We start from the raw sequence: 72089 nt of genomic DNA on the forward strand, positions 1-72089 counted from the left end.
CAGTTTACCTCTCTTGGCTGCACCATTTAATCGCATGCAAGGATCAACAACGAGATAGACAACAGGCTCACCAAGGCAAATAGCGCCTTTGGAAGACTACACAAAAGAGTCTGGAAAAACAACCAACTGAAAAACCTCACAAAGATTAGCATATACAGAGCCGTTGTCATACCCACACTCCTGTTCGGCTCCAAATCATGGGTCCTCTACCAGCTCCTAGAACGCTTCCACCAGCGTTGTCTCCGCTCCATCCTCAACATTCATTGGAGCGACTTCATCTCCAACATTGAAGTACTCAAGATGGCAAAGGCCGACAGCATCGAATCCACGCTGCTGAAGATCCAACTGCGCTGGGTAGGTCACGTCTCCAGAATGGAGGACCATCACCTTCCCAAGATCGTGTTATATGGCGAGCTCTCCACTGGCCACCGAGACAGAGGTGCACCAAAGAAGAGGTACAAGGACTGCCTAAAGAAATCTCTTGGTGCCTGCCCCATTGACCACTGCCAGTGGGCTGATATCGCCTCAAATCGTGCATCTTGGCGCCTCACAGTTCGGCGGGCAACAACCTCCTTTGAAGAAGACCGCAGACCCCACCTCACTGACAAAAGACAAAGGAGGAAAAACCCAACACCCAACCCCAACCAACCAATTTTCCCTTGCAACCGCTGCCACCGTGTCTGCCTGTCCCGCATCGGACTTGTCATCCACAAACGAGCCTGCAGCTGACATGGACATTACCCCTCCATAAATCTTCGTCCGCGAAGCCAAGCCAAAGAAGAAAGATCCACCTACCAATCTCAGAAATCTTCTCCAGCTCTGTACAAGTCAATTAAGCTCTACAAAACACGGCCTTGTGCAGGTTCTCATGCTCTCCCCAGGATTCGAATGCTTGACTTACCGACTCCCTGTGCGAGGGGAGACCGGGGACACGGATGGGATGGATTCGCCGCAGGGCTGGGTGGGAGCGGGGCTTTTGTCAGCTCTCCACCCCTGAGCCAGAACAATTGGATGGGGTGGTGAAGTGATTTTGTTTTTAAGTGGGGCTATGAATTCACAATAAGCAGCAGTTGTTGGGTTAAACAAGTATGTCTGCAGACATGGTGATTGTAGTTCAACGCACCAAAGTGCTGGATAAATGTGGTGGTTGTAGAGCTCGTCGAAAGAACCAAAGACTTGTTGATCCAAACCAAGGCTTTTATTAGCAAAAGACCGGAGCTCTTCACAGGTGGCCGACCAGTCCGGAATGATCCGACCTGGCTAGGGACACAGCCCTTTAAGGCCCAGGTAATGGGTGTGGCTTAGCTCTCAGCCAATCGCTATAAGCACAGTCTAGATACAGTAACTATATACACTACTATATACACTATGTACATTGGTGATAGATATGTACTATCACATTCACCCCTTCTTGGAGAACTGACCCTGGGAAAAACAAAACGAGGGAGAGAATGAAAGGAAGGGGTAGGTCAAGGACTGTAGCGGTCAGGGGGTCTGACCATCCGGTGTGACCGCCGTGGTGCCGGGATCGGGGTCGCTGGAGTGGTGTCGCCAGCGGGCTTGTCGGGTGCGACTGCTCCGTCGCTCAATTCCCCAGTCGTGTTGTCGGCAGGGTGGCCCGGGTGCGGTTGGTCCTTCTGCTGCAGCACGGGGCCTGGAGAATAAAGAGTTGGGGAAGGTTGGGTTGGGGGGTTTGCTGGTTCTCCCGCGTCCTGAGCTAGGTCCCGCACCGAAACAGTGTCCTCCCGCCCGTCTGGGAACCCAACGTAGGCGTAATGTGGGTTCGCGTGGAGTAGAGTCACCCGGTCGACCAAGGGGTCGTTCTTTGAGTGCCGGACGTGGCGTCGCAAAAGGACGGGGCCAGGGACGGTGAGCCATGCCGGTACAGTGGTTCCTGATTCGGATTTCCTCGGGAAAAGGAACATCCTTTCGTGGGGGGTGGCATTTGTTGCAGTACATAGGAGGGAGCGGATGGAGTGTAAGGCACTACTGAGAACCTCCTGCCAGTGAGAGGTGGGGAGACCTTTAGACCGGAGAGCCAGTGTAACCGCTCTCCATATAGTGGCATTCTCCCTCTCGATCTGGCCATTACCGCGTGGGTTATAGCTCGTGGTCCTGCTTGAAGCAATACCACACTCCAGAAGGTACTGTCGCAGCTCTGCACTCATGAATGAGGAACCCCTATCACTGTGGATGGAATTGGGGTACCCGAAGATGGTGAAAATAGTGTGAAGGGCCTGTATCACTGAGGTGGCAGTGGTGTCTGGGCAGGCCACAGCGAATGGGAAGCGGGAGTACTCGTCGATGGCTGTAAGGATGTAGGTATTACGGTTGGTCGACGGTAGGGGGCCCTTAAAGTCTACGCTAAGACGCTCGAAGGGGCGGGTGGCTTTGATAACGTGGGAGTTATCCGGACGGAAGAAGTGGGGCTTGCATTCAGCGCACACCGCACAGGCTCGGGTCATGGAGCGGATCTCCTCGACTGTGTAGGGTAAGTTGCGCGCCTTGACAAAGTGAGCAAACCTAGTGACCCCTGGATGACAGAGCGCCTCATGGAGTTTCCGTAGTCTGTCCATCTGTATGCTGGCGCACGTCCCCCTGGAGAGCGCGTCAGGCGGGTCGTTGAGCTTACCAGGCCGGTACAGGATGTCGTAGTTAAAGGTGGAGAGTTCGATTCTCCATCTGGCGATTTTGTCGTTTTTTATCTTACCACGCTGGGTGTTGCTGAACATGAAGGAGACTGCACGTTGATCAGTCAACAGTGTAAAGCGCCTCCCAGCGAGGTAATGTCTCCAACGACGCACTGCTTCAACTATGGCCTGCGCTTCCTTCTCGATCGAGGAGTGTCTACTCTCAGGACCCTGGAGGGTTCTGGAGAAGAAGGCTACAGGCCGACCGGCCTGGTTCAAGGTGGCTGCCAGGGCGAAGTCGGATGCATCGCTCTCGACTTGAAACGGGACAGACTCATCGATCGCGTGCAGCGTCGCAGCAGCAATGTCAGATTTGATTCGATCGAAAGCCGCTGTGGCTTCGGTCGAGAGGGGAAAGGAGGTGGTCTTGATAAGAGGACGCGCCTTGTCGGCATAGTGTGGAACCCATTGGGCGTAATACGAGAAAAGGCCCAGGCAACGTTTGAGAGCTTTCTGGGTATGTGGGGGGGGTAAGTCCATTAGGGGACGCATGCGGTCAGGATCTGGCATGACTATCCCGTTCTCCACCACACAACCTAGAATGGCGAGTCGAGTGGTCCGGAAGACACACTTGTCCAAATTGTAAGTCAGGTTCAGCCGACGGGCAGTTTGGAGAAATTTGTCTAGGTTAGCGTCGTGGTCCTGCATGTCGTGGCCGCAGATGGTGATATTGTCCAGATACGGGAAGGTAGCGGTTAGCCCGTTCTGGTCCACCATCCTGTCCATTTCCCGCTGGAAGACCGCGACACCATTAGTGACCCCGAATGGTACCCTGAGAAATTGATATAGCCGCCCATTCGCCTCAAATGCCGTGAATGGTCGGTCCTCACAGCGGATCGGGAGCTGGTGGTAGGCCGAACGTAGGTCAATAGTGGAGAAAATGCGGTATTGGGCGATCTGGTTCACCACATCCGTGATGCGTGGCAGGGGGTACGCATCCAGGAGTGTGAAGCGGTTAATGGTCTGGCTATAGTCGACCACCATCCGTAGTTTTTTTTCATTCTTGACAACCACCACCTGGGCTCTCCAGGGGCTTGAACTGGGTTCAATGATGCCCTCATCCAGCAATCTACGCACCTCACTCCTGATGAATTTCCTGTTTTCGTAACTATATTGCCGACTTTTGGTGGCCACAGGCTTCCAGCCAGGGGTGAGGTTTGCGAAGAGTGCCGGCGGGGCAATCCGGAGTGTGGAAAGGCCGCAGGACTGGCCCCGGGGCACAGGGGCGGGTTGCTCGGGTGCTTCGGGGGTGGGGCGATGGCAGACCGAGAGGGGGGCATGGGGTCCCCCAAAGTGTAGGGACACCGTTCGGAACTGACACTGAAAGTCTAATCCTAGCAACACTGGGGCGCACAATTGGGGAAGGACGAATAATTTGAAGTGGGTGACCGTTACGCCCTGTACTTCCAGCGTGGCAATGCAATACCCCTTTATCCCAGTCGAGTGCGACCTCGTCGCTAATGAGATCCTCTGGGTAGTGGGAATAATGTCAAGTCCCCAACGGAGGGCCAGATCTGGCTGAATAAAGCTGTCAGTTGACCCAGAGTCAAATAAGCAATTGGTGTAGTGTCCATGCACTTTAATCAGTTCCATTGCTCTGGTGAGGGGATGAGAGCATTGCTGGTTTAATGTTATTGAAGCAGTTGACCGGGGAGTTTTGCGCGATGACGTCACGCAACGGGATGACGTAGTCATTGAAGCAGTTGACCGGGGAGTTTTGCGCGATGACGTCACGCAACGGGATGACGTAGTCAACGCTCGAGGAGCAGATTGGAGGACTTCCCGGAAGTGCTGTTGTGGCGGCGTTGGCGGGTGAATAGTAAGTAGTGGGGTTTGTAGTTGTTCGGTCGCGGCGGTCGGGCCCTGGCGGTCGTCGGTGATGGACGCTGGGGTGAGTACCTGGTTGGCCACGGGGGTGGCTGCGGCGGCGGTAGCGTCGGCCCCGGGGGTGTCTGTGGCGGCTGCAGCAGCGGCGGTAGCGTCGGCCCCGGGGGTGGCTGTGGCGGCGGCAGCAGCGGCGGTAGCGTCGGCCCCGCGGGTGGCGGTGGCGGCGGCAGCAGCGGCGGTAGCGTCGGCCCCGGGGTTGGCTGTGGCGGCGGCAGCAGCGGCGGTAGCGTCGGCCCGGGGGGTGGCTGTGGCGGCGGCAGTGTCGAGTGTCCCGCACGGGGGCGAGAGGCGGGCCATCACCATGGTTGCGAGGGTGGGCTGCCCCTTCCGGGTTCGGCGTCTCCGTGACGTCAGGCGTTGCCGTGCAGGGGAGCCCTCGCTCTCATTGGACGAGAGCTCTGTGGAAGAAGTGTTTGAATGGGATAGTGGCGGTTGAGCTTCACACGAGGCACTGTGTTTGCCGGCGGCCATTTTAGACCTACAGACTGCAGCAAAGTGGCCGTTTTTAAGGCACTTCTGGCACTTGGCTTTTCTTGCTGGGCACTGGGACCTGCTGTGCTTGTCCCTCCCGCAGAAATAACATTTCGGGTTCTCACGGGGCAGGGTAGCAGCAGCCGACAGGCCGTCAGGGGTAGGATAGAAGGGCACTCTACTCACATCAGAGCGAGGGGTCCAGTCCCTAGAGAGCTCGGTGGACTTTAAGGCTGCATCCTCCATTGTGATTGCAATCCGGGCCACGACCTCTAGTTTTTCTACCCCTTGTTCGAGCAAGCGCAGCCTCACTTCATTTGATCTGAGCCCAGCCACATAGGCATCCCGGACGAGATCATTTGTGATCTCGGCAGCAGTTTTGTCCACACAGTTACAGTCCTTGCCCAATGCCTTCAATACTTGTAAATATGCTCTACTGGACTCACCGGGCTGTTGCTTCCTCGACGCAAGCACGAGCCGGGCATGAACTCTGTTCACCGGTTGGTTATACATTTCTTTCAGTACCTTTATGGCTGCGGTGTAAGTGGTCGCATCCTGGATGTTCTCGTAGACTCTCAAGGACACCATAGACAGCAATGCTGTTAGACGCAGGTTATCCTCCTCCACCTCAATGAGCCTTAGGAAGTTTTCAAAGTTCAGCAGCCAGAAGTTAAAGGCTTTGAAGGCTGTAGCTGACCGTGGGTCGATATCAAGTTTTTCTGGCCTAATTAGACGCTCCATCCCTTTCAAAAAAATTTTTCTTTTGCTAATAAAATTGTAGAGCTCGTCGAAAGAACCAAAGACTTGTTGATCCAAACCAAGGCTTTTATTAGCAAAAGACCGGAGCTCTTCACAGGTGGCCGACCAGTCCGGAATGATCCGACCTGGCTAGGGACACAGCCCTTTAAGGCCCAGGTAATGGGTGTGGCTTAGCTCTCAGCCAATCGCTATAAGCACAGTCTAGATACAGTAACTATATACACTACTATATACACTATGTACATTGGTGATAGATATGTACTATCACAGTGGTATACCACCGGCCTACTGCAGGGGGCAACCTCTGTACCTGCAGGAGTGTAAGGGGTCAGGAGAACACCTGGCCGGCTGCCAATCAGTCGGCCTGAATGGATCTAGCCCCACCCGGTCGGGTGTTAATCATCCTCCAGGATATAAGCCTGCGCCGGCCTCCCGAGGCCTCACTCAGAGTTGCTGCAGCCACAGCCAGCCTGTATCTCTAGAGGTTTTTGTGGATTAAAGCCTATTGTATAGTCTTTACCTTGTGTGTGTCTGATTCTGGCTAACAGCACACCACAATTTAATCCACAAAATTTTCCCACAGCTGCCATGGATAAACTCCTGTGCACAGGGAGCCTTGAGGTCGAACAGCGCCACCCGGAAGCCCAGACACGCTTCGAGATCTGGCAGCACGCGGTCGAGGCAATTATTGAGGCACACGAGGGCGACATCCTGGACTCTGATTTGAAGAGGTTGGTCCTACTCCGGTCAAAGCTGGGTCCCCGAGTTTTCCAGGTAACCAAAGGCTGCACCACATATAAGAGTGCAATGGAAACTCTTGAGAACTTGTACAAGCCCCCCATGAATGTGGTCGGTGCAAGGTACCTCCTCAACACCCGAGCCCAGCAACCCGGGGAGACAGCTGAGTCTTACCTGGGACACTTGCGAGAGTTGGCCCGACTGTGTCTGGCTGAACCCGGGGGAGGTCAAGAGGCTAATCTGGGACGCCTTCGTCTGAGGGTTACACTTGAGGCCATCCGGCAGAAGCTGCTGGAGGACAAAATCTATGCCCTAACCAGGACTGTGGAAATGATCTAAACCCTGGAAGCAGCAGCCCTGCACGTCGAAGCCTTCAATTCCAGGTGTCCCCCAGGCTCTCTCATGGCCCTCTCACACTGCAGCTGCAGCCCCAGGCCGAGCTGGGGAGGAGAGATTCACTGCGGCAGGCGCCCCTGTAAGTACTGTGGGTCCTGGTGCGAGTCAGATCGACGATCATGCCAAAACTGCCAGCTAGGAACCTGTATTGTTCCCAATGCGGCAAAAAAGGCCACTTTGCAATGTGCCTCTCTCAACCTGCCGGCAGCTCAGCGGCCCTCTATGAACTCCCTATGACTTCCGTCTTCCCTGACTTCAACCACGCAACATCCAGCCCCGCCAGCAACTGTCGCAGCGTGTGCCCCAAGAATCTAAACCAGCCCTCACCCTCACCGCTCGCTGAGAACTACAGCAACATCACTTATGGTTCATGACATGATGTCACTTCCAGCTGATGTAATTACGTCACTGCCGCCGGCTGTGATGACATCACTTCCCCCGGCGCAGTGGACCTAGCTGGGGAAGGAAGCCAGCCACACAGCAGCTCCCCACGTGCTGCCGCTATCTTGGGCCAGGCTGCGCTCGACACGGAGGGCCCCCGACGAAGTTGAGAATGACGTGGTCAACACGGGCGATGACCAGGCCGCCCTACTGACGCTCCCCACGCCTCCGAGTACCATCAGCTGCCACACGCCACACCCAGCGATCGATGGCAACGTGGTCAACACGGGCGATGACCAGGCTCCCCTACTGACACTCCCCACACCTCCGGAGGCCATCGGCTACCGCATGCTGCACCTCATGACCGATGTCAACATGGTCAACTTGGGCGATGATCAGACTGCCCTATCGACTCTCCCCATCCCTCCAGATAGCGATTACTCCGACTCCGAGATGGTCCTGGCTGCCACCACGCTGACCAGGGACATTCCCCATGATCTCGGGCGCTCGATGATGGACATGAGAGTCAACGGGCAGGTAACAAAGTGCCTGTTGGACAGTAGCAGCACGGAGAGGGTCGTTCACCCAAGAATGGCCCATTCCCTAAGGTTAAAGGTCCACCTCACCACCTGCCCGATCGCCCTCGCCACCAAGGATAAGAATGTTGGTACCTTCAGGCACTGATCGGTTGATATAACGGTGGGAGGGGAGACTTACACAGGATTCATGCTCCTGGTCATGCCCAAACTCTGCGCACCACTCCTGGGCCTGGATTTCCAGTGCCACCTGCAGAGTGTCACCCTTGCGTTTGGGGGGCCCCAACCTCCATTCACATTGCACAGCATGCCAACCTACCAGCCCTGGCCAACCTGTGGCCTCTCCACACTGTGCATCAGCCCACCGGCACTCTTCCCACATCTTGCGCTAGGCTGCAAGCCGATCGCCACAGAAGTAGGCGCTATTGCACTGCAGACGGACTTCATCAAGGCGGAGGTGCGGCGACTCCTGGCGGAAGGCATTATATAGCCCAGTAACAGCACTTGGAGAACCCAAGTCCTAGAGGCAAAGGGGGAAGTAAGCCAAGGATGGTTGTGGATTACAGCCAGACCATTAATCGGTACACCCAGCTGGATGCCTACCCCCTGCCGAGGATCACCGACATGGTCAATGAGATTGTCTGCTACTGGGTTTTCTCCACGATTGACCTGAAGTCGACATATCACCAAATCCCTATCCACCCGAAGGACAAGCCCTACACCACCTTTGAGGCGGACGGGCGCCTGTACCAGTTCCGCCGGGTTCCTTTTTGGGGTCACGAGCAGGGTCTCTGTCTTCCAGCGGGAGATGGACCGCATGGTAGACCGGCATAAGCTAAAGGCGACGTTCCCATATCTGGATAACGTCACTATCTGCGGCCATGACTAGCAGGACCACGATGCTAACCTGGAAAAATTCCTCCAGACGGCCGAGGAACTGAACCTCACTTACAACAAGGAGAAGTTTATGTTCAACACCACCCGCCTTGCCATCCTGGGGTACATCGTGGCCCATGGAGTCGTCAGCCCAAATCCGGAAAGGATGTGCCCATTAATGGAGTTACCTCTTCCCCCCCACGCTAAAGGCCCTCCTGGGCCTGTTCTCTTATTACTCGCAGTGGGTCCCTCACTTCTCGGACAAGGTCCGCCCACTGGCCCAAGCCACAACTTTTCCCCTCCCACCTGAGGTGCAGGCAGCCTTCACCTGCATCAAGCAAGACATCGCGGATGCCATGATGCAGTTGGTGGTTGAGGACTTTCCCTTCCAGGTGGAGAGCGAAGCCTCCGAGGTGGCCCTCACTGCTACCCTCAATCAAGGGGGTTGCCTTCTTTTCCAGGACCCTCCACGGCTCCGAGCTAGGGCACTCCGTCACTGGCACCACTATCTGGCCAGCAGGAGATTCACGTTCCTTACGGACCAGCAGGCTATGGCGTTCATGTTTAATACTTCCCACAAGAGCAAGATAAAGAATGACAAAATCCTGCGCTGGAGAGACGAGCTGGCAACCTACAACTACGACATCCAGTATCGCCCCTGATGCCCTCTCTTGCACCTGCGCATCTATGCATGACGGTCAGGTTGCAGGCATTGCATGAGTTCCTCTGCCATCTGGGCAGAATGATTGTACCATTTCTTTAAGTCCCAAAATCTGCCGTACACCATCAGGGACGTCAGGGACATGACCGAGACCTGTCGGGTCTCTGCAGAGTGTAAACCCCGCTTCTTCCGCACCCCCCCCCACCCAGGCCCACGTTGTAAAGGCCTTTCGAGCATCTCAGCATGGACTTCAAAGGGCCCCTGCCTTCCACGAACCAAAATGTCTACTTCCTCACGGTAATGGACAAGTACTCACGCTTCCCTTTCGCCATCTCTTGTCCAGACACCTCCACGGCCACTGTCATCAGGGCCCTGGGGAAGATCTTCACCATGTTTGGCTACCCCGTCTTCATCCAGAGCAACCGGGAGTCTAGTTTCATGAGCCACGAGCTGCGCCAGTACCTGATGGTGAGGGGTATTGCGACCAGTTGCACGACAACTATAACCCAAGAGGCAATGGGCAAGTGGAATGCAAGAATGGGGTGGTCTGGAAGTCAGTCCTCCTGGCTCTCAGGTCAAAATGGTGCGCCGTTGAATTCTGGCAGGACATCCTGCCCGAGGCACTCCATGCCATTCAGTCACTGCAGTGCACGGCTACCAACGAGACCCCTCACGAATGTCTGTTCTCATTCCCCAGGAAGTTGGCAACTGGAATGTCTCTCCCAGCATGGCTCACATCCCTGGGACCAATGCTTCTGCATAAGCATGTACGGGCACACAAGGCCGAAGCCCTGGTGGAGCAGGTCTTCCTCCTACATGCAAACCATAACTATGCCTACGTTAGGTCGGCAGTGGCAAGGAGGACACCGTCTCAACCAAGGACCTGGCACCACACCACCCTCCAAACCAGGACGACGCTGACCGGGCATACATCCCCGTCCCCAGGCAGCTATAGGGCACGCAGGGCCCTCCTTGACCACCAGGGGCCCACTTCAGCCTTAGGAGATGAACCTGAACCCCCATCATCTAATACGAACGGCATACGTCGACCCCGGCCCCCCTGGCCACCCCTCCGCATGACACCACACCAGCCACACACACCCCTACCGCCAGCCCCTTCACTTCCACTCTGACCAGTGACCAGGAGCCAATCCTACGACGGTCACAGAGATCCCGGTGGGTGCCGAATCTTCTCAACCTGTAAATATTGTGTGGACATATTTGGTGTGATTCCCCCCCACCCCGGGAAAATTTTAAAAAAGTGGGCGAATGTGGTGGTATACCACCGGCCTACTGCAGGGGGCAACCTCTGTACCTGCAGGAGTGTAAGGGGACAGGACAACACCTGGCTGGCTGCCAATCAGTCGGCCTGAAGGGATCAAGCCCCACCCAGTCAGGTGTCAATCACCCTCTGGGATATAAGCCTGAGTTGCTGCAGCCACAGCCAGCCTGGCTCTGTGGAAGTCTTTGTGGATTAAAGCCTGTTGTTCAGTCTTTACCTTGTATGTGTCTGATTCTGTCTAACAGCATGCCACACAGTTACAGAAGAAATGACCTTATAAAAGTATTGAAGAACTGAGGCCTACTTACCAAGCTGAAGCCACAGAGTAGTCTGTAGGAGCCTCCAAGCCTCAACGTATCCCATGCTGGCTGATGGCGCCGGCATTGTTTTGGGTTTGGCTGACTCTGACTCGCGCGCCCGTGAAGCCGTGCGCGTGGGCAGGCCGGCATAGCGAGGGCAGTTGCGTGAGCCCACTGTATTGACTGATGGTCTAGGGGCGCGCAGTGCTGTGTCGGAGGTCACGCCTGCGCGGCTGGCGACGCTCCCAGGTGTGCGCGGTGCGTCGCGTGTCCAGGAGCTTTCGAATGAAGTGTGGGCTGTGGGGGACGAAGTCAGCCCGCTATTGACAGGGATGCAGACCTCCAGCCGCACTGCATGAGTGGCAAGTGCAGCTGAAGAAGAGGGAAGTCCTGCTTTGCTGGAATCAAGGCAGGAGGAATTTACTTTGGTGGGGTCAAGGAATGTATGCCTCAAGAGGGAGTAATGGAATCTGGACTGCATTCTGTATTTACAATTCTGGAAGGGATTGCTCATCAGATGGAAAATATGTCAGTATAGATGTTTACACAGTTAAAGCAAGGAATTATGAAAATAAAAATTAAAATGAGTAATATTTGTGAAGAAATGTCTTCTGTCAAGAATGATATGAATGTGGTTAAAAGTGATGCTAATAGATGTTTAAAGGTGGTGGATACGGTACAGGATAAGTTCAAAAAAATTGAAGAAGCTTTTTATGAATATAAAATCAAGTGGAACGAAATAGAGAAAAAAATGGAAAAAGTGGAGGATTCTTTCGTGGATTGGGGGATTCAGAAGAAGGAATTGTTGAAGAAGATTGATTCTTTAGAAAATCAAGGTCGGAGGAATAATGTAAAAATAGTAGGTCTTCCAGAAGATATTGAAGTCTCAGATCTGGTGAAATTTGTCAAGAAGTGGATTCCTGATGTATTGGGTAGTGAATATTTTCCGGATGGTCTGGAATTGGACTGGGTACATAGGGCAATGAGGAAGAAGCCTTTTCCGGGTCAACCACCATGTGCAGTTTTGATTCGTTGCTTGAGATACCAGGATAGAGAAATAATACTATGAATTGCAGTTCAAAAGGCTTGACAAAATCAGACTCCAACAATAGTTCAGGGCAACAGAGTGTTTTTTTATGCTGATTTGAGTCAATAAATTATTAAGAGGCGTAGAGAATTTAATTCACCTAAAGAAGTACTGTGGATAAAGGGTTATAAATTTGCTTTTCATTATCCTGCTGTATTGAAAGTCTTTTATGGAAATTTTCAGTCTCAATTTTTTGAGAATGATCATTTGCTAATTCGTTGCCAGATTTAAGAGGAAGTGGACGGTCACCATTATTGTCACCTAAAAGGAGGGTAAATGGGAATGGGAAGAAGGTTGAATTGACATTGACATTGAAGATTCAGAACAGTCATTGGGTTGAATGGTGGGGGGGGGGGGGGGGAGGGTGGATGACACTGAAGCTTTTGATAGTCATCTGCCACTAGTGGGTTTTACCACACCCAGACTTTTGGGGAGTTACTACATTATTGAGTTTGTGATTGAGATTTTTTTTAGTTGGGTTTTTTTTAATATATAAGGAGGGAAGGGTTATTTTATTTACAAGGGATTTTTTTTAGCAAGGGGAGCAATATTCTGTAATATTCTGTGTGAAGATTGGGGTAAAGAAATGTCTAATTTGAATTTTGCAACTTTTAATGAACTGGTCTTGAATAATCCAATTAAGCGTAATCATGTACTGGCTTATATAACAAAAATGAAAGTTGATATTGCCTTTTTACAAGAAACTCATTTGACTGAAAAAGAACATTTAAAATTGAAGAGAGATTGGGTTGGATATGTGGTTGCTTCTTTTAATTCTAAGGCAAGGGATGCAGTGATTCTGATTCATAAGAAATTATCGTTTGAGTTGGAATCATTTTTGGAGATTGCTGGTAAGGTTTTGACGGTGAATTGTAAATTTTTTGCAGAACCATGGACATTGTTGAATATTTATGCACCTGATGTGGATGATGATCGATTTATATCGGAGGCTTTCTTAACATTAAATCAGGCCAATGAAAATATTTTGATTGGAGATTTTAACTGTGTTTTGGATCATTACTGGATAGATCTCCGAAAAGTATAAGGAAATCAAAGATGGCGACACAAATGGGATCTTTGATGAAAGATTTTAATTTAGTTGAAATTTGGAGGAGAATAAATCTGACAGAAAAGGACTTTTCCTTTTATTCATCTAGGCATGATTCATTCTCTAGAATAGATTTGTTTTTGATTTCGGTTCATTTGCAGGCTAGAGTAGTGCAGGCTGAATATAAGAGTAGGGTCGTATCCTATCATTCGATGTTGTTTATCTCTTGTGTAAGTTCTGAAGTGTTGCAATCAACTTACCGGTGGAGGTTTAATGTAATGTTATTGAAGAAACCAGAGTTTATTACTTTTGTTAAGGAACAGATTGTTTTATTTCTAGCTGAAAACGCTAATTCAGTAAGTAGTAATTTTGTAATGTGGGATGTTTTAAAAATATATTTGCATGGTCAAATTATTAGTTATTCCACGAAAGTAAAAAAACAGTATCTGGCGGAAAGTTTGACGTTGGAGAAACAAATTACTGAGTTGGAAAATGAATTTCTGAAGAATGTTACAGAAAATAAGAAAGCAGAATTAACTAAGTTGAAATTACATTATAATACTTTTTTAAATTTTTTTTATTTTTCACTCTATAAACCACATTGATCAAGATACGTACATTTTCCTTTTCAAATATATACAGTGTCGTTTTCTCCCCCCCTCCCTCTTCCCATCCCACCCTCCCTACCTCCCCTCCCATTCATTTAAAGTACAGAATCTAAGATACATTAAACCAGTCAAACAATGTTGTCACTCAATAAAAATAAACAAGAAATTCCACTGAGTCAATTCTTTTCATTTCCTTCTCCTTCTGTCATTTTGGGTGGTAGATGTCCCCGGTAGGTTTTCTCTATTGTGTTTCATGTAAGGCTCCCATATTTGTTCAAATATTGTAATATTATTTCTTAAATTAGATGTTATTTTTTCTAATGGAATACATTTATTCATTTCTATATACCATTGTTGTATTCTCAATTTACCTTCTAATTTCCAGGCTGACATAATACATTTTTTTACTACAGCTAGGGCTATTCTAACAAATCTTTTTTGTGCACCATCCAAATCAAGTCCAAATTCTTTGTTTTTTTATGTTACTTAGGAGGAAGATCTCTGGGGTTTTTGGTATATTGCTTTCTGTAATTTTATTTAATATCTGGTTTAGATCTTCCCAAAATTTTTTCACTTTCTCACACGTCCAGATTGCATGAATTGTTGTTCCCATTTCTTTTTTACAACGAAAACATCTGTCAGATACTGTTGGGTCCCATTTATTTAACTTTTAAATATTGAGCAGATGATGTAATACTGGAGAATTCCTATGTTGTACCAATTTTTCATCCCATTTATATATGTTCAGGTATCTTCTTCCCTATTTTATCTAGTTCTAATCTAGTCCAATCTGGCTTTTCCCTTGTTTGATAAAAATCTGATAGGTATCTTAATTGTGCAGCTCTATAATAATTTTTAAAGTTTGGCAGTTGTAAGCCTCCTTGTTTATACCATTCTGTTAATTTATCTAGTGCTATCCTCGGTTTCCCCCCTTTCCATAAAAATTTCCTTACTATTTTCTTTAACTCCTTGAAGAATTTCTCCGTCAAGTGTATTGGCAATGCCTGAAATAGGTATTGTATCCTTGGGAAAATTTCATTTTAATACAGTTTATCCTTCCTATTAGTGTTAGTGGTAAGTCTTTCCAATGCTCTAAGTCGTCCTGTAATTTTTTCATTAGTGGATAATAATTGAGTTTATATGGATGGCCGAGGTTTTTATTTATTTGTATACCTAGGTATCGTATTGCTTGCATTTGCCATCTGAATGGTGATTCTTAAATTTTGAGAAAATCCGCATTATTCATTGGCATTGCTTCACTTTTATTTGCGTTAATCTTGTATCCTGACACTTCTCCATACTCCTTCAATTTCTTAATTACATTATAATACTTTACAAACATATCGGTATGAGCGATTAATTCAAAGATCTAAGCAACGCTATTATGAGTTGGGTGAGAGGGCTCATAAGGTATTAGCTTGGCAATTAAAAAAGGAACAGATGTCAAGAACTATTAATGCTGTTAAAAAGAATTCAATAGTTTCCTATAAACCTCAGGAAATCAATGACCAATTTTATTCATTTTATCAGAAATTGTATACTTCTGAGGGAAAGCAGGATGATGGTTCTATTGAATCCTTCTTATCTAAGTTAAATTTACCGGTTTTAGGGGAGGAAGAGGTAAAGGAATTGGAAGTTCCGTTTACAGATTTTGAGATCAAAGAAGCTATACAAGAGATGCCAAATGAAAAGTCGCCCAGGTGATGATGGATTTTCAGTGGAATTTTATAAAGTGTTTTATGAAGATTTATCTTCTATATTTAGGGATGTGTTGCAACAAATAACTGAAGATCAGTCACTACCGAAATCTTGTTCAAGTGCGATAAAAGCTTAGGGTTAGGGTTAGGGTTAGAGTTAGGGTTAGGGTTAGGGTCAGTGATTCCAAAGAAAGATAGAGATCCATTGAATGTAGGTTCGTATCGACCAATTTCTTTATTAAATGTGGATTATAAAATAGTGGCTAAAGTATTGGCAAATAGACTCTAAATATTTACCTCAGTTTGTACATACAGATCAAGCAGGTTTTATTAAGAATAGATGTGTGTCTGATAACGTTGATCAGTGCATTGAGACAGCATCCCAACCAACCAATGGTGGTTGCGCTTGATGTGGAAAAAGCTTTTGATATGGTTGAATGGAATTTTTTATTTAAGGTGTTGGAGAAGTTTAATTTTGGCCCTTTTTTTACTGATTGGGTTGTTACCACCCTTGTTTGCATTGGTAATTGAACCATTAGCTCAGGCAATTCGACAGAATGACAAGGTAAAGGGATAAGAATTGCAGATGATGAATATAAGATTAATTTATTCGCTGATGATATATTGATTTATTTGACACATCCAGAACAGTCTTTGAAATATTTGCAAGAATGTTTAGTTCAATTTGGGGAGCTATTTGGGTATAAAGTGAATTTGGATTAGAGTGAAATATTGCCAATTTTGGAAGGGGATTATAAAGAGTGTAAAAATATTATAAAATTAAGATGGTCTGATAAAATTAAATATTTAGGGGTAACTGTGAATGCAAATTATCAATCTTTATATAAGTTAAATTATGTACCTTTATTGAAAAAGATTAAAATAGATTTGATTAAATAGAAGGATCTTCCACTAACATTAATAGGTTGAGTAAAATGTATTAAAATGATAGTTTTTCCTTTTATTCAATACTTATTTCAGTCAAATCCGTATTACTTTCAAAGGGTTTTTTTTCAGGATTTGAATAAGGTGGTGAGGAAATTTTTATGTAAGGGAAAATTAGCTCAAGTGGCTTTACAGAATTTGACATGGAAATATGCACTAGGTGGACTCTAGTTCCCTCACTTTCAAAATTATTACGAAGCTGCACAGTTGAAGTTTGTTAGTAGAATGATGGACATTAATCAGCCTCCTAGTTGGCCCAAAGTGGAGTTAGCCTGTATTTCTGAATTTGATGTTCACCAGTTTATATATAAGTGGAATTTGAATTTATTGCAGGATATGATCTGCCAGTATTAAAACATTTGTATGGGTTAAAAGAAATTATGTTATAGGAACAAAGGGTAAATTATCAATCCAAAATCAGCTTATTCCTTTTTCAATGTTTAATAGGTATTTAAAGATATGGTATTTTCAGGGTATAAAAGTGATTCAGGACTGTTTTGAAGAGGGACAGTTTCTTTCTTTTAATCAATTGAGGGAGAAATTTTGTATACCCGTAAATTCTTTATTTATGTATTACCAACTTAGAGCTTTGATAAGGGTTAATTATGGTAAAGAGATGAGTTTACCTCAGTTAACGAAATTTGAATCTTTGATTTCCTTTATACCAAAGAGAGGTTTTATTTCAGATACGTATCAATTGTTACAGGAAACTATGGAAAAACCGAATTTGGAGAAATCTAGAAATAAATGGGAAAGCAATTCAACTTATGTTATACCTCAAGAGGATTGAGAGGTTATGTGTCATGAAGAGGTAACTAAATTGACTAATGTAAGATATGGTTTGGTTAATTATAATTTTTTGCATCAATTATACTCGACTCCTGAGAAATTGAAAAAATGCAGATTTAGTAATTCGGATTTTTGATTTAGATGTGGGTTAAGTACTGAACTTTTTTTTTGTATGCAGTTTGGTCTTGTGATAGGGGATAACCATTTTGGGAAAAAGTTAGGTTGATTTTGGAGAAATTATTTAAAATTAAATTACCATTAGATCCAGAGATTTTTTTGTTGGGTTATATAGTTTCTTTGACTGGCTTGGGGTTGGATAAGTTTCAAATTGCATTTGTTTGGCATGAAAATGTGTAGCAATTACTTGGAAAGACAATGTAGAGATTAATATAGTATGTTGGCATAATGAATTGAGATCTTGTATTTATATGGAGAAAATAACATAATTTACAAGATAATCACTTTTTTGTTAAAATGTGGTCATCTTATTTAGAATATATGGGTTTGGAAATATCTTAAAATATTGTATATGTTTTAGGTTTTTTTGTCCCCTTGAAGGGACTGGCTGGGGGGTTTATTATATTGTACAAAAACCTTTTTTTCTGTTGTTGCTATTGATTTTATGTTGTTTTTAAAAGTTTTAAATAAAATGTAAAAAAAAATATTGGATGAGGACATGTTGACATAATCCAGAAGATGATGCACCCCCTTCATTTCCAGGGGATTGAACAGCAATTAGCAAGCGGGTGACGTTCTCCCCGTGTCTGCGCAGGATTCCTCCGGGGGCTCCAGTTTTCTCCCACCGTTTGAAAAGTGGGGGGTGGTTGTAGGTCAATTGGGTATGGGCTTGTGGGTCAAAATGGCCTGTTACCATGCTGGAGGTCTAAATTTTTAAAAAACAGTTAAAGCTTTAGCTCACTCCTGAGAGAATGAACCACTGCTGGATGGGATTCATTGTGATTCTTAGACTGATGGAGTTACAGTCTTTAGACAGGAAGTTATTGGAACCACATGGTAGGTACTGTGATTGTTTTAAAATACACATCCTTTCTGGCCCCTATTCCAAACTCCAGATAATCATCGCAGAGAGATACAGCATAGATACAGGCCCCCTTGGCTCTAGGTCCCTTATTTTGGGATTCGTTTGGATCGAGGAGCCTCAAGCAGGGGAAATATCAATTTACAGCAACCCTGGAGAGGATTTTGCCACATTTTGCCTCGTTCTAAGACCACAGCTTTAATTCTAATCTATTTACTTAATCTTTAATCTTCAACTATATTTCTCATTGATAAAAATGTTTTTAGTAGAGTTAAAATATTGTATCTGTATTCTTAGTAAGTTAACTGTGGGTTGGTACAGGTTAACACACAGGTCACAGTACATTTATAGAGAACCATGGTTTTCATAGAAGAGTTCATTCTCGCAGTCGACGTGTCTAGGATGCACAGAGCTAATGGATTTTAAGTGGGTCTTAATTATTCAAGAACTACTGAAGGAAGCCATCTATATTTTAATCAAAGCCACTTAAGCCTCTGGAACAGAGGTTGTTATGGATATGGAGTGGTTTTGAAAAAGGAATAGAATTTTGGTAGAAATAAAAATTGGGACTCACCTCAGTGATTATGTAACAGTCACATAATTTGGAGAAATATATTACTGAATTTGGACATGTTGAGTTCAGTTTTGGAAGAGTTCAATTTGGAGAGTACTGATGTCAAACCCTGTGACACAGCGGTTGAAACCTTGTGGAAGATGGGGTTGAGTTACAGTTACCAGAATTGGTGCTGCTGTTGTGTGTAACTCCTGGGAAAGGGGGAACACAGGATCAGAGACCTTTAAGGAATTAAGGAAATCGATTTCGCTGACTCTTTGAAAAAAAAGACAGATTTCTACTGAGTCCATTTGTGTTTGGCCACTTCATTTAACTCTTGTCTGGATTTGTGAATTCATCGTGGAAGAAAATAGCCACTTTGTGAGTTAAAAAAAAAGCCTGAAGATATAATGTTTAAAAGTGTTTTATAATTATTTCTGAATTGAGAATTTAAGACCTTCAAGCAAGACTAAAAGATTGAATCTTCAGAGGACTTTAATCTCACACACACACACACACACACACACACACACACACACACACACACACACACACACACACACACACAATGTGGAAATGTAAGTTTAGAGTTAAGTACGTTTAGAGATAAGCAAGAAATGTTATGTTGTTAATAGTTTAATTAAAAAAACTTATTTTGAATTTTCCATTGTCTGGTGAATGTTCCAGTGCTGTTCCAACATTTTTGCTAACAAAGTCCCTAATTAAAAGTTCGTAACACAATCCAGCCAAAGGTACATCTCTCTTGCAAAGCCCTCTTAGAAACTTGCAATTTGAATGACATCACCACTTCTTAGCTCCAAAGAACATTGGTAATCATGTTCTATATGTTTGAAACATTAGTTGGATCGCAGCTTACACCTGAGGGAAGATTTTTTTTTTAATTTAGACAAGCAGCACAGTAACAAGCCTTTTCAGCCCATGAGCTCATGCTACAGTCATGGGGAGAACATACAAACATCTTCAAACCCTGGTTGGTGGTGCTGTATCAGCATTGCACTAACCGCTCCATAACCTTACCACCCATTTATGAAGATGTTGCCAATTGGGAACACAGCGGAGGTGCAACTGAAACAAGCTTGGGTTGCATTCTTTGGAGTAGAGGAGGCGTTAATTGGGGTGTATAAAAGCTGATGTGCTGAGAGGGAAGGGCCTATTTTCCTTGTTTAGGGGATCAGAAGCCAAGGGGCATTTGAAGAAATTGACAGAAGGGATGAAAGAGGAGATAAAATGGGGCAGGACAGGGTCATAACTTGAAGAGTGGCTGCCTCTGCTTTGGAGAAGTCGGTTCAATCCTGCCCTCGGGTGCCGGCCCAATATCTTGAACTAAACCAGTCTCAGAGATCAGCGCAGCCGAAGGATGAAAGGAGGAAGAACTTCCCAACTCTGGGTTGCAATCTTCGGAATTCTCAGGCTGAGGGACGGAGTCTTGGTTGTTGAAAGCAGATAGGAGGTTAGGACAGGAAAGTGGCGCTGAGATGAACTCATGCACGAAACTAGCGTGGGGAAAGCTTTGGCTAATCAGCAGGAAATAAGAATCAGAATACAGAGATGTCAATGTGGTTGGCTACCGGATACCAGTGGCATTCCGCAGAGGTCGGTGCTGGGGTCACTTTTTACTTATATAAATTATTTGGATTATTTGGATTACACATTGCTTTCAACCCAATGTTACAAATTTGTGGCTAAATTTGTCGTGATACTAAAATAGCTGGTAGGGTACGGCACAGGGAAGAAAAATGGTTGAGAACCACTGCCCTAGGCTATAGGTGCTCTATGATTAGGTGGGGTGTGGGTGGAAAGAAAAAGTTTGAAAACTACAGTTTTAATCATTCCTCATTGACTCGTTATGTACATGGGTTTCAGAACTCCAAAAGGAAATGGGCCAATGACAATTTTTCCTCAAGCAATTGGGTCTAAAGCAGTGATTCTCAACCTTCCCTTCCCACCTTACTAATCACAAAACATTGATGGCACAGGGATGACTTAAAGTGGGGTGTTGAGTGGAAAGAAAAAGGTTGAGAACCATTGAATTGTAACTCTATCGGTTTCTATCCAGGATTATTTTTAAGAAATAAATGTTAAATCAACAATTATGGATGGATTTTAAAAAAAACATTTATATTAATTTGTGATCTTAGTAGACGTTGTATGCAGGATTATTATGATAAACAGTACAAAATCTTTTAAAGGGAAATAGGTATTTATCCTTATACAAAAAGTTCACCATTATTAAAAGTTTGCTTTGATTTTAAAAGAATAATAAATATGTTTTCCAAGCACACATTAACTGGACATGAATGTAGGCAGCCATAACATGTGAAGTATGGCCTCAGCAAGGAGATGCTACTGAAACTATGACATAATCAGGATGTTGCTTTCAGCCCAATGTGTTACTGATACATCCAGAACGCCATTCTCATTCACCACGGTGCAAGCTCCTTGGTAACCCCATAAACGAGCGAGCTCCTTGGCTGCACGTGGGAGAAACGGGACTGAGGTCGGACTTTTGAGAGACGATGGAGGGGACGGTGGGTACCAGAGCTACGCTTCACTTCCCACCCACCCTGGCTTCCAAGTTAGACCATCCACCAAGAGAGAGATGGTAGAGTGCCTCCCTCCCCGGACTCTCCCTCGCCCCCTTCCCCCCCCCCCCCGCTGAAGCTATCCCGCATCCGACTCGGGATGTCCCCACCTGCTGCATCCCGAGGGCCACCAACCCCCTCTCAGTCTCAGCTTTTCCCGGATCGAGCTCTTCCTTCTGTCATCCAGCAACCTCATACCAGAACGGAATGCATTGGAACATGGGCCTCGCTCAGTCCCCGCTCAGCAGGGAAAGCCAGGCAAGATAACACAACATCAGAACAGTTTAGCCAAACACAAGTCATTCCAATGGGTAAAATACAGTCAGTGCAATTCTTGAGATCGAATCAATCCATTATCAGCAAGATAATATGTGCAAAAAGGCCCACAAGCAATAGGTCACTTCATTCAAAGCTGCTCCCAACCTCTCTAGATGGGCCAAGCGGTCTGCTTCTGCAATTGTATTATTCTGACAAAGCATTGATCACTTCCATGGACCTCCCGATACAGGTATTGGAATTTCCTCTTGTAATTATACTTTACATTTATTTTTGTAACAAGACAGGAGATCATTCGGTCCATCACGTCTATGCAGAGCAATCCCAACCTTCCCCCACACCCCCCGCCCCAGACCCTTCCCCAGTCACTGGTGGGTACAGGTACGTGTTCGTGCACACTTGGCTTCCAGTTGACTGTCGCGGATGCTCTCCCTGGTGGGGCGGGGTCAGTTCCCTCAGGCGACCTTCAGTTAAAAGAGTGCTTCGATTCGATTCGCATGGCAAAAGGTTGACCAGTGAGGGAAGGTTCCTCGCCTGCCGGCCACAGTCGCAGCGAGACGTCCACCTGCCCACAGAGAGCAGTTCAGTTTTGTGTGGTGGGGAGGCAGTCTTCTCAGCTCCGGGGTAGGGCGGAGGGGGTCAGTAAAGGACTAAGGAGAACCGGCAGCTGCTCGTGAAGCTGGAGTGATGCATGGCTGGCGACTTTATGATGCAGCGTGAAGCACGCGGGCTCGTTCGGAGAGAGCCCGTGGTACAACATTTACCCTGCAACGCAAAGAGATGTGCTGGTCAGTGACAGTGAAGGCGGCCTTTCAACTCCCACCATCCAAAACGTAACGGGGGAGGGTTGCATGGGCGACACAGGCATGTGGACTGAAATGGCCTGTTACCGTGCTGCACGTCTAAATTTTAAAAAAATTTAAAATCAGAGAAACGCTACAATCTCAGCACTTTCACCATTTCTCCACAAGCTTTGCGCCTTTAAGTGCATCTTCACCTTTTTTTAAATTTGGGGGAAAAAAATGACCAGTCCCATTTTCTCCCTCCTTCAAATAATTTCCCAGGTGTTTCTGGCAAATCCCGGAGCTGCCAGGACTCTGGTTTGACCCTGACCCTCAGGGTCTGGGTGGAGTTTGCACCATCCTTGTGTAACACCCCGAGTGCTCCAGTTCTCCCCCCCTCCCCACCTCCCCTGCCCACAGATCTGGATTAATTTGTCCACTCGAGCACGGGATCAGGGATTGAAAGGCAGGTTGATGTGCATGGGAGGGAGAATAAATCATAGTGTGAGGGAAATAAGAGGATTGCCCTCCTGGGGGCCAGTATGGACCTGACCAGCCACATGGCCTCCTATGTGGTCAATGAGAGCAGGGCAGTCAGCAACCACGGAGAGAGAGATGGACAGTAAAGTATGGATAGTAAACGTTGCAAAATTTGTTGTTTTGAGGCAGCGCCACAGTTCAAACATTTCAAAAGACCACATTTCAAAAAATAAATAATAACAGGGCAAGAGAAAGACAAAGCGAGGCAGTAATTGTGCATCGTTGTTCATTCAGAAGTCTGATGGCAGAGGGGAAGAAGCTGCCCTTGTGCCGCTGAGCGCTCGTCTTTGGGTTCCTGATGGTAGCAGAGTGAAGTGGGCCTGGCCTGAGTGGTGGGGTTCCTTGAGGATAGAGGCTGTTTCCTTAAGTCACACCTGGTGGATGAAGACGGTGTTGCAGGCCGAGTTAACAAGCCTCTGCAGTTCCACCCCCACCTCCCATCCTGAACTTTGACAATTCCATACCAGACAGAATGGTCTCCACAGTACACCTGCATAAGTTTGAATCTCTTTTTTTTGGAAGGAATATATGGGTTGGCACAACATCGAGGGTTGAAGGGCCTGTACCATGTTCCATGCCGAATCTCCTCAAACTTCTCACAAAATATAGCCGCTGGCAAGCCTTCCTCGTGATTGCATCGACACGACTCTTTGCATCAAAGCACCGGACTGGAGCAAGCTCAGTGAATGCGTCTTCTCTGTTTGGCACAACAACTGTTCTCTACAGTTCCAAGATGAGAAATTCCAAAAGAGATTGGAGCCCAACAAGGCCGTTTGGCTGGCCTACGAGCGAGGCCTCAAATCCAGTGCCAGCCAGAAATCCAGCCCAATCGTGGCTCAAATGGGCAGGCGCTGGAGGAGAGTATGGGTGTCATGTGCCTTAAACCTACTCCTGGCCCTGCTTCTATGGACATTTTTAAAAAAAATACCATGAACTGTACACTGTCCGATGTCGTATGTTTCTATTAGAACAGTAATGCTCACACCATGTTCTAGTTTCTTAATTATTTTGCTTGTTACTCAATTTCATCTTCTTTCCCTTCACACCGAGAGGTTTATGTACTTAATGATCGATTAATATGGGTTTGTAAATACGTGTGCCCAGTATGATCGCCACTGAGTATCTGTGATGCTTATGCACACGAAGTCAAATTTTTAAAAATTTTAGAGTTTTTGAAAAGTCCGGATTCTCGGCTCGTCCAGATTTCAGGCATCTGGATTTTTGGACATCCACCGTACTGGCTTTAGAGAAGGTTCACCGGGCCAATTCCATCGATGAGGGGGTTGGTCTGTGAGCGGAGTCTGGGACTCTACTCACTGGCATTTAGAAGAATGAGTGGGGTTCATATAGAAACCCATTGGTGGGTGAGACCAGAACTAAGGGACATGGCCTCAAGACCCAGGGGAGTATATTTAGGATGGAGATAAGGAGGAACTGCTTCTGTCACTCCACCCCACCCCCCAGAGGGAGGTGAATCCTCCACCATTGAAGCAATGGGGGCGACCTCAGTAAATGTACTTGTTGGATAGATTTTTTTTACATAGAAGGGTAATTAAGGGATATGATGGAAAAGGCAGGTTGGTGGAGATCAACTATGATCTCATTGAATGGCGGACCAGGCTTGATGGCCCATTCCTGCTCCTGTTTCTTCTATTCACCACTTTCTACCTAACCTTCACTTGTCTACCAAGGTTAACAGAAGATGCACTGTCCTGCAGCGAAGTGGATCCCGTGTCTTTAACTTGGGTTTCAGACACTCCCCCCAGAACCACCTTTCCTTGTTTCCTCTACATCCACATCCCATTTTCCCTTAGACCACCACCAGTTGGTGCCCTTGACCTTGAACCGGACACAAGCTCTCCCTCCCCCTTCATCCTAAAACCCTTTCTCTTCAGTTCTGAAGTGTTAACTCGGGTTCCTCCCGCCATGGATGCTGTCCGACCTCCGAGTGCTCAGGTGGGCAACAAATCCAACTCACCCTTGGTTTCACATCACCGGCTCCACCTCTCTCTCCATAAACACAGCTGATGATGATCCACACTGACTGACGACAAGGGCTCCATCTCAGTCACTTGTGCCACAATCTAGGGGACCCACAGAGAAAGGACTATTTTAAAATAAAATGACAAGCAAGAGAAGCTCCGGATCTGCGTAGGCAAATGAATTATTCAGCTTCATTGCCCACTGCAGTTCAACAGGTTAAACCACATTATTCATCTGCTTCCATCCTTGTTTCCTTCTTGCTTTCTTTCTCCTCATTTGCTCAAGATTCTTATTCTGCATTTTTTTTTGGTGTTAAAAAATGCAAATACATTCATAGACATGGCACAAGCAATTTACTGTATACACAGTACATATACAAAATTAAATATTGTTAAATAATAGTCTTGGAGGAAATTGTATGTGCAGTTCCTTTGGTCGCTCCGCATTCCCACTGCCCGTGGGAAGAAGCTGTTACCCACCCCCTCATGATTTTGGCTCTGATACTTCTCGATGGGAGTAGCTGGTAGATGCTGTGTGCGGGGTGGTGGGAGGGGTCCTTTACGATTTTGCGAGCCCTCTTCAGACAGCGATCTTGGTAGATCACACAGATGGAGGGAGTGGTCCTCTCTGCCACTCTTATGGATCGGGGCCTCTGATCCGACACTCTACAGCGGCCGCACCCACACGGAAATGCAGCCGGCCAGGACGCTCCTGGTTGTGGAGACTGGGGGGTGGGGGGGGGGGGGTCAATGCCAACACTTACTCCTCATCCCTGATGGCATCAGAGCTGTGGAGGCAGTTAAGAGTCAACCATAAGGGAATTGGAGACACACAAGCATTTCCTTTCATGTCTGAACTAGCGAGATCTTGACAATAATCCATCGGCTTCATGTCACTGCCACTGAGACCAATTTAACTAATTCCAGTTCTATTTAATTACATGACTGTAACTTGAATCCAAAATCAAGCTCAGTTTCAGAACTTTTTCTGATTAATGTGAGAGCTACTGATCGTGGGCTGAAATGAAGAAAGGTTGGATAGACTAGGCTTGTATTCTCTGGAATTTAGAAGATTGAGAGATCTTATAGAAACGTATAAAATTCTTAAGCAGACTAGATGCAGGAAGGTTGTTTCCAATGCTGGGAAAAACCAGAACCAGGGGTCACAGTTTAAGGACAAGGGGAAAGTTTTTTAGGACTGAAATAAGGAAAACTTTCTTCTCTCAGAGGTTGGTGGATCTGTGGAATTCTTTGCCACGGGAAGTAGTTGAGGCCGGTTCCTTGTCAATATTTAAAAGTAGGTTAGATTTGGCCCTTGTGGCTAAGGGGATCAGGGGTTATGGGGAGAAGGCAGGAACCAGGTACTGATCAGCCATGATTATATCGAATGGCAGTGTTGGCTTGAAGGGCCAAATGGCTGACACCTGCACCTATTTTTTATGTTTCTAAAGCGGGTTCCAGATGCTGGGGACAAGGTCCAGAGAAGATGTGGTGGCGGGGGGTGGGGGGGTGGTTAAGAGTGGAGATGGATTTGATAGGGTCTTTTTAAAGAGATTTTTGGATAAGTACATGGATCTTGGATCATATTTATAATGAACAGAATCGATTCCCAGGAGGAACAGCCTCTCTCTAACTTCAAGTCAGAACTGGTCAGTCAAGGGAAGAAAATCTGTAACACTGAGACTGGGGTCAAAGAAAACATCCTACCCAGTACAGGCCCTTCGGCCCACAAAGTTGTGCTGAACATGTCCCCACTTTAATGGGGACATTTGTTAAGAAATAAATATTGGCCAGAAATCTGCTGTCCCTCCAACTGAGCCAAGGGAGAGGGAGTCTTGCTTTTAGCCCGCAGCTGAGACATAGCTTTCCCCTCAAATATCTGCTTGGACAGAGTCCTCAGGTATCTGGAGGCTCACATGGATATGATCAGGGACTTACAGCCCCTTACACCACCCCTCCCCTCCCCCCTCCCCTCCCCCCTCCCCTCCCCCCCTCCCCTCCCCCCTCTGAGGCGATCTATGAGACAGAAGACGCTTTCAGGTGCCTTCCCTGACGAGAATCCCCATGCAGAAGCGAATACAGCCCTGTGGAATGGTCTACCAGGTGGCAGCCCTGAAATCACTGTGCTGTCCACCTGAAAGGGACAAGCTGCAGGAGAGGCGCCTTGGAGTGCACTCTGGCTCCTATCAGCACGGGACATTGGGGCAGGGGCGGCGGGGAGGGGGAGCTGTCAATCAGTGGGAATTTGAGTCGCTGGATGATTGTCATCAGCCCGCCTGCCCCCTAGGCAGTTGCATTCAGGTGCCTCGGGGGAACTGCTCAGATGCGGAAATTATACCTCCTGGAGGAGGGTTGGTGAGTACTCCTCCGAGCCACGTTAGGCTCTTTCAGGTGGCCTCCTGAAAGCCGCATTCAGGTAGAATATGCGGGTTTACAATGGGGTATTCTGGCCACCTGAAAGAGGCTACAGGGATGTTGATGCAAGGGTGGCAAAAAGAAAGGCTTGGTGAATTGCTTCTCCTCCCGCTCCTTTTGGTTTCCGAGCTCATAGGAACATAGGAAGTAGGAACAGGAGTAGGCCAAAAATGGCCCATCGAGCCTGCTCCGCCATTCAATACGATCATGGCTGATCTAATTTATGACCTAACTCCACCTACCTGCCTTCTCCCCATATCCCCTAATTCCTCTCATGTAAAAATTCATCTAACCGAATTTTAAATAAGTTTAATGAGGCAGCCTCAACCACTTCCCTGGTTAGAGAATACCAAACATCCACTACTCTCTGGGAAAAACTATTTTTCCTCCTCTCTGTCCTAAATCTACTCCCCCGAATCTTGAGACTGTGTCCTCTCATTTTAGTTTCCCCGGCCAGCTCAAAAAACCTTCCTACATCTATCCTATCCATACCCTTCATAATCCTATATGTTTCTATAAGATCTCCTCTCATTCTTCTGAAGTCGAGCGAATACAATCCTAGACGATTTAATCTTTCATCATAAGTCAACCCCTTCATCCCAGGGATCAACCTAGTAAACCTCCTCTGGACCGTCTCCAAAGCCAGTATATCTTTCCTCAAATATGGAGACCAGAACTGGACACAGTACTCCAGGTGCAGTCTCACCAGTACCTTATACAGTTGCAACATTACCTCCCTACTCCTGAATTCAATTCCTCTCGCGATGAAGGCCAACATTCCATTTGCCTTCTTAATAACCTGCTGCACCTGCAACCTAACTTTTTGCAATTCATGCACAAGCACTCCCAAGTCCCTCTACACAACAGCATGCTGTAGATTTTCACCCTTTAAATAATATTCAGCTCTTTTATTTTTCTTGCCAAAGTGGATAACCTCACACTTACTAACATTGTACTCCATCTGCCAGACCTTTTCCCATTCATCCAGCTTAACTCTATCCCTCTGCAGACTCTCGAGTTTTAGCCTCATAGGTGTATTGAGATACACAGAAGCTGGGCTTACGGAAAATGTTTTTGCTGTTATAACTGTCGACTTCCACTTCCACTCAATTTGGTGTCATCCGCAAACTTGGCTACACCACATTTTGTCCCTTCCTCCAAGTCATCAATGTAAATGATGAACAGTTGTGGGCCTAACACCGACCCCTGTGGCACCCCACTTACCACTCTCTGCCCACCTGAAGAACTCCCATTTATCCCGACTCTCTGCCTCCTGTCAGACAACCAATTTTCAATCCAGGCCAATATACTTCCCCGGACTCCACTTTCCTGTAACTTACTGATAAGTCTCTTGTGCCTGTTTATCTGAAAGGATTCAAGTGGCAAAGCTTCAGGAGATGGTGGAGAAGTGACTGGCAGAGAAAACCAGAGGTCAATCCACAGGACCATAAAAGCAGCAACGTGGACTCCCAGGATCGTTGTTTAAAAGAGGGCCCGCAAAAAAAAAATCAGGGAGGACCCTTAACCCCACTCCCGCTCGCGGCATCTTGTAGCCTCAAGATACAGGAGTATCAGAACCAGGATGAAACACGAAAGTCCGCAGATGCTGTGATTGTATCAAAAATGCACAGAAATGCTGGAGGAACTCAACCGCATCCACTGGCGGTAAAGATAACCAGCAGTTAAATACCTTTACCGCCTGTGGATGCGGTGAGACTGGCAGAGTTCCTCCTGGATTTCTGTGTGTAAGAGCTAGGACCATCGGGCTGAGGCGCAGCTTCTTCCCACGGGCAGTGAGAATGCTGAACAGCTGCTAAAACAATTCTCCATGACTGGACTATTTATTAATAATATTAATTTTAATACACAGTATGTGTATTTGCAGTATGTACCTGTTTTATATCGGTATGTGTGTTTTGCAATGTTTTGCACCGTGTACCGGAGAGCGCTGTTTCATCCGGTTTTACAAATGACAAACTTCAACAGAGCCACTGGTGTCACTAGGGGGGGACGCGGACCGCACTGGGTGACACCATCAGAACGGATGATGCCAAAATGACTGCCTATAACATTTTTGTGCCATGTTTCAGCAGAAATTTATTAATTTTTTTTTGTAAATATATCCCTGTCGTCAGTTATAACAGCAAAAACATTTTAGTAAGCCCAGCTTCCGTATATCTCAATACACATACGAGGCTAAAACTCGATGCTCATTTACTTTTTTGAACCTTCGAACGGGCTCCGGTCAGAGCCGTCGTTATTCCCCAATGACAACGACGCTTCGAATTGCATGGTTTCGTCCGCACGCGCTACCAGCATATCGCGGTCATTTGTGATCCGATATCAATAACTTTTTAAGAGAATGAAGTAGTAATTAAAGGAAAAGAAGGATCTCATGTAACAATAAAGTTTAACATTAATTTTGATGTAGTTCTTAAATGTTTTTATTTCAAATTCTATTGTTTTCTTACCGAATTTTCACTTGAACCCCATTAAACGATGTAAATGTAAATACATCGAGGCTGTGTGTATGATATTGTAGTTTAAAGGTGTAATTTTAATTTTGGGGAATTACAATCTATGAGTAATGTTTTTTTGTACTAATGTTACTAAGGATTCTGTATGATCTGGTACGGGAGGAGGGTCACGCAAGGGGAGATGGGGGTGACACCATGAGTTACCGCACTGGGAGACACCAACCCTAGTGGGACCACTGAAGAGAACTAAACCAGCCATCATTTCCCTCCCTCAGAGAGGTCCACTCACCTGCTGCCGTCTCTGTCTCACCAAGCAGTGGATGAGAAACACATTGGCAAACAAGCTGACTATCAGGATGATCAAAGCTGCCCGCCACAACACTGGAGAGGGCACCTGGCCGCTGTGGGCATGAATGGGCAATGTTTGGCCTTCGCAAGCAATAGTCTGAGAGGTTGGGTCGCTATTGCTTTGGCTGACGTCGACTGAACTGGCATTGGTTCGGTTGCTGTGGCTTGTGTTGGTTATTGACAAGTGCAAACTCATTCCAATGGGCAAGGTCGCTGGTGGAAGTGGATAACTTTCATTGCTTAAGGCAGCATTGGTCAAGGATGGAGATGCACTGGTTAAGGCAGTTACGTTGCCATTGACTGCTGATGGATGTAGGTTACTTCCATTGGTTGAGTTAGTGCCCATGGAGGTCAGAGCTAGATTGGCTCTAACAGCCATGGTGGTCGGGGGCACATTGGTTGGAGACTGCGGATTTGTAATGTCGCTCGTGGATACTAGCTCATCAGTGGTGCTTGGGTCAGAGTGGGCTTCAGGGATGGAAATTCCCAACTTGTCCTCTGAAGCCTGCGTGAAATAGGTTGTTCTCGACGATGTGGTCTCAGTGTACCCTAAAAGGGGGATGCAAAAAGAAGCCAGTTTTCAGAGGGTGATGCTGGTGGTTTAATTGTATTTAGTACAAGAAGCCTCATGCCAAGGCTGTCCCCACTACCCTCCACCTTCCAGAGGCAGTAAAACACTGTGAACCTGGAGTCAAGTTGAGGCCAGATTTTTCCCCCCCAAAAATAGACTTTATTTGCATTATCCTATCCACAAAAGAAAAACTGTACAGTCAGTTCCCAGCCTTACATTCATGGTTACGGTAACCAAATGATAAATGTTCTGGTTGGCACGATGGAATTCAAGTAAAACAAAAACCACACAGTGAACTCAGCCAGTCTCACAGCATCCAGATGAGGTATAAAGATATATCACCGATGACTCAGAACTGAGTCCTTCTTCAACATACAAGCAAAAAGCAAGCGGGCATCTGAGTAAAGAGTGGGAGAGAAAGGGTGGGGGAGAAGTCCAGGCCAACAGCTGTTTATTGGAGTATGATAAGAGGAAAGGTGAGAATTGATGTTGGCTCTGTGAAAGGAGAGAGAGAGAGCTGAAGGAGACAGGGGGACGAAGAAGTGAGGGGGGGGAGCTGGAGGTGGGGGGGGGGTGTTTAACAGAAAATTGGAGGTTGATGTTAATACCATCTGTTTGGAGGGAGCCCAGATGGAAGATGAGGTGTTGTTCCTCCAATTTGCTGGTGGTCTCAGTCTGACAGTGCATGAGACCATGGACAGACATGTCAGCAAGGGAATGGGACAGGGAATTGAAGTGGATAGCCACAACGCTGTTGTGGTGGATGGAGCCGAGATGCTCAACGAAGCGAACTACCAGTCTGCGCCCAGTGTCTCCTCTACGTACCTCCTGATCAATAGTTCACCATCTGCAATTAATCCCAGCTTTCCCCCTGAACATAGTAGGCACGACACGTAATAAAAAAAATTTCCCGTGTTTCCTGTTCAAGGCAAACACAATGTTGGACGATTGGGTCATAAATGCCGGCCCCTCCAACTGCCAAAATCCAGAGGAAAAAAAATACTAGTGGAGCAGGGCCTCTGTAAAAATAGAAACTACTCGCTGGCAATGCACTGGTTTCTAAATGTTCCTGTTACAACATGAGCGGGGAAGAAAGGCTTTCATCCTATCAGACCCCTGCTGGTTCACAAAGCAATCTCATCACCCCATTCATTTTCCTGGCAGCCCATTCTCACGATATTCTAATTCATTGTCAGAGTACATACATGACATCACATACAACCCTGAGATTCTTTTTCCTGCGGGCCAGGCAGAATTACCACTGATTGGTAGTGCAAAAAGTAAACTGCACTACGTACACGTGTAAACAAATTAAAAAGTAAACAGACTGTGCAATACAGAGAGAGAGAGGAAACAAAAAATCAATAAAGTGCAAATGGGTCGTTAAATAAGTCCCTGATTGGGCTTATTGTAGAGAACATCTACGGGGAACGCTGCTGTCAGAGAGCAACAGCAATCATCAAGAATCCACCCCACCCGGCACACGCTGCTACCATCAGGAAAGAGGTGTCGGTGGCACAAGTCTTGCACCCACCAGGTTCAGGAACAGCTGCTACCCCTCCACCATAAAACTCCTCAACGACAAACTCAATCAGGGACTCGTTTCAGGACACTTACATGTGCACTTTGTTGTTTTCCCCCCCCCCCAACCCACCCTTTCTGCATCGTACAGTTTACTTACATTTCTTTATTTGTTTGCATGTGTATGTTGAGTAGAGTTATTTTTTTTGTACAGGAGAAAGAATCTCAGGGATGTATGAAACGTAATGTCTGTCACCATTCAAGTGCCTTGCTGTTGGACTCCCCCCAATCTTTTTTTTAATTAGAATATGTCTCTCCATCCGTTGCAATCTCTGACCCTCCGAATTGTAGTTGTTGCCTCCCCTGTTCTCCTTCGGTGAAGGCTCCGTCTTTGAGTTGAGACTGAGTCGATGTTGAGTTCATGATTATACAAGGGGAAAATACTGAGGTGGTTTCCCGCTGCCTACTTCAGTTGCAGGGTCCGTACTGGACGGGTCACCCTGGCCCTTGATCAGCAGATTCATCTGCCCAGGGTTTTTAGTTTTACAACCGTAATTTCCAATCTGTAGAATTGTAGAAGCCATCCACCATCTGCAATCCATGGCTTCACGTGACCTTGATTGGGAGGCTAAACAGGTACTGCACCTTGCCCAAGGGTGATTGGGGCGGAAGGAGCGCCTTACACCTCCTTTGGGTGAGCAATTGTGCATCACCGACACTGAATAACAATAAATCTGAAATCAGGCATGCTGCCATCACAGCAGTCACACGTCCTCCGTTCCCAGACTGGATTAATCCTCAAAATCCCTGCAGCTGAAACACAACACGTGCAACCTCCACACACACAGCAGCAGCAGATGCAGGCCCACTGTGCCTTTACCATCTCACGTGGAAGCAGGCTCAAAAAGGAATTTTCAAATGAGAAAAAAAAATTGGAAACTCGGGAAAGAAAAGCTGGCGGGAGCTGGAGGAAAATGGGCACTTGATTCGATGTGCCGGGACAGGAAATAAAAAGGGGCCAAATGGCCACCTTCGTGCGCATCATAAAAGCTGCAAACAGCCAACTTCCTCAAATGGTGGAAGACAATATCGAGATCTATTTGTCACTGACAGGATGATGTGCAGAGAGGACCCCCCCGCCCCCACCAAACGTATCAAGCACGGCTGAACTTACCTGTCGCACAGGTATACAGGACGCAATTGCTATAACAGGGTTTCTGAGCCTTAACTTCAAAAGACTTAATGTGCTCAGACAAGTTTGAAAGAAGACGAATAGAATTCCATCGTCTAACCTCACAGTTGATCGTCTCCTAATGGGGCAACAGAAAAGAAAAAGAAACACAGATCAACAAGGCTCCAGAACTCACATCTGCTCCATTGTACCGAACACAACATTTGACCTGGGGTACCGAGTGTAGCTCAGTGATCCTATTGAGAAGTGGAGCAGGCTCGATGGACTGAATGGCCAACCACTGTACCTCTTTTTGTGTTCCAATAACTTTAATTCTTCCCCTGCCATCCCCCAACGATGCTTCCCTAATCAGGCAACACTAAGGGAATAGCTTCATCAAGAACTCATTTCCCATGAGATATGCCTGGCCACAGATGAAAGGAAGCCTCAATCCACCAGAAGACCTGATTAGTACCACACCTTTACAGCGCCAGCGATCGGGACCGGATCAGGGTTCCAATCCCACAATGTTTGTAAGGAGTTTGTACGCTCTCCCAGTGTTTGCGTGGGTTTCCCCCCCGGTGGGGTCTCCGGTTTCCTTCCCCCTTTCAAAACGTACCGGGGGTGTGGGTTAATGGGGTGGAAATTGGGCGGCGCGGACTGTTAGCGTGCTGCAAGTCTAAAAGATAGACCCCAAGTCGCTCCGAGGTCAAGCAACTGATCCACGCTCTTGGAGCGCATCACCCCCCAATTCGGCATCAACCCAATTCAGGAAGGGAGGTGGCCGCCACGTTGGGGCAAGGGGACAAGGCCAAGGAGACCGATGCATGAAAAGAAGGTGAATGACCTCCTTTTGGAAAACTCACCCTAATGGAGCAATCATTGATAAACTGCAGCTCCTGGCTGACAGTGGAAGCAAGTTCTTGGAGCGGATTCACCGAGTTGTGGTAGATGTGCTCAACTGATCGATTCAGTAATAACATGATTTGCAGATCCAAACAACAGCCTTCCTGTAGAAATAGGTCAGGAGGATAACTAGGAGACTCTAAACTAATGATTAGTTACCACTCCACCACCAACAGACTCGTAAATAACAAACTCAAAGACTCATTCAAGAATTATTTGTAGATTATTAGTTAATATTTATTTTCTGCATCGCACCGTTTATTTGCCCGTGGTTTTGTTTACACTCGCCTACAGGTGCTCGCCCACTTACAACAGTCCAACTTCAGATTTTTCAAAATTATGAAGGTTCGAATCCGTACTTTCAATTCTGATCTGTTCCCATGCTTGCGATATGCGGTACGCTACTCTACTGCAATGCTGGACGATGGCAGCATCACGTGCGAGAATACCTCTTATGGGGAAAAGGCAGGTAGGTGGAGTTAGGTCATAAATTAGATCAGCTATGATCTTATTGAATGGCGGAGCAGGCTCGATGGGCCATTTTTGGCCTACTCCTGTTCCTACTTCCTATGTTCCTATGTTCACCAGTGCTGACTCAACCACGCCCACAGTCTCTGTAGTGATCACGTAAACGAGCGCACTGCAAACAACCCATCACATCTACTAAGTGACAACGTGGGCCTTCTCAATGCTTCTAACATTCTTCATGCCCCCATGTGCTCTCAGCTGGGTACGTGGATGTTTCCCCCCCCACCCCCAGGTATTCAAAATTTAATTAGGTGAAGTGGTAGCGCGGTATTCTTTCTGATGTATTTCCTCATCATAAGTTGAGGAGCACCTGTATACAGATCTTTTCTTGAATAAGGTTTTTTTTTGCACTGATAACACTGGGCAATGAGGAATTTGCCTCCTCAACACTTTTGGGTGCATTTTATGAATTTGGGGGTGCTGATCACTTAAAATTTTCCTATCACATCCCAATTTTTTAGCTATAACCTATTTTTGTGATTTCCTGTCATATTTTAAGTCTATTTCAAGCCTACAAAACCACATCACTGAAAATTCACCCACTCAATAAAACCCTTCCTTATCTCACACCCATAACTCTTATTTTTCGTGCATCCTGTCTAAGAATCTCGTAACTCTCATTGTTTCAGTGTCCATTACCCCCCTCCCCCCAAGCCTGGAACAAGAAGAGCCCATTCATGGGTGGAAAAAGACAGTAACTGGTGTTAAACAGGAAAGTCTGCAGATGTTGGGATTGTCATGCAATGTTCATTAGCTACTGCTGTACCAAGCAATGGTGTACATTCAAGTAATAGTCAATCCCATTTAATAGTTGACTCCCCAACTTTTTTGGAAATTTTATATATGACCCATATAAAAGAGGGACCCCCCCTCCCCATTTTTGGCCCCAACCCGCCTGCCCATCCTAGATCCTACCACCCCAATCTCCCGCCCACCAAAGCACCCGACACCGCAACTGCAGATCCTCACTCCGACTGCCCGTCTGCCTGTCCGACCACCGGAGCTCCCGGCTGCCCCGACCTTCTCCTCAGCCACCCACCCATCCAACACCCCAGCCACAGATTCTCGGCCACCCGCCCAAGCTCTCCACCCCCCCTCCCCCCACCACCCCCCGAGCGCAGATTTACCACCCGGCCCTCTGAACTCCTTGCAGGTACTTAGCGCAGTCAAAAGTATGATTTGATCCAAACAAAACTAGACCACTACATGTTACGCACAAGAGAAGAAATGGCATGAAGGAACAGTGTCCACTGCTTCCCTGGGACAGTGAGCACCACACATCTCTTGCCCAAACACCCTTGCGATGTAACCAAGTGAACAGACACTCACCATTCTAGTTTCGACTGGCAGGAATACTGTGAGATTATAGTCAGTGGGAAGGTTCTTTTTCTGCAAGTTAAAAAAAAAATAGATTTAAACTGAGTTCCATTGGTTTTTGAATATTAACGACTGATGTCTCAAGGTTACCGCGCAGGTTAATAGGATATTAAGGTTTCATTCATTGGGAGATTGAGTTCAGGAGTTGTGAGGTCATGCTGCAGCTCTACACATCTCTGGTGAGACCCCACTTAGATTATTGTGTTCAGCTCTGGTCACCTCATTACAGGAAGGAAGTGGAAGCTATGGAGAGGGGGCAGAAGAGATTCACCAGGATATTGAACAAGTCTTATAGGCAAGGTTAGCTGGGACCTTTCTCTTTGGAGCACAGAAGGATGAGAGGAGACTCTGAGAGGCATAGATAGGGTGGACGGCCAGCACCTTTTTCCCAGGGTGGGATCAGCAAATACCAGAGGTCGTCTCTACAAAGTGAAGGGAGGGAAGTTTAGGGGGAGACATCAGAGGCAAGCATTTTTCTTTTTAAAGATCTTACACAAAGGACTTGTCGCTGTCATCTCGAATGCCTTACTGGGGATGGTAATGGAGGGCTGGGCCATTAGGACACGGCACATGGATGAGAGCGAAAATAAAGTGTCAGGAGGTCAGAAGGGTTGAGTATTTTTTTTGGGAGGGATCTAAAGGTTGGCAGCACCCTATGTTTTATGAGGGACGACTCCTTCAGCGGACAACTCACTGGTCTAGATTGTGTGCTCCTCAGCTGGACAAAGCTCCAAGACAACTGGTTCACATTGACATGGGGGCTAGCGGCTCAGATAAAATGGTCATCAGCTCAGCTGCTTCGTTTTCTGAGTGATTCAGCCCAAACGTCCTTCCCAACCTTCCCCCACCCCCCCCACCCCACCACATCCCAACTCAAACTCACCAAATTCTCAATGTTTTCATAGTACCCTGACGTGATACAGTCAGATGGAAAATCGCAGATCGCGGAGGCACCCGTCAAAAGCAGAAACACGGAGAGGATTGCCTGGAAAGAGGAAATTAACTATAAAATGTGACGCTGCCTGGGACTGGATGAACGACGTCAGAATGCCCCCTCCCTGCATCTTGCAGGGGACAACTGGCACCACCTGCGTAAAACGTGATGGATTCCCCAGCGACCTCCTCCAGGCACATTCTCCCAACACTGTCACTTCATACTCCTCCAGAACAATAAAACGGGTCAACGTCCGACCGCAGAGACGTCCGTCGACCATGGTCCGATAGGGTTACAATGGAATTCAGTCAGAAATTCCAATAGGAGATCGTGAGAATGGGATTTAGCTGGATGGCATTTAAAGAAAAAGCAAACTTGGCAAACAACACTGGACATATTCCTAAGGAAGCCAAAACCTCCCCAAGAAGGGCCTCAGCCAGGTCCTTCAGACATTACAGGGTGACAGTTCATCAATGAAGATTAACTCTTCCAGTGGAACATAAAGGTTTTATAATAAAGTGTTTACATAAAAGTTTAAAAAGTAAACAGTTTAATTTATCATAAATTCAGAATCCCATAGAGCTTTGCTAAGTATACGTGATGTCCGCACATCGTATAACACCCAGTTTCGCAAAGGTACCGTGGGCGTTAAGCGGAGCATCCCTGTATTCACAGCCAACAACACAGAGATTACACTCACAAATGGCACAAGGCCATTCAGCTCAGAGACCATGCTAGCTCCCACTCTCCCCAACGCCCATTCCTCCCCCTACCATTTACTCCCACTGATGCCCAACTCGCCGTGATCACTTTGGTGACATTACGGAGGTGACAGTTAATCTACTGGCGCACCATTGTGGGGTGTGGGAGGGAATCGGAACACCCGAGGGAGAACATGCAAACCCCGCACGCAGACAGCAGCGGAAATCGAACCCAGAGCCACGAGGCAGAAGCTCTCCCGTCTGCGCCCAGGTGGGGAGGAGAGGATCCAGAGGAAATTAATACTCACAAACAGCTCCCTCAGCGTCACTTGCTGTTCCTGGAGTGAGCTCTTCGAATGCACATGATAACATTTCATCTCAACATGCCCACCGGTTTACATCCCACATCCAAACTCCTGCTCCTCCTAAAAACACAAGGAAAAGCCAATCACTCGCACGTCAAGGTCCAGAGACGAGGCCTCAGCACATTCCACCCCCCCCCCCCTACCCTGTCATGATAATGAATATGCATGAGATGTATGCAGATAGAGGTTGAGGTATTAACCTGACCGGAAGTGAGAGGGCATGCGAGCGTTGTATGCAGGGGCGAAATGGAGGAATAATGGAAGCAGAGAAATAAAGACACGCTGATGTTCAACAGGTAAATCATGTGTTGATGGTGTTATCAATTTCACATTTCGGGCCACAAATGTGACATTGGCGATGAGGAGAAACATTTTGGATTTTGAATCTGTGGTTTGAGCTGGAACGTTTCATCATGGCAATCACTGGAGCTGAATTTCTAGCACTTCGCAGTGTTCCTCATTTTGACCCGACGGGCGATGCAAGCACTGCAAGTGTGAAGTGAAAGGCATGGCTTGAAGAGTTCGAAGCTTACACCGACAGTCATGGCCTATTTCTCGATGGGAGTACGGCGGAGCAGAAAGCGCAGCGGAGGGCGTTGCTTCTCTTCACCGCAGGACCTGCAGTTCGGGAAACTTTTAAGACGCTTTCGAATACTGGAAGGAAGGAGGAATACTAGAAAGCTGTAGATGCATTGAATGCACACTATGTAGTGACACCGAATGCCACATTTCAACGCCATTTGTTTCGCAAAACAATACAGGAAGATGGGGAAACAGTCGCCCAGTACGTGACGAGATTGCAATAACTGGCTGTTGGATGCAATTATGTGGCAGCTGATTTGGACAACCAGTTATTGGATCAAGTCGTGCAGCACTGCAGATCAGACAAACTCAGAAGGCGATTGCTGGAAAAAGGGGGTGAGTTGAAACTTACCAATGCTTTAGCAATGGCTGCTGCATTAGAGGCTGTTGAGGGGAAATTTCATACCATGAAATTGAAAGACAACTCAAACCAGCCCAGTAAAGACAAAGTTGGTCAACAAGTAAATAGGCTCTCACATAGCCATAGCCAGCCAAGAAATATGCCGAAACGTGACTTGGAGTGTTACAGATGTAGAGACAGAGGTCATTTTGGAAAAGACCCATGCTGCCCAGCAAAAGGCAAAGTTTGTAGAAAGTGTGGAGGTAAAGACCACTTTGCAAAGAAGTGTAAAAGCAAGTCAAATGCAAACCAGAATGGGAAGAGTACAGCTTCTAAGGGCAAAGCTTGGGGGAAAGGAAAGTCTCCTGGAAAAAAAGGCAATTATGGACAGAGAAAGCAAGGCACTATTCGCCATATAGAAGGTGACCCAGAAAGTGACGATGATGACGACAACCAGGATGGGCAGAAATACTATCAGTTTACATTGAATGATGACCATCATGAGAAAGTCCCAGTGATAATTGGTGGTGTGACAGTTCCGGTCATTGTAGACTCAGGCAGTGACAGTAATGTAATTGACCGACACTTATGGGAGAAATTGAAAAAAAAAAGATCATTTGTATGTCAAAGAAGTGTTCAAAGAAACTGTATCCATACACAGCAACTAAGCCATTGCAGACCATTGGATGCTTCACTGCGACTGATGAAGCTGGTGACAAGCACACCGAAGCAGAGTTTGTTGTCATAGACAAGAGGGGAGAACCATTGCTGAGTAGACGCACGGCGCAAGATCTGGCAATACTTCATATTGGAGCTCGTGTCAATTCAGTTCAGTCATATGAGGATATGAAGCAAGAATTCCCCGCAGTTTTCCAGGGAGTAGGAAAGCTGAAAGGTCGACAACTAAAGCTAGCAGTGGACAAAACGATCAAACCCAAGGCACAACCAGTGCACAGAACCCCATTTGGACTTCGTGGGAAAGTCGAGGCCAAAATCAAAGATTGAGCAAGACATTATTGAACCTATAGAACATTCAACGCAATGGGTCAGCCCAGTAGTGATCGTGCCCAAACCAAATGGTGACATGAGACTGTGTGTTGATATGAGGATGGCCAATGAAGCTATAATTCGAGAATGACACCCCATACCAACAGTAGAAGAAGTACTCCAGGAGTTAACAACCAGTCAGGTGTTCTCAAAAATCAATTTAAAATGGGACTATCATCAACTAGAGCTGGACCCAGAATCCAGGGACGTGACAACATTTGTGACTCACTGTGGATTGTACCGGTACAAGAGGCTATCGTTCGGCATCAATGCAGCTCCTGAGATCTACCAGTACAAAATCCATCGAGTGATTCAAGGTATTCCTGGAGTCGCCAACATTTCTGATGACATCATAGTCCATGCGGCTACACAGGAAAAGCATGACAGACGGTTGAGGATTGTGCTATCCAGACTACAGGGGGCAAGCCTTACTGTGAATGGAGACAAGTGCCAGTTTGGTGTCTCAGAGATGGACTTTATGGGACACAGGCTTACACGGGAAGTACTGAACCCAGCTGATGCCAAGGTGAAAGCTGTTGCCGATGCATGTGAACCCCAGAATGCAACGGAGATGAGGAGTTTCTTGGGATTGGTCAATTATTGCGCAAAGTTCATCCCTAATTTTGCTACACTGGCAGAACCACTGAGGAAACTAACCAGGAAAGGTGTACCATTCCATTTTGACCCTGAGCAGAAGGAAGCATTCACAGCTCTGAAACAAAGTTTGACGAATGCCGATACTCTTGGGTATTATGATCCAGATGCACCAACCAAAGTCATAGCGGATGCTAGCCCTGTTGGTTTAGGAGCCGTGTTGGTCCAGATGCATGATGAGGGACCAAGAATCATTGCCTATGCCAGCAGATCTTTGACAGACATTGAAAGGAGATATTCTCAGACAGAGAAAGAAGCACTCGGACTTGTATGGGCCTGCGAGAGATTCCATGCATATTTGTATGGCATTGAATTTGAACTCATCACGGACCATAAACCATTGGAAGTGATCTATGCCGCCAGGTCCAAACCGTGTGCCAGGATAGAATGATGGGTGCTCAGACTCCAACCGTAAAAGTACAGAGTAGTCCACATTGCTGGGAAAGCAAACATTGCTGATCCGCTGTCCAGATTGTTGAAAGATGGATGCCCACAATCCAAGTCATAACTGGGGACAGAAGCAGAGAGCTTTGTACGCTTCGTAGCTATCCAGTCGACACCGGGAGCTGTGACAATGAGGGAAGTCGAGAGAGTCCGAACATGACCCAGAACTCATGGAAGTTAGAGAATGTATCCAAAGTGGACAATGGGACAAGTGCACTCACAAGGCATATGTTCCCATTAGAGACGAACTTTGTTGCATCAGGCAGTGTGTGTTGAGGGGTTGTAGATTGGTGATACCACAGAGGTTGAGACCGAAGATCATATCATTAGCTCATGAAGGACACCTAGGTATTGTTGGTACCAAGCAAAATCTCAGGAGTAAAGTATGGTGGCCAGGTTGTGATAAAGACACGGAGAAATTCGTCAAAACCTGCCATGGGTGTCAACTCACAAGTAGGAGTAATCCCCCAGAGCCGATACGGAGTACACAACTCCCAACAGGACCGTGGATCGATGTAGCTGTTGATTTTCTTGGACCTTTACCAACTGGCGAGTCAATCATGGTAGTGGTGGACTACTACAGCAGATACTATGAGTAATCTGTGATGAGGTCAACGACCACTGAAAAAACGATACAAGCATTGGCAGAGATCTTCGCGAGACATGGATTGCCTGTTACGCTATACTCTTGACAATGGTCCACAGTTCATCTCAGAGACATTTGCTGAATATATGAGGACCACAGGCATCCACCATCACAAAGTAACTCCTAAATGGCCGCAAGCCAATGGAGAAGTAGAGAGACAAAATCAGTCCATTGAAAAACGACTACAGATCGCTCATGCAGAAGATAGAACTGGAGAGAAGCATTGCTCATGCAACCACAGGAAAAAGTCCAGCAGAAGTACTCTTCGGGAGGAAAATCCACACAAAAATGTCCGAACTGAAGGAAATCAGGGATGACCAGGAGATGAGGGACCACGATGCTGAAAAGAAGGGGGCAGCAAAGCTGGATGCAGACTCGAGACGTGGGACCAGGTACTCAGACATCATGCCCGGAGATAATGTTCTGGTGAGGCAAGAGAGTGGTGGTAAGCTAGACACACCTTATTACCATCAACCTTATACTGCTGTATCCAGAAGCGGCAGTATGATGACAGTCAGGTCTCCAGCTGGAGTCCTCTACAAAAGAAACGTGTCTGGTGTCAAAAAGTACCAATCCAGAGCGGCATCGAGTGAAGTGGTTGGAAATCCAGTACGAGTTGCTCAACGTGAGGGACCAGTCGACGTTCCAGAGGTAGTTACCAGTTTTCCCGATGAAGTTGCCAGAGTACCAGAAACACCAGAAGCCGTAGCAAGCAGTGTTTCCGGTGCTGAGGGTGTGCAACCAAGTCGTGACAGTAGCATTGCAGGAAGGCTGAGACGGGACAGGAAACCACCTAAGCGATATGAAGATTTTGTGCCATATTTCTAATCGTGCCCGCATTATCATGAAAGTGAAAGTTTGTGATAGTTGGAATGAGTTTCAATGAAGAAAAAAAGTGCATTGATTCGGTGGAAGCGCAGTAATGATACACGCCAAGGAAAAGTGGAAATGATTGTGAAAAAAAAGAGAAATAATGAAAAGGGTGTACGCTGAACGCTGCCCTTGTGAAAAACGCAGTGAATGCGTATATGTGGAGGTCAGGAAAGAAACCATCACGAACTCCGAGAAAGAGACCTTTGCAAAGTGTGCTATGATTACCTGGATCATCGCTGTTTTGTTGTGTTTAGCGTTATTAGAAAAACTGTGCACCCAACATTTATTTTATACTTGACGTGGTTTGACTTTGGACAAATGACAGAGATCATCAACAACAACAAAATCCAAACAAATCTTCAGATCCAGGAAATAAAATGATTTAAATCAGGGCAAAAGTAGAAAATCTTCACTTTTATAGAGCGAATGGCAGATGTTTAGTTTTAAACTGGCAATAACGTCCATCAAAACTCAATAGGTCGCTCAGCTTTGGATAAGTAAAGAGCATTGTGTTGAAATCACTGGGATGGAAACAAACGTCCTTTAATTTGCAGTCCTTTTTCTTCAAGAGATGATATTTATATCCTCAACTGACACGACACCCATAGAGTTTCTGCAGAAGGAACTCAGATTGCTCTCATCCAATTCACCGGGCATTCTGGGCTGCGAAATTACAGGGAGGTGACTGAACTTGATGGCAGAGGAGGGGACGGAGAGGCAGAATGTGTGTGAATGGTGGGGGGGGGGGGGCGGGAGAAGAGAGAGATAGAGTCAGGAAAGAGAGTGAGAGAGAGAGCCAGAAAAGAGAGAGAGAGCGAGCCAGAAAAGAGAGAGCGAGTGCCAGGAAAGAGAGAGAGAGAGAGAGAGAGAGATCGAGCCAGGAAAGAGAGGGAGAGAGAGAGCGAACACAACAGCTTGTGTGTAAAAAGAGAGAGAGCGCAAGCTAGGGGAGAGTGTGGGCAAGAGCGAGCAGAGTATGGTCGTTATGGTAGGGATATAGAATGGCTGAGATCAGCTAGCCCCAGGTTATACATTGGTTTTAGACTCAGGAGAAAGGTCTCTACTGGGCACTCCTCATCCTGTTCTCCACAGAACCGGGGGCTGGTTAGCGGATTACAATCTCCCCTCCCACAGCAACACATTCCCAAAGGATTTTCCAGATTTAGGCATATGAATGTGTGCATCATGGTCTGGTATGGTGTCACGAATACCCTGGAAAGTAAAGCCCTGGAACAGGTAGTGGATATGGCTGAGAACATCTACTGGGAACAATACCTTCAGAGAGCAGCAGCAATAATCAAGGATCTACACCACCCAGTTTTAATTTTTTTTGTAATTTATACATACAGGCCACTTTGACCCACAAGGCTGTGCTGCCCAATTACACCCAAGACTTACACCACCCCCACCCCAGTATGTTTTGAACAGTGGGAGGAAACTGGAGCCCCTGGGGAAACCCCATGCAATCTCAGGGAGAACGTACAAATTCCTTACAGACAGTGCAGGACTCGAACCCTGCCGCTGTAATAGCATGGTGCCAACCGTGCCACCTCTCAGGAAAGAGCTACAAGACTCGCACCACTATTCAAACTTAATGGACAGAAGTTGATAATAAATATTTTAATTTAAAAAAATTTAGATGTACAGCACAGTAACTGACCCTTCTGTGCCCCTCCTCAAATAGAATCCCCGTACGTTTTGAAGGGTGGGAGTGGAAAGGATTTGCAAAACCCCTGTTTTAATTGTCCCTTATTGACTCATTATGTGCACGGTTTCAGAACTCCAATGACAATTTTTCTCAAGCCAAATATTTCAGTAGCAATTAGGTCTAGAGCAGCGATTCTCAACCTTCCCACTCACATCCCACCTGAAGCAACCCCTTACTAATCACAGAGCACCGATGGCTTAAAGGGGGAGGTGGTGGGGGTGGGGGGGAATGTTTGAAAACCACTGATCTAGAGTTTGCAAAAGGCCTTCCCTTTCCCTTGGACACAGGCACAAGTTCTCTCACATTTGCTATTACTCCTTCCACCAAGTAGAAGAACTTCAGCTACTTATGTCATGGAATGTTTGAACAGTGTATCACAAGCTCTTGAGTAAAGCAGTAAAAGATAAAGACCAGATAATCTGCTTTAAGTACAAACATTAAGGGATGGAAATCAGTCAATAGCTTGGAGGGGTTTGATACGATAACCAAGTTCTTTCTCCGTGCAAGAGTTTACAGTTTTACCGTGCCTTCAAGGCTCACTGAGGCGACTTTTAAATGTAATTTTATTTTAAAAACAAGACATACAGCAAGGTACCGGGCCATTTCAGCCCATGCCAACCAAGAACTAGCTTCCCCCCATCCAACCCCGGTACATTTTGAACAGTGGGAGGAAACCGGCTCCTGTTGAAAATGGCTGATCTAGAAGACTAAAAATAAATAAACATGCAAACTTACTCATTCTTTATTACCTCCTCATTAAAATGCTGACATGATGATCAGCTGCTATGCCTTCCCCCTCACAGGGTCTTGTCAGCTCACATACCCCTGGCTCCTCGTTGCTAGTGCCTGGCCAATGCGCTGTTCACTGAATACTTCTCTGGGGTAAACCACTGTCTCTCACAGGACTTTCCTCACACCCTCTTACAATGTGGGAGGAAGTCAGACAAGCTCACTAAGTCCAAAACACACCCTTCCTCGTTTGTCTCCACCCTTTCCCCCCTCCCCATTCTCTCTCAGCCTCTCCCACATCACCTCCCGGATTCTCCTACACAATGGCAATGAACTTGGCAGCCTGCACTTTGTGAAAGATACCAGGGGAATCTATGCAGTGGCTGGCGGAAGGTGCCACCCAGACAAATAAATGTGGGAGATGAATCCAGGTGACTGAAGCATCTCAGAGCTCCATCAGGTAGCTCAACTCACTCATTCCAATCTCATCCACCACCCCCCCTCCCCCCGGAACGCCTGGCCCTCCACTCTCTCCGCACCAATCTGAACCTCACCATCGGACCTGCAGATAAGGGTGGCGCTGCTGTGGACTGGCACACTGACCTCTATCTGGCCAAAGCCAGATGACAACTCTCAGACACCTCTTCCTACTTACCCCTGCGGCAGGACCCCACCAAAACTCATCAAACTGCTGTATCACACACCATCTCTGAACTCATCACCCCCGGTCACCTCCCTAGCCTCTGTTTCCCAATCCCGCACCAGTGGTTTCTATCTCCTACCCAAGATCCACAAACCCAATTGTCCCGGCAGACCTATCATGTCTGCGTGCTCCTGCCCCACAAAATTGGCGTCCACTTACCTCGACTCAGTTTTGTCGTATATCATGTTCCCCCCCCCCCACCGCCCCCGGTCCAGACCCTCCCCACTTACATCCGGGTGTGAGAGATCGGGACAATCCAACACTTCAACAACTTCCAGTTCCCTGAACTCGATCACCTCATATTTACCATGGACATCTAATCCCTATACACCTCTATTCCCCATACTAAAGGCCTCAAAGTCCTTCATTTCTAAAATCACTCAGTTCAACTCACAACCCTGATCTTGTGGAACGCTGCCTCCTTCTGCCATTTCTTGGTGAATCACAATATTTATCTAGAGACTATTTATTGTGAGATGTTGGAAAAGGAGCAAATTACACACACAATGACAACTGGGGAAGATTTGGATGCACATCTCAGGTTTGGAAAGGGAGACAGAGACCAACAGCTTCATTTATAGTGTCCAAGGAGTTGAACAGCACATAATTAGGGGGTTGGAGGAGTGGAATTTGTGACAGAGGTTTAATTCTGACCTCTGGCACTGTCTGTGTGGAGTTTACATGTTCTTCCTGTGACTGCATGGATTTCCTCTAGGTTCTCCAGTTCTCTCACATGGTGTTCAGGTTGGTGGGTCTATTCCTTGGTGCAAATATTCTTCAGTATGCAGGTACGTGGCAGTGTGGGGAGAATAAGTTGTAGGGAAGAGGGATGGGGGAAATGGGATACCCCTCTCCTATGGCAGGAACAGATCAGGAAGATGCTACACTAGTGTCAGTCAATTAACATTGTGAAAAAATACAAGAAATGGGAGCAGGAGTAGGCTATTCGCCCATCCAGCCTGCTCCACCATTCAATGAGATCATGGCTAATCTAATAATAGGATCATCTTCACCGACCTGCCTTTTCCCCATTTCACTTAATTCCCCTACTATGTAAAAAATCTTATCTAACCTTGTCTTAAATATATTCACTAAGGTCACCTCCATTGCTTCAATGGGCAACAAATTCCATAGATTCACCACTCTCTGGGAAAAGCAGTTTCTCCTCATTTCCGTCCTAAATCTACTACCCTGAATCTTGAGGCTACGTCCTCTAGTTCTGATCTCCCTCACTAATGGAAACAACTTTCTGACCTCTATCTTATCTGTGCATTTCATAATTTTATAGGTTTCTATAAGATCCCCTCTCATTCTTACAACTTTTAATTTTTTTCTTTCCACTCTAATATCATCTTAACTAATCCCTATTCCACAGGTGCTGTGATTAGTAAGGGATTTCTTAAGGTGGGATGTGGGTGGGAAGGGAAGGTTGAGAACCACTGCTCTAGACCCAATTGTTACTGAAATATTTGGCTTGAGAAAAATTGTCATTGGCCCATTTCTTTTGGAGTTATGAAACCGTGCACATAACAAGTCAATTAGGGACAATTAAAACAGTGGTTTTCAAACTTAATAAAACAACATCCCCTCCCCTTTCCCTTTTACAGTATAAATCTACACAGTCAGGGCTCACATTTATGTTGACCATCAAAAATTCTCTTTGAGGAAGTCACTTGTGCATCTATTATTGTAGTTATAATTGCAATTGGGCCCCTATATGATCCAAATTTGGCTCCTATATCTTAATGTGTCATATTTGTTCTTTGAGTTGTATGCAATTTTTTTCCGTAGGTATGCAACTATTCATCTCAGCAGTCCATCATGTAGAGGGGAGTCAGACTTCCAAGTAATTGCAATACATTTCTTAGCCGCTGCTAAGGCTATTTTAACAAATTACATTTGGAATTTAGTTAATTTATTGCTTATTTCAATAAAGGTTCCCAAAAGCCAAATTTCTGGGTCACCCATGAAGGCCACCCCTGTAATCCTTGTTAATATTTCAGTAATATCCTGCCAGAAAGGTCTCACCTTCACACACGACCATGTCGCATATAAAAAAAAACCTTCCTATTTCTGTCCCACACCTAAAACATATTTCAGATTTTGACTTATGCAGGTTCTGTTGTGTGAGATATAATTGGTGGAGGAAATTATATTGCCCTCATCTGTATCTTGGATTTGTAATTGACGTCATGATGTCCAACCTTCAATCAGACCAACATCCTTCCATTATTGCAATTCCTCCCATCTCTCTCTCTCTCTCTCTCAATCTCTGTAAACCTGGATTCGCACTTTCATTCTGGAGAACATGGTACATCTTAAGTTATAAATTTAGGTGCATTCCCCAGCCAAATGGTTCATTCCATTTCACTAAATTCAGGTGGGGCCAAATTTGGCCCCCACCTTTCTCTTAGGAACAACCTTAGCTGGAGAAAACAAAAAAAAACCATTAGGCATTCCGTTTTCATTTCTTACTTGTTCAAAAGACATGAGAAATCCCTCCACATAACAATCATCAATATATCTTATTCCTTTGTTAATTTTCAATATTTTGTTACCCAGATCCAGAGGAAGTAACACATTGTTACATAATGATGTTCTTAATGATACCTGCTTTTTTCCCCCAATACATTCATTTATTTGTTGCCATTATTTTAAACATATGTATTAATTAGGGCTATCCATCTTTGTTATTATTGTAACTTTCCAATTATAAATAAAGTCCTTCACTGTCTCCTCTTTTATTGAATTCATTCCCATTGGGGGATCCAAGAAGGGGAACCACCTTCTTGAAAAATCAGTGGCAAAAATCTAGCTTATGCTGATAAACAGCATTTCTTAGTCCTCCCAGTTTATAATCCCATGTTAGCTTTTCCATTGAAAATCTTGGCACTTTGTTATTCCATTGGAATTGCCTTATATAATTATTCAATCATTTAAACTTTTTTTTAAAAGTAGAACAATAGGTAACAATGGAAAAAAGATACTGTATTTTTGGCCATTTACAATTTACTCATCCCACCAGAACAATTGGCAGGTCTTTCCATTTCTGAAAATCTTTCTCTATTTTTTCCTAAGTGGAGTGTAATTAAATATACAAGTTCTGTAAATAATTATCTGTCATTATTCCTAAATATTTGATTCCATATAACCATATAACCGTTCACAGTACGGAAACAGGCCATGCCGGCCCTCCAAGTCCGTACCGGTTCACTTGAACATCTCCACTAGCTCCTCCGCAAACTCCTGAGGAAGCAGAGGCTTTCTTCATGATGCCACCGGTGCACTGGTTGTCGTGTATCTCAAAAATTTTACTAAGATGGATCTTGATTTTTGATATGCCTGTGGTTTTGGAGCTAATGCTCTGTGAGCCCTTTCTATTTCCATTCCTTGGACCTTCGAGATCCATCCTTTTATAAATTCCTTCATATCTGTGCCTTCTTCACCCTCCTTCAGGCCCACTATTTTTTGAACTGAATAATTTACTGTTAAACCATCACAAAACAAAGGCATTTAGTTTAATCAACAACAATGGATTTTCACATTCAACTACTGTGAACCTGTCTTCCATTTAAATCTTCTACTTTTTCATATCTTTCATAGTCAAAATTCATCAATGGTTATTATCTCACTCGTCCATATATATTTTACAACCTGATACTTATCCAATATTTTTATAATATTGTTTGTAACGTTGTCAGTGATTCAGCAGGTCAGACATATTTAATGACACATCATCAGCAAATAAGCTCATTTTCTGTTCTTCTTGACCCTTAATATCCGGATCTCTCCTTATAATCTCTGCCAGTGGCTCAATAGCTAGGAGAAAAAGTGCTGGAGACAGAGGACACCCCTGTCTACTTGATCTACTCAAGGGAAAGACGCTGACATCTGATTGTTAAGTTATAATGTTGGCTTGTGGTTTAAGATGGAGATCTTATCCACTTTATAAATTTTCTGCCTATACCAAATTTTTCCAAATGTTTTAAATGAGAAAGACCACTCTAATCAATTGAATGCTTTCTCTGCATCTAGAAAAATAGTTATACTTGAATTCAACTTTAATTTTGCCATATGTATTATACTAAATAGTCTACTTAGACTATTTGAAGAGTATCTTCATTTGGCAAGTCCCACCTGATCTGCATGTATTAATTTTGGTAGATATTGTCCAGTCTATTAGCTAGTACCATTGCCAATATTTTTATAATCGCCATTCAGGAGTGATATAGGTCTATATGAAGTTTTTAAAAGGGTCTCTACTTTTCTTCAGTAACACTGTAGTTATAGAAGTTGAGAAAGATTCTGAAGGGTCTCTACTTTTCTTCAGTAACACTGTAGTTATAGAAGTTGAGAAAGATTCTGGGAGGGTCTGGGTCTCCACAATATATCAAATACATCCATCCTAAGAGGTGTCAATAAATCTTTAAATTTTTTAATTGTTTGTAGAACTCAGGAGGAAACCCATCCTCCCCTGGAGATTTGTTAGCTTGAAAAGTACCCAAAGCTTTCTTGATTTCCTCTCTTGTGACAGGGGCATCCAAATCAACTAATTCTCCACCTTCTAATTTTGTAAGTTCAACATTTGTTAAAAATTGTTCATCTCCTAATAATTCTGATTTATATAGTTTCATACAGCACGTTTAAAAAAATACTATTTATTTATTTTTGATGATCTTATAATACTGGCCTCTGTTTTTATTGCATTTAGCATTCTAGATGACGCCTCTGCCTTTGCCTGCCAAGATACAACTTTGTGTGCCCATTCTCCTAATTCATAGTATTTTTGTTTGGTTTTTAATATAGTTGTTTTTTCCCCCATTCTAAAAGTTTGTTATGTGTTATATTTCAATTTTTTTATTCTCTAATAATCTATAATTTTCTTGTAACCCTGTTCTCTGATATTCTTTTTCCAATTTTGTCATGTCCTGCTCTAAATTATTCAGCTCTGTGGCATATTCTCAAGATTTTTGGTTTAAGAAAATAATTTGTCCTCTTTAAGGGTATCCCTTATTAAAAAGCTATTATCAGTAGACAAAATGGTTCTATCTGTCTCTTAATAAACTCACAAAAGTCCTTCCTTTTCAGCAGTATTGCATTGAGATGCCATATATACACATTTATTTTTTCCCTCCATTCTCGCGATAGTCAAAGATAATGGTGAACAATCTGATAAAAGTTTCACCAAATATTCCTTTTTTACCATTCTTAACTAGGTAGACATTAAAAACAAATTGTATGCGAATCGTGTACCCTTGGGTAGAATGAATAGTTTCTTTCTATGGGATTAAGCTGCCTCCATATATCAATCAAATTTAAATCCTTCATAAATTATAGTGCCATTTTTCCAGCTTTTGCCCTTGTCACTTTTCTTGCTGATTTTATCCAGTTTTAGATCTAGATAGAAATTGAAATCTCCTCCAACCAGTATATTTCGTCTTCCTGCTGATGTTTTTAAAAAGATATCCTTTATAAAGGCTTCATCGTCATAATTTGGTGCATAGATATTCATAAAAGTCCATGATTCTGCATAAATTTTGCAGTGTGCCATTACAAATCTTCTGACTTGGTCTGTCAGGGTCTCTTCTATTATTATTGGTATATTTTTATGTATTAAAAATCGCTACTTCTCTTGCTTTTGAGCCAAATGAAGATATTACTTGTCCCACCCATCCTCTTTTTAATTTAGTATGTTCCAATTTGTGTTTCTTGGAGAAAGACGATATCCACCTTTAATTCTTTTGGATGTGCCAAGACCCGTTTCTTTTTCACTGACTTGTTTATCCCATTAACATTAAGAATAATAAATTTTTGCATTCTAGCCATATTTTTTAAAAGCAAATATTGTTTAACATAAAACATTTTTGAATTGTTTTAAAAAGGGATCAATATTATTTAAACAATGTCCATGTCCTGACACGGACGTGAACAGGAAACCCTGAAAAATCTCTCGAGGAAGAAGAACCCCTCCCTTTAGCACCATCTTTTATAGATACTCCTCTCTAGGTGCCATTTCACCCCACCCCCATTCCCCCTTAGACCAGAGTCTCCACCCTGCTACTACTTTTCCCAAGCTTTCTCTCTTTTCTGAGCTCTCTGTGGACATTTCAATAAAATTTACTTTTCAACAATAAATGGCTAAAACAAAATACAACTTTTACTTAGACCCATTGTAAATATTTTTCACAGTCATTCTCTTTGTCAATCTTAGCCCTTTCATAAATCTCGCAGGCAATCTTCCATCTCACACTTAGTCTTGAAAAAAAAAAAATCGCCAATTACCCTCTGCTACTTCGACCCTCAAGTGTTGTAGAGTACATCATTGAGTATTTTGTTTTTTTTTAAGAGCGCAATTGTCTTTTTAAATCATCAAACTCCTTCCTTTGCTTAATCAAAGCAGGACAAAAATCTTGGAAAAATAGCACTTTTTCATGTTCAATCTCGGGCGGCCATTATCTTGCTTAGAGTATTCATAGGCTGCTCCCAGATTGTCTCCTGTTCCTGGTAACTCTAAAGACTTACCAGGACCAGTCACCGGCTCTCCTGGGTCCAACGAGCCCTCTCCATGTGTAATTTTTCCTATGACTGTGTCTTCTCCCAGCACTCATTTCAAAGAAGTTTACCAGATCCCTTCCCTCGATTCCTTCTTTCAGTCCAATAATTAATTCATCTGCTAAAATTCTCCATGTCCAGCAGACCTTGTTGGTCCAACTCCAAAGAATTTTTAGCTCGTCTTATGTTTTTAAACCAAACCTACTTCTGCTTGGGTCATTCTTCCAATCAAGTCTTCAATGATTTATTTAATTTCTGCCATCTTTGCCATCAAGTCTCTCCTTGCTCAAGTTTTCCATTTTCTCCAGGATAATATTTAGTTTTTGTCCCAACTCTGCCAGTCTTGAGGCCACTCTCTTTTGCGCTTTCGCTCAACCTTCCTGGCTGAGGAGAAACTTCTTCAGTTTTTGTTCTCGGCTGCCTCCATTTCTTATTTTGTCCTTTTTTTTTTAAGTGAAAAATTCTTAATTTTAAAGATTTTAACTTTTTTTAAAATATACTCCACGGAGAGTTCGATGACAACATGTCTGGCCAAGACCTTTGCATGGCCACACTCCTGGCATATAAATTATTTAAGGTAATAGATGAGCAGAAAGAAAAAAGTTTTAAACCAATGTTCTGAATAGTTGAACCACTTTGGAACAGATGGAAATTTGTTCAGGACATTACAGCACAGAAACATGCCCCTTTGGCCCTTCTTGTCTGCAGAAAACTGAAAAGGTTTCGGGAAGACATTCCTGACATTAGTACCATAGCGAAAGCATATAATCAGGATATGTGGGAGACTAACATTTGGAAAAAATCCAATAGTCATCAATTTTGTCAGCTTGGAATCAACTCAATGCCCATGCTAACCAAATTGCTAACCTAAGTGTCCTGGGTAAACTTATACCTCTCATTTTGTTCGTTTCAGATTGGTCACAGTGTTTGAGCTACGGAAAGAAAATAGACACACACACCCAGAGCAGTTCAGTTCATACAGATGTTTATTACAAATTCAAAAGCTGATTTCAAACTACAATATGCTAGCCCTTCCCAACTATACTTATCAACGCCTGGACTGGTCCCAACTGCCGAAGCGAAGCAACAACTGCACACTTGTAGTAGGTTGCCGGGGCGCCAGTAGCAGCTTCTCCACCTCCCTCGACCGGGACATTAGCTGGACTCTAGAAGTTCTTCTTCTTGCTGAGAGATTTTGCCACCTCTCGGAGAGTCTCAAACTTCAGCAGTGGGACCATGGCTTATATTACCCAAAAGTTGTTTACTCATAGCTAATCTCCCTGAATAAATGATTGAATTATCTTCAAGATCTACCAACAAAAGAAAACTGCATCTCTGGGCCTCATTGGTGTAAATTAGATTATGTCTTCCGATTCAACTGCATCCTGGGCCCCTCGGTGTAATTTAGGTTACATCTGCTGATTCTAAAAATCAAGCAGGTTCTCAGTCTTGCAGAAGCAAAGGTTGCAAAAGTAAAAAACACGGTTTAAATCTTCCATTACATTCAGCTAGTCCCATAGCCTTCTAAACCATTCCTAACCACGTATTTGTCAAGCAGTACAACTGTTCTCTCCCCCCCCCCACTTCTAACGCCCCCTCTGTCAACTCGTTCCTTGTCTTTGAAACAGCACTTGTAATGTGTATGTGAAGAGCAACTCCAAACCCGAGGCTGTGATTAGCTTGAGTCACTCTATGTAGATGGACTTGGACATGCTGAGCCAAGTCGTGGCATTGTGTGGCATAAAGCTCCTCTGATTTATCCAGTGTCAAATACCTGATACTGTTGTCTATAAGGTAATAAGGCAGTGGTTTTCAAACTTTTTCTTTCCACCCACATACCACTTTAAGTAATCCCTGACTAATTGCAGAGCACCGATGGCACAGAGATTACTTATGATGGTATACAAGTGGAAAGGAAAAGGTTAGAGACACCTGTTTTAATCGTCCATCACTGACTCGTTATGTGCATGGTTTCAGAACTCCAAAGGAAATGGGCCAATAACAATTTTTCCCCAAGCCAAATATTTCAGTCACTATTGGGTCTGGAGCAGTGCTTCTCAACCTTCCCACCCACCTCCCACTTTAAGCAATCCCTTACTGATCAAAGAGCAGCGATGGCAGAGGGATTGCTTAAAATGGTATGCGAGTGGGAAGACAACAGTTGAAAGCAACTGCTATAAGACATAGGAGTAGAAATAGGCCATTCAGCCCATCAAGTCTGCTGCACCATTTAATCATGAGCTGAATCATTTTCCCACTCAGCCCCACTGTTCGGCCATCTCTCTATAACCTTTGATTTCCTGGCTAAATCAAGGACCTCTCAATCTCTGTCTTAAATACATCCAGTGGCCTGGCCTCTACAACCACCCACAGCCACGCAGATTCACCACCCTCCAGCTAAATAAATTACTCCACATCTCTGCTCCAAGCAGACACTCTCCGAGCCACTACCACTCCGAGAAAGTGTGGTGACTAGTGAACCCAGCCAGCCACTGAACGAAACTGCTTCATCAAATGACAGCGAAATTATTGCCCAGAGAAACACGAGAACTGTAGAGAGAAGGAGGAGAGACCGAGTGGGTGAAGCAGCATCCATGAAGGTTCGGTAAAGGGCTCCAACTCAATAGATAGACTGACCATTTTTCTCCATAGATGCTACCTGGCTCACTGAGTCACTCCTGTTTCTCTTGATTATAATTATGGTCTACCCAGAGATGATGAAAAATTGACTGTTTTATTTGTTGGAGCAGGGAGGGGCAGGATCTGATGGAGGTGTACAAAATTATGAGGGTTGCAAATAGCAAACCTTTTCTCATCATCAGGTAATCTACAATCAGAAGCAGTAAAAAGGTGTAGGTTCAGAGGGGAATTTCCCCCTGGTTTCAATCTGGAAGGTACTCTGCTTGGCGGGGGGGGGGGGGGGTGGGGGGGGGGGTTGGTGGCACAGTTGGCATAGCAGATAGGAGCTCCAGTGATCATGATTTAAACCCCGCGCTGTCTGTGAGGAGTTTGTAGGTTCTCCACGTCTGCATAGGTTTTCCCCGGGGGCTCGGGTTTCCATTTGAAAGGTTAATTGGGTGTAAATTGGGCGGCACAGACTTGTGGGTCGAAATGGCCCACTACTGTGCTACATACCTAACTTTTTTACCTGAGCAGTGGACGATGTTTAAAACATATCGAGGCAAGGACTGGAACTACCAGCACATTAAAGGCAGCAGCTCCAATGGTAAATGGGTCAGCAAGGTCTGAATGTACCATCTAATAACCATCTACTCTGACAAGCTCCGAGATTGTTATGGTTGAATAAGATAGTAACAAAATGCTATCTATAGTGAAAGCCATGTGGTTACAAGAACTTTAGCATTAACCACCACACATCACACTTGTAAACCAGTTCACCTCTCATATAAACATGATTTAAGGGGAGCATCCCTTACAGCTGTAAACAAAAACACAAACTCAGCAGGTCTTGCAGCACAAGGGAATATGACCAACTTCACTGGCCAGAGATCTTCTTCATGGAAAAGCAGGAAGGCACCCAAATTAAAAGAAGGAGCAGAGGGGGGAGGAGTGCGGACAACAGACAAAAAGTATTAATTAGAGAGGGTGACTCATGGAAACAAAGGGAAGGGGGAGGAGAGAGAACGTGCAAGAGGAGAGGAGATGTAGGGATAGAGGGGAAAGCAGAGAAGTCGATGCTAATCCAGCTGCTGTTTCTCAGGCCTGTCTGGCAGTGAGGCACAGAGGAGGTGGGAAAATGATGGGGAGATGGATGGGGCACCACCACTCTAGAGTTTACCCCCACATCAGAGCCATTACCCCCACCCCACATCTGCAGGACTGCACTTCACAAGGTGAGTTGGTTCTCCTAAAGGAGGTGGATTGCATCTCCCGCGTGAAAAACAGGGAGCAGAAATGGGCTATTCAGCCCATCGAGTTTGGCACACGAGGCAGGATGGCTTTGAGAGCTGCAGGAAAGGTCTTTGTATTGCAGGTGGTAGGAAACTACTTGTCCGATTATGGGACCTGTCCATTTAGTTCTCTGTCGCTGTGTTAAGAACACGCTCTGGAACGGACTTCCCTGTAACTTTTCCCCGTTCTGAAAGGAACACCCAACTTCTCAAATGAGACATCAGTTCCGCAGAAATTAACAGTGGTTTGTCTAAAGGAACCTGCTTTAACTTTTTAAAACCACACACACACACACACGTAGCGTTTCAGTAAAACTTTCGCGCAGGTCTCTCCTACCTGAAGGCGATCCGGTATCAAGTGCACAGGACGAGTCTCTACGCCCCCACGAAGTCAGAAGCAAATTGGCCTTTTAAAGGGGGAGACGGAGGAGGGACCGAGCGATCGGTGGGTGCGAGAATTGTCAGTGGGCGGAGAACCTTGGAGCCACGAACTATCTCGTCGTCCCCTGCATATGCTTGGCAAGCGCTTCCTGGAGTGGGGATAGGAAACAGTGGCGGAAAGGGGTGGGGAGACAATCTCTGTCAGTAAGAATTATAGAAAAAAACGTCTCTCAAGGTTCCCTGCTGCACGGGGGTGGGGGGAGAGAGAGGGAGGGGGAGAGAAAGGGAGAGATGAAGGTGCCTTCTTTGTGTGACCAGAGAGAGAGAGAGAGAGCTGCCTTCTCTGTGTGACCAGGGAGAGAGAAGAGATAGAGAGATGAAGCTGCCTTCTCTGTGTGACCAGGGAGAGAGAAAGAGATAGAGGGATGAAGCTGCTTTCTCTGTGTGACCAGGGAGAGAGAGAGATGAAGCTGCCTTCTTTGTGTGACCAGAGAGAGAAAGAGAGAGAGAGAGCTGCCTTCTCTGTGTGACCAGGGAGAGAGAGAGAGATGAAGCTGCCTTCTTTGTGTGACCAGAGAGAGAGAGAGAGCTGCCTTCTCTGTGTGACCAGGGAGAGAGAAGAGATAGAGAGATGGAGCTGCCTTCTCTGTGTGACCAGGGAGAGAGAAGAGATAGAAAGATGAAGCTGCCTTCTCTGTGTGACCAGGGAGAGAGAGAGAGAGAGAGAGAGAGATGGAGAGATGAAGCTGCCTTCTCTGTGGTGACCAGGGAGAGATAAAGATGTGAAGGTACCTTCTCTTGTGTGACCAGGGGGAGAGAGAGAGAGAGAGAGAGATGGTGCCTTCTCTGTGGTGACCAGACGGGAGCAGAAGTGGCCACATTGAAGAGGTAGCTCCCTTCCACATCATGGGGGTCAAAGACTGGCACCTTGACCCTTTGCCTCACAGCCACCGCCACATGGGTTCAACCCTGACTTTCTCCCTGTGGACCCCCCACACCCTTTGAGTTTGCCCCCTGGGGCCCTGGCTTCCTTCCACACCAGAGGAGATATTTTTCTTCCATCCATGTGCCTGTCTCAGTCTCTTAAATGCCCCTAATGTTTCAGCCTCCAACACCATCCCCTGGCAAGGCATTCCAGGTGCCCACAGCTCTCTGTGTAAAAAACCTGTCCTCTACTTTCTTTGCTATTTCTGCCCTGGGGAAAAGGTGCTGGCTGTCCATCCTGCCTCTGATAATTTTTTTAAACTGAGACATACAGCATGGTAACAGGCTTGCATTCTGTGTGAAACGAGCATGTGGGAAAAGGAGAGGGAGGGAAATAAATAAAGGGAGGTTGGAGGGAAGGAGAACTGGGAAGAAAACTGTGGGAAAGGTAAGGAACGAGAAATGAAGCGGAACACTTGCTTCCACAAAGATCACGGAAGTGAACGAAGCCATTGTACGTCTGCTTGCCATACTGCCCTGACCTACCTGTTTTGATCTTCCACATTCTTTCACTGAAGGCACATCAGGTTAAGAAGTTTCATCTCTGTGAGTGACAGCTCTTGGGACGCCACATTGACTAATTTCCTCCCTCAAAAGATAACCTGCTGCTTCAGTTTGCATCACCTCTGCCAGTTCACTCTCTTGCAGTATTCATTCTGTTTAATTCCTTCTTTGGATGCTCCGAAGAGCAGGCATGTGATGTTGAGGCTTTATAAAGCAATGGTGGATCTTTCCCGGACCCAACACACAGATGGCATCACGTAGAAAGCACGTCAGCACCTCCACTTTCTCGGGAAGTTGCAGAGATTTGGTGGGACATCGGAAACCCTGGCAAATTTCTAGAGTGGAAAGTGCAATGACCGGCTGCATTACGGTCTGGGTATGGGGTACATCAGTACCCCTGAGCGTAAAGCCCTGTAAAAGATAGTGGTCACAGCCCAAGATATCAGAGGGAAAACCCTCCACACCATCGAGAACATCTGCAGGGAATGCTGCCATCGTAGAGCAGCAGGATCCCCACAACCCAGCACACGTTCTGTTCTCACTGCTGGCATCAGGAAAGAGGTACAGGTGCTACAAGACTCGCACCATCAGGTTCAGGAACAGCTCCTGTTCAGGAACAACAAACTCAATCAGGTTTTTAATTTCCTAGCAGCTGTCAAAGCTAAATAAATAAATGCCATCTGGTATGAGCATCGTTTGATGGCTCTTGACTTGTACTGGTTGGAATGTAGGAGAAGGAAGGTGATCTCATTGAAACATTTCAAACACTTGGAAGATGTGGAGAGAGTTGTTTCCCACAATGGGAGAGACTCAGACAAGAGGGCGCAACTTCAGAATCTAAGGTGCCGGCTTAGAACAGGGGAATTTCTTCAGCCCTGAGGGTGGAATTTGTTGCCACAGGTGGATTGTGGAGGCCAAATCATTGGGTGTATTTAAGGCAGAGATTGGTAGATTCCTGATAAGCCAGGCCATCAAAGGTTATGTGGAGAAGGCCGGGCAGTGGGGCTGAGTGGGGAAATGGATCCACTCATGATTGAATGGGGTGAATGGGCTATTTCTGAGCATTCCCAGGATCCTCAGCTTGTGTGACAGGAAGTGATTATGAAATAGGCAACAGGCCTTGCCAGAAACACCCTCAAATAAAAAATGTCCAGGTTCGCAAGTGACATCATGCATATTCACTTGAATGATCTCAGACTTTAAAGGGTGGGATTATAAAAACAGACACAAAGCCTTGCTCGTCCAGAAGTAAACATCACGGTATAAATACAAGGTCAATTCTCGTTCTACTGTCGCAACGACCCACGTAATAGAAGCGGGTTTCCCACGCGCGGACACCGTCTTGCCTGACATTCCCTTCTTCCCCATGCCCCAGCCCTGTGCAGCGGAGGCTAGCACCATTTTGGGGTCCTTCAGCTGCCCTTGCCATTCATCTGCTGGTTCGCTTGCTAGGGCTGGTGCCGACACGCGGTCTTCTGGTTTTTGCTCGCCGCCATGACATAATGAAATAAGCTATCAAACAATATATCTTGCAATGCATATTCTTTTTTTTTCATGTTTGAAACTGTTTAATATATTGTTTTTATGTTTTATGGCATGAATAGTTCTGGTTTTTTTTTTGGTTTTTTTTAAAATTTTTTATTTTTCACACCATAAATCACATTATCCATGATATACACTATTTCTTTTTCACACTTATACAGTGACTTTTTCTCCCCCCCCCTTCCTCCCAAGCCACCCCTCAATGCATATTCTTCAAACCATTTCTTCTATCACAGTGGTTCTCTCAACCTTTTCTTTTGCCCATATTCGTACCACCTCATGTAATCCAGGTGCTCTGTGGCTAGTAAAGGATACGCAAGTGGAAGTGGAAGGTTGAGATCCACTGCTTTATACAGAAATGTCATCTTATTAAGTCACCTTTTATTTCCATAAATAAATCTTATTCAGGATAAATTATTAACAAAAAGGAAAACCGTTCAAAATTTTCCCCACCGTTCGTGTCATAACCATTCATATCCATCAACATCCATACAACTCTCCATTTAGCAGCATTGACATCCACTGAGTCCTTCCCTGTTGTTTTGGGGACTTCCCCGCTATTTGAGGGGGGTTCCCATTGGCTTCAGGCCCTCAATTGCCAGTAACAGAATGTCTCTAGTCTGTGGTCCTTCCCCCACAGTGCCTCCGCGTTGGCCGCACCAACCCTCAGTTCCGTTCCTCAGGGCCTACACCTGCAGCCTGGAATGCTCTGGTTGGCAGCATACCCGCACAGACATCTCCGTGTCCCTGGGAAGACCCAACAGGTTTCAGGCCAGCCAGAGGGTCGATGATCTTTCAGTAGCTCCGGTTGTCCGTCTCTGCAGGCAAATTGTCTGGATCCTGAACCTGGAACCTCTGAATTGGGGCCCAATGCTGTGTCAATTGTGGTTAAGATAAGACATCTGCATCATTTTACATCATTTATTTGGCTGCAGAAGTTCCACCTCCCAATATATTGAAAGCAAACTGCGGCTGAGTGCAAACACCATTGCAGCTTAATAACCGATGAGTATGTTCTAGTTTTTCCAGCTTCTTTCTGGAGCAGAGTGGCCTAGTTATCTTGTCTCTTCTGGCTGGATTGTTGATCTGGAATTTGAATTCAATTAATTAACACTTTAATTAAACAAAAAAAATGTTGCAATTGGGAATGGTTGACTGTTACAAGCTCCCCTTTCATTCTCGTGTGACGGTCACCCTAAGGGTTAACAAATCAAGGTGCATAGTTGTGGTGAAACTCAGTGGCATCATTCAGTACAGATATTACCTAAAGTCGATTCTATGGAAGAGGAGAAAATAAACAATGGTTGTTGATTCAGGAAAGTGGATGGTGATTGAGTCAAGCAAGTGAGACAGGATTATTTCATTGTTTTGATCTGATGAACACAGTGGTGGAGTGATCCTGTGTGAAATGGACAATTCTGATGATTCTCCCTGTCAGGGCAATCATTGAACCATCGCGACCATTGTAATGGCCATTTGGATTGACCCCGGCCGAGAGAATTGCTGCATCGGATCGTGACCGTTGTAATGGTCATTTTGGCTGGACCATGCCTGGGTTTTGGAGGCAATGTGCAAGGCACTCATTTCATTTCACCTACGCAAGAAAAAGGGGAGTTGTGATAACCCTTCGGGTGAAAGGATGTTTCTCTGGCAGCAACTTGACAAGGATTCACGAGTCTTCTGCAGTCCAGTCTCTCAGTCTCTTCCATTTCCTTTGTGATTACTTCGGTGCATCAGTTTAAAAGTCTGAGTTTCAACACAGGATTTCTATGACTCTCCAGAATTGTGCCTAAGCTCTGTAATGGTTTGAGTATCACACACACACACACACACACACACACACACGCACACACACACACGCACACACACACACACACACACACACACACACACACACACACACACACACAGACGCAAGTATATTCACACATAGTTGGGGTTAAGTGAATTTCCATTGTCGATGGTCTGCGACATAACATGATCCTAACTCTTCTTTATTCTCAAATAAGCCCACCAGCTTCACAATACCTCATGGGCTATATCATTTACTCTATGCTGGCCTCTATAATCACTGAGCAGATTTCCATTAGGAAGAACGCAACAAATCTAAGAAATAAAGGGCCGTTCAACTCTTCCATTTTGCTCACCTTTCACAGTAAGACTATAGCTGATTTGCTGATAGCCTCAGAACTTACCTGCCTGTTCTCCACAACCCTTGGCTCCACTGCAGTCTCACGCCCACTTTTGAATAGATTTAATGAAGGCACCCGCAGTCATCCCTTATTCCCAAAGAATGTGCCTTAATTCCAGATTCCTCCATTAGGGGAGACATTCTCTCAGCATCCACCCCAACAAGCACCCTTCAATAAGGTCCCCCTCCATCCTCCAAGTTCTAAAGCACAGACCCAACATACTCTGTTGTCACTATTAACAGACTCCTCTATTTCCATTTATTTTGTACAAATTATTTGTTCTACAAATACAATAAGGTCAGCATGATGCCTTTACAGTGCCAGCGATCAGGGCGGGATCTGGGTTCGAATCTCCCCGCGTCTGTGTGGGTTTCCTCCGGGGGTTCCAGTTTCCTCCCCCCTTCAAAAGAAGTACTAGGGTGTAAATTGGGGAGCCAGACGTGTGGGGCTGAATTGGCCTGTGTGCCAAAATTTTAAATTTAAATAAATTTACAAATTTTCAATTATACATTTTCAGCACCTTGATGACCATGATTAGAACAGAGAACATTATAACACTGTGGTGGAACCCTGCAATATATATGCATTGTACTGGTTGGCCCGCCCTGATACTGTAACTCCTCCTCTCCCTTCAGGACTCCTAATATTCAAGAAATTGGACCGCCCAATCCCCTCCCTCAGTTTTGCCTTGGAATCGGGCCAAGAACAAGTAAGCTATGCCTGTAAGTTTATAGTGATTAAAGCCTATTAACCTCAACTTCTGGTCTGTTGGGTCTAATTGATAGCACTCCAAACACAATTCAGGCCCTCTGGCCCACAATGTTGTGCCGAGTTACATATACAACGAAAACCCTTCCTACCTCATAACCCTCTATTTTTCTTTCATCCATGTGCCTGTCTAAGAGTCTCTGAAATGTTCCAGTTTCCAGCACAACCACTGCCAAGGCATTCCAGGCTCCCACAAAAGACTCCCCGAAACATCCCTCCATTCACTTTGTACAGATGTTCTCTGGTGTTTGCTACTCCTGCCCTGGGAAACAGACATTGGCCGTCCACCTTATCTAGGCCTCTCAGAATCTTGTCGTTTTCAAACTTTTTCTTTCCACTCACATCCCGCCTTAAGTAATCACAGTGCTCTGTGGTTAGAAAGGGATTGCTTAAGATGGCATGTGAGTGGAAAGAAAAAGTTTAAAAATCACTGTTGTAGACCTCCTTTAAGTCTCCTCTCATCCTTCTTCGCTCTAAAGAGAACAGTCCCAGCTCTGCTAACCTTGCCTCATAAGGGATACCTGCATCCTGGGTAATCTCCTCTCCATGAGCTTTCACATCTTGCCTGTAATGAGGTGTCCAGAACTGGGTTCACAAAGTTGTCCAATCACCAACTACTCAATGGCATTACAGAAAAGGAGGAAGCAGACCCTCAGCCCACCACTTCTCTGCTGACCATCCCTCGTGCATCCGTACTGATCCCATTTACAAGTCTTGGTCTGTCGCCATCCTTCGCTGACTCAGCGTTTCAAATGCTTCATTGTTGCAGAGTGTCTGCCTTCATCATCCTGTCAAGTTGTGCGTTCCACATCCTGAGTACCCTTCTTTCTTAGATCTCACCCAGTCTTCCTACCCTTCACCTTAAACCAGTGGTTCTCAACCTTTTTCTTTCCACTCATATTCCACCTGAAGTAGTCCCTCTGCGATCAGTAAGGGGATGTGAGTGGGAAGGGAAGGTTGAGAATCACTGCTCTAGACCCAATTGTTACTGAAATATTTTGCTTGAGAAAAATTGTCATGGAGTTGTGAAACCATGCACATAACGAGTCAATTAAAAACGATTAAACAGTGGTTTTCAAACTTTTTCTTCCCACTCGCCTCCCACCAGTTCTGGTCCCCAAATTTGAGGAAGGACATACTCACTACAGAGGGACTGCAGTGTAGATTTACAAGGTTAGTTACCGGGATGGCAGGATTGACTTATGCTGAAAGGTTGGAAAGACTGGGCTTATATGCGATAGAGTTTAGAAGGATGAGGGGAGACATGATTGAGGTATATAAGATTATCAAGGGGTTAGACGGAGTGAATTCGGATTACAGGTTCCCAATGTTGGGAGAGACTACGACTAGATGGCATAGTTTAAGAATACAGGGAAGGCCCATTAGGACGGAGATGAGGAGAATTTTTTTTACACCGAGAAATGTGGATCTGTGAAATGCTTTGCCGTAGAGGCAGGTAGGGGCAGATTCGCTGGATATGTTAAAAAAGGAGTTAGATAAGGCTCTTGTGGGCAGGGGAGTTCAGGGTTATGGGAATAAGGCAAGGAATGGATACTGACAGAGAATGATCAGCCATGATCTGAAAAATGGCAGTGCTGGCTTGACGGGCCAATTGACCTACTCCAGCACCAACTGTCTATTGTCTTAAGCAACCTCTTACCAATGGCAGAGCACCAAGGGCATAGGGATTACTTAATGTGAGTGGAAAGAAAAAGGTTGAGAATCTCAGCCTTAAACCTTCACTCTCCAGCTTTAACCATCTCTGGAATGGCCAACACCTTCTTGTTAACATCTCTGCTTATGTTCCTTGAGATTTTGTATTTTTGAATTCAGAGATGTGAAATATTAGTGAAGCTATGCTCCAACAAGAAGAGGCAGATAGTTGTTTTGTTTTATGTGGACAAAAATGCACAGCATCAGAAGGACACATTTTGGATCATATGAAGTTATGCTGTCACCCAACATAAACAGCATTGAAAGTATACTGCAGAAGCTTGTTATTTATTCATTTCTCTGGGCAAATATCTAAACATTATAGGGAAACTACCTTGCCACATGTTCTCTGTCCGGATATTTCAGCATTACAATCCCAGAGGCGGAAGCTTTGAAGTGGTTGTATGCGGCTGGGGAGTTTTGTTATCCAGAGTTGCCTACCTACATTACATCCTGGTAGGAATGGTTCCTCAGAGAGATGTTGGAGCAGAAGTCGGCCCATCAGCCCATCAAGTCTGCTCTGCCATTCTAATCATGAGCTGATCCATCCTCTCACTCAACCCCATCTTTCTCCCTGTCATCCTGACTAATCAAATACCTGTTCATCTCTGCCTTAAATACACCCAATTTCAAACTTCATTTCTACAGTCACCCGTGGCAACACACTCCACAGACACAACCCTCTGGCTACAGAAATGTTTCCACGTCCCTGATTTAAATTGACACCCTTTTATCCTAAAGATGTTCCTCCTTATCCTAGACACCCCTACCATGGGAAACTACCTCGCCACATGTTCTCTGTCCGGATATTTCAGTATTCAAAATTCTCAATGAGGCCCCCCCCCCCCATCCTTCTTTATCCCAACGAGTACAGTCCAAGAGCCAACAATCGCTCCTCACATGTTAACCCTTTCATTCCTGGAAATATTCTAGTAAACCTTCTCTGAATTCTCTTCAACGCCAGCACGTACTTTCTCAAATCAGTGCCCAAAACTGTACACGGTTCTCCAAAGTGAAGTCTCACCATGCTTTATAGAGCCTCAACATTACGTCCCTCTAGAAATGAACGTCAACATTGCATTTACCTTCTTCACCACTGACTCAACCCGGAGGTCAACCTTTCTCATATCCTGCACAAGGACGCCCAAGTCCAATTGCATCTCCAAATTAAAAAAATTCTCCTCATCTAAATTATACCTGAAATCTGCCTATCTATTTCTTCTACCAAAGTGCATGATGTACACTTCCCAACACTGTGTTTCATCTGCCACCTCTGCCCATTCTCCTCATCTATCAAAGTCTCTCTGCCACCTTTCGGCATCCATAGCGCCACCTCCCCTACCACCTGTTTTGGCATCATCTGTAAATCACGCCTCAAAGCCATCTGTTCCACAATGTAAATCATTTATGCACAGCATAAAAAGAAGTGCCCCCAACACCGACCCCCTCCGGAACACCACTGGTAATTGGTAGCAGACTTGAATAGGATCACTTTATCCTCTTTCTGTTTCCTGCCAACCAGCCAATGCTCTACTCATGCTGGTATCCTTCCTGTAATTCCATGGGCTCCCATCTTGTTTAGCGGCCTTGTGTGTGGCACCTTGTCGAAGGTCTTTTTTGAAAGTCCAAATACACAACATCCACTTCATCTATCCGACTGTCCGACATGATCTCCGCAGAAAATTGCAATAGGTTTGTCAGTTATGATTTTCATTTAAGGAAACTACACTGACTTGGGCCTATCTTTTCATGCTCCTCCAGGTTTTCGGTAACCGATGTCAGGCTGATAGGTCTATAATTTCTTTTCTGCTGCCCCGATCCCCTCTTAAACAGCGGAGGGACATTTGCGATCCTCCAGTCCTCCAGAACCATACCCCAGACTCCATTGATTCCTGGAAGATTATTACCAATGCCTCCACCATCTCTACAGTGACCTCCTTTAGAACCTGAAGATCCGGGAGGCTTATCTACCCTTTGACCATTTAGCTTCCCAAGTACCTCTCTCATGATCGTGACCAAATTCATTGCTCCTCTCAGAGACCCATGAGGTCCAGGTTCAAGACAACTGTAGTAAAAATGCTGGAGGAACTTGGCTTAAGGGAGGAAAGTTTAGGGGAGATATCAGGGGTAGATTTTTTACACAAGGAGTTTTGGGTGCCTGGAATGCCGTGCTGGAGACTGAAACATCGGGGGCATTTAGGAGACTCTTAGACAGACACATGGATGAAAGGAAAGTAGAGGGTTAAGGGGTAGGGCGGGTTTAGTACATTTTTTAGGAAAGGGATAGATAGGTTATCACAACATCGAGGGGTGATGTTCCCATGTTCTATATCCACAGAGATAGCAGACTCAAGACAACTGTGCTCCAGAACTTGGAGATGATCTCCATGACCTGAGACAACACGTCTGCTACTTGGACCTGTTGAATTTCCTCGTAGAGAGGTACAGAACAGATATTATCCTTCAGCTCACCGGGTCCATGCAAATCGTCAACCTCCCACTGACATGAATCCCTTCCTCAGTATTCTCCCCACATTCCGCCAACTGCCCGCCCCCAGATTCTACCCCTCACCTGCGCATGGCGCAGCACGTTGGGCTGCAGGGCCCATTTCATGTGGTGCAACTCTATGACTCCAGGGGACATTTACTGTGGCCAATTGAATCCCGAGCTGCCCGCCTTTGGGATGTGTGAGGAAGTCACAGGGGGAGAAGGGGCCAACTTCACAAAGACAGACAGGACCCCAAGATCAGAATCGAAACTGACTTCTTTGCCCACTGAGCCCTGCTGGGTTACTGCTGCATGTTGTCTGTGTTAGAAACAGAAGTACCTTTAAAGAAATTGCTCGAGACAAAAATTGAGAACAAAGAACATTTATTACTACAACAATGCAAAGTTGGGAATACACACATACACTGGGGCTCACCCAACTTTTATACAGTAAATTTCAGTACCAGAATACCCTCCCCCTTACATTCTTCTGCCCCCTGGATGGGTTTGGCATAGGCAATCCTTCCTGCCTACGTGCAGTTTCAGTATACTTGGAGGACCAGGGCGTATCCTGTCGGTGTCTTCTCATGCCACTATCCCCATTGTCCTTATTCACAACCTTGCCCTTGTCCCCATTCACACCTTTCCAACTCTCAGGGCTACAGTCCCTTCATATGCAGGGTTCGCTAATCTTGTCTAGGGTTTACTAATTAAATATGCATAACTTGAAAAATCTGTGTATGGCTTACTAATTATATATGTAGAACTTGCTAATACTGTCTGTCTAAGGTTTTCTAATTATTTATGCAAGCCTTGCTAATTCTATCTGGGGCTTGGCGACCCTTATCTCGTTCAGACTCACTCTACTTCTATTCTCAATTGTCTGTCCTTCTCTCCTTCATTCAGTGAACTTGCTGCTTCTTTCTGAAGGGCTAGGAGATTCTTATCTTACTCAGACAGTGTCAGCTTCCTGCCTTCTAATATCCATGTCTCATGTTGGTTGTACTGGCTTCATTCATTTACTTATGTATCTATTTTATTTTCTTCATGTTGATATTGCAATATCAGTTTTTCTCATTTCTCACATCACCTATTCCTTCATTTCTAAAAGGGATATTTCAAAATTTGGACAAATTACATACTGAGAAATTATGAAACCATCCACAAATCACCTTAGGCAATCCCTTACTAATCACAGAGCACCAACGACATAAGGATTACTTAAAGTGGGATGTGAGTGGAAAGAAAAAGGTTGAGAACCACTGATCTGGAGAGTCCCTTTAACACAATAAAATGTCCTAATTGTAAATACATAAAGCCCTCGGAGAGGTTATCCAAAGTCCAGTGAACGAGACATGATGTAACAAGGACAAGGTTAAGTCAGTGTTGAAGATGTTATAACGTTGGCATTCATTTCTAGAGGAATAGCGTACAAGAGCAGGGACATAATGTGGAGTCTCCATAATGCACTGGTGAGACTTCACTTTGGAGAACCGTGTACAGTTTTGGGTGCCGTATTTGAGAAAGGATGAGCTGGCATTGGAGAGGGTTCAGAGAAGATTTACTGGAATGTTACCAGGAATGAAAGGGTTAGTATACGAGGAATGACTGTTGGCTCTTGGACTGTACTCGTTGGAGTACAGAAGGATGGGAGGTGGGGGACAGACCTCACAGGTGTATGATTCCCATGGTAGGGGATCCTAGGACAAGAGGATGTCAATTCAAAACGGAGATGAATTTCATGACAATAAATTATGATTCTGCAAAATGTTTCTTCAGCCAGAGGGGCCGGGAGTCTGCGGAACCTGTTGCCAAACCTAACGACTGTGGAAGCAAAGTTGTTGGGTGCATTGAAGGCAGAGATTGCTGGGTATTTGATCAGTCAGGGCATCAAGGGTTACGGGGAGAAAGCCGGGGAGTGGGACTGAGTGAGAGGATGGATCTGCTCGTGATTAGAATGGTGGCGAGGACTCAGTGGGCCAATGGGCCGACTTCTGCTCCGATACCTCATGACCTTGAGACTTGAAAGATGGCTCTGAGAGAAATAAACTTCAGATAATAGGCCAGATGTCAATAGATGAAAAGGAGTGTGGGCTCTGATAGACCAATGGGACTTTTATGAATTAGGCAGTTGAGGGTTGGATGTTCAAGTTTATGGAAAATATGCAATGGGACATGTTCAAACAGTCATCTATCGAGATAACAAATCTACTGAGAAGAACCTCCTATTATGTATTTATAGAAAACATTTTCCACTGGCATTGTTATAGAATATACATCAGTGGTTCTCAACCTTTTCCTTTCCACTCACGTACCACTTTAAATAATCCCTCTGCCATCAGTACTCTGTGATTAGTAAGGGACTGGTTAAGGACGCAGCAAGGAGAACCGGATGGTGGTTTGCCTCCCTGGTGCCAGGGTCCGAGATGTTGCTGCTCGTGTCCCAGATATCCTAAAGTGGGAGGGACAGGAGCCAGAGGTCGTGGTACATGTAGGTACCAATGACATAGGGAGAAATAGAGAAGAGGTCCTAAAAAGTGAGTACAGGCAGTTAGGTAGGGAGTTAAAAAGAAGGACTGCAAAGGGGGTAATTTCTGGATTACTCCCTGTGCCACGTGACAGTGTGAATAGAAATAGAATGAGGTGGAGGATTAACACGTGGCTGAAGGGGTGGAGTAAGGGGCAGGGTTTTAAGTTTCTGGATAACTGGGACCTTTTTTGGGGGAGATGTGACCTGTACAGTAAGGACGGGTTACACTTAAATCCCAGGGGGACCAGAATCCTGGCAGAGGTATTTGCTAGGGCTACTCAGGATCCTTTAAACTAGAATGGTTGGGGGGAGGGAACAAAATAGTACAGAGCAGTAAGGAGAAGGTTAGAATGCAAACAATGAAAGTTTGTAGTAAGTATTTGAATATGGATGGGCAGGTGATAGAGAAGGGAAATGCTCTGGAAGAAGATGAAGGGCAATTGGCAGGAAAAGTAAATAATGTTGTTCTTAAAGATGAGGGAAAACAGGGATTAAAAAATGGGAAATCCCTGAAATTCATATATTTTAATGCCAGGAGTATTGTAAAAAAGGTAGATGAGCTGAAGGTGTGGATTGATACTTGGAAGTATGATGTGGTAGCGATTAGTGAGACATGGTTGCAGGAGGGATGTGACTGGCAACTGAATATCCCTGGGTTTCGTTGTTTTAGGTGTGATAGAGTCGGAGGGGCAAGAGGAGGAGGGGTTGCATTGCTTGTCAGGGAAAATATTACAGCGGTGCCTAGGAAGGATAGATTAGAGGGCACATCCACGGAGGCTATTTGGGTGGAACTGAGGAGTAGGAAAGGAGAGGTTACACTTGTAGGGGTGTATTATAGACCACCCGGAGGGGACCGAGACCTAGAGGAGCAAATCTGTAGGGAGATAGTAGATATTTGTGATAAGCACAGGGTTGTAATTATGGGAGATTTTAATTTTCCACATATAGATTGGGAAACACATTCTGTGAAAGGAATGGATGGGTTAGAGTTTGTGAAATGTGTGCAAGATAGTTTTTTACAACAATATGTAGAGGTGCCGACCAGAGAAGGAGCAGTGTTAGATCTACTGTTGGCAAATGGGATGGGTCAAGTGACGGAGGTTAGTGTTGGCGAGCACTTCGGGTCCAGTGATCATAATGCCATCAGCTTCAATGTCATGATGGAAGGAGAGAAATCAGGGCCAAGGATTGAGGTTTTTGATTGGGAAAAGCTAGATTTGAGGAGATGCGAAAGGACTTGCAGGGTGTGCATTGGGACAATTTGTTTTATGGGCAGGATGTAGTAGAGAGATGGAAGTCTTTTAAAGATCAGATTTTGAGAGTGCAAAAGCTTTATGTTCCTGTTAGGTTAAAAGGAGGGGCAAAAGGTTTGAGAGAGCCGTGGTTTTCAAAGAATATTGGAAACTTGGTTCGAAGAAAAAGGGGGGCGTACATTAGATATAAGAAGCATGGAGTTAAGGAGATGTTTGAAAGATACATTGAATGTAAGAGGAATCTTAAGAGAGGAATTAGGAAAGCTAAAAGAAGGTACGAGAAAACTATGGCAAGCAGGGTGAAAACTAATCCAAAAGAGTTCTACAAATATGTTAATGGTAAGAGGAAAGCTAGAGACAAAATTGGTCCCTTAGAAAATCAGAGTGGAAAACTGTGTGTGGAGCCTAGAGAAATGGGGGAGATATTGAACAGTTTCTTTTCTTCGGTATTCACTAAGGAGAAGGATATTGGGAGATGTGGGATTAAAAAAAGCAAATTGGGTAAATATGGGGAATATAGAGATTACAAAAGGTGTAGTTTTAAGGCTTTTGAAGAATATAAAGGTGGATAAGTCTCCGGGACCAGACGGGATCTTCCCCAGGACATTGAGAGAAGTGAAGGAGGAAATAGCAGAGGCTCTGGCGGTAATTTTCCAAATGTCATTAGATATGGGGATAGTGCCGGAGGATTGGCGCATTGCGCATGTGGTTCCGTTATTTAAAAAGGGTTCAAGGAGGAAGCCTGGCAACTATCGGCCTGTAAGTTTGACGTCTGTGGTAGGTAAATTAATGGAGAAAATTCTTAGAGATAGTACTTATAAACATCTGGATAGACAGGGTCTGATCAGGAGCACTCAACATGGATTTGTGGGAGGAAGGTCATGTTTGACCAATCTGATTGAATTTTTTGAAGAGGTGACTAGGAATGTGGATGAGGGTAGCGCAGTGGATGTTGTCTATATGGACTTCAGTAAGGCCTTCGATAAGGTACCACATGGAAGGTTAGTTAGGAAGGTGCAGTCTTTAGGTATAAATTTTAAGATAGTCAAATGGATTGAACATTGGCTGAAAGGGAGAGGCCAGAGAGTGGTAGTGGATAATTGTCTGTCAGGTTGGAGGCTGGTGACCAGTGGTGTGCCTCAAGGATCTGTATTGGGCCCATTGTTGTTCGTTATATACATTAATGATCTAGATGATGGGGTGGTGAATTGGATTAGTAAATATGCAGACGATACTAAGATAGGTGGAATGGTGGATAATGAAGAAGGTTTTCAAGGATTGCAGAGGGATTTGGGCTGCTTAGAAA

General features: G+C 45.3%; 1 protein-coding gene across 1 annotated transcript; it reads right to left on the reverse strand.

Moving 5' to 3' along the window:
- Positions 1-19404: 19404 nt before the first annotated feature.
- Positions 19405-56949, reverse strand: LOC138748794 (uncharacterized). Its single transcript, XM_069909543.1, has 9 exons — positions 56766-56949; positions 38183-38299; positions 37123-37224; positions 36192-36251; positions 34295-34438; positions 33432-33567; positions 30107-30714; positions 24922-25027; positions 19405-22386 (listed from the first exon to the last, which is right to left on the reverse strand). The coding sequence occupies exons 2-8, from the start codon at positions 38249-38251 to the stop codon at positions 24935-24937; spliced, it is 1212 nt and encodes a 403-aa protein (XP_069765644.1). The 5' UTR covers positions 38252-38299; positions 56766-56949; the 3' UTR covers positions 19405-22386; positions 24922-24934.
- Between the last annotated feature and the right edge of the window lie 15140 nt (positions 56950-72089).

The sequence above is a fragment of the Narcine bancroftii genome, chromosome 13, assembly GCF_036971445.1.
Source record: "Narcine bancroftii isolate sNarBan1 chromosome 13, sNarBan1.hap1, whole genome shotgun sequence".
Taxonomy (NCBI): Eukaryota; Metazoa; Chordata; class Chondrichthyes; order Torpediniformes; family Narcinidae; genus Narcine; species Narcine bancroftii.

Bases quoted from the DNA above. Each gene is read 5' to 3' on its own strand.
- LOC138748794 (XM_069909543.1), bottom strand. From the start codon at position 38,251: ATGAAATGTTATCATGTGCATTCGAAGAGCTCACTCCAGGAACAGCAA. The intron at 37,225-38,182 runs GTGAGTATTAAT...TCCTCTTTCCAG, and splicing joins TGACGCTGAGGGAGCTGTTT to GCAATCCTCTCCGTGTTTCT. The intron at 30,715-33,431 runs GTAAGTTCAGCC...TCCCCCTTTTAG, and splicing joins CCTGTATACCTGTGCGACAG to GGTACACTGAGACCACATCG.